The 72,089-nt window shown below is 40.5% G+C and overlaps 1 protein-coding gene across 2 annotated transcripts; it reads left to right on the forward strand.

Annotated features, from left to right (window-relative positions):
- Positions 1-26,693: 26,693 nt before the first annotated feature.
- On the forward strand, positions 26,694-55,603 carry ZNF217 (zinc finger protein 217). 2 transcript variants are annotated; one of them, XM_080628170.1, is made up of 6 exons: positions 26,694-26,809; positions 41,549-43,183; positions 45,332-45,457; positions 46,305-47,891; positions 51,729-51,857; positions 53,169-55,603. In XM_080628170.1, the coding sequence occupies exons 2-5, from the start codon at positions 41,788-41,790 to the stop codon at positions 51,836-51,838; spliced, it is 3,219 nt and encodes a 1,072-aa protein (XP_080484296.1). In that variant the 5' UTR covers positions 26,694-26,809; positions 41,549-41,787; the 3' UTR covers positions 51,839-51,857; positions 53,169-55,603. The 2 variants fall into 2 exon arrangements, with proteins under 2 accessions (XP_080484296.1, XP_080484297.1); XM_080628171.1 differs by lacking the exon at positions 45,332-45,457.
- Positions 55,604-72,089: the final 16,486 nt, after the last annotated feature.

Raw genomic sequence — 72,089 nt, forward strand, 5'->3', positions numbered from 1 at the left:
GTCCTGATTTTATCCCATTATTGTTTTTTCTTTCCTCATGCTGCTCATCAGAGCTGTAGGCGAGCTTCATTCCCAGACAGATACTGCATTGGGCACACATCTGGAAGCTGAGTGCTGCAGGAGCCATCCTGCTTGTTTATTACAGCTGCGCTTGAAAAACACATTCAAGCCAAAAAGATCTCAGGGTTTGATCCATATTTGTTATCTATAATTTGACCCATGGAATTTCTGCATATCCTGAAGCCCAGGAATTTTAATCTAACAGTTTACATGTTTAAAGACAAGAGCTTTTGGTTACACACTGTAGCTGCTCAGTAGAAGACTATAAATCTAAGCAAATTGCTAAAGACTGAAACTCCAGAAGGCAGGAGGAATGATGCAAACAGAAGGTCCTGTTCTGACTCAGTCACTTACCAACTTGTGTTACATTTTTATTGCAGGTCAAAAGTCGACAGAGTATGCAAATTTAAAAGAAAAAAAAAAAAAGGTTCTTGTTTTGGAAAAAATGCCCCATTTTAGTATTTATAATTACACACTGTGGGGCTTTTATGCTCAGCCTCATTTATCTTGGATTTTTGCATAATTTGAACTAAAAGTGGCGATACATGTAGAGCTCATTTATTCAAATCATACAGAGTTAGTGTTTTCCCTCTCTTGAATGCATGGCGTGCATTTTGGGACAAGTGCCAGCTCCAAGGAGGGAGGAGAAGTACAAAAAGAAGAGACTGGGAAAAAAAGACTACAGAGATACTTGTTCCACTTTTAAAATGGCTTCCAACCCCTCGTAAAATTAGGTGTGTAAGTTAAGTCCTCTTCCCTTTCTAAGACAAATATATTCTCTGCAGATCTCAATAAATCCAGCTGACATTTGCAGTATTACTCATGCCATCTAAGGTGTACAGAAAATTGCTGTTCTCACCTGTGTAATTTAACTGAAGGCAGCTTTTCTGCATTCCCAGACACCCAAGTCTTTCCTTTTCACTTGCATTCTTTAAAATGACATATGTCAAATGCATTAGCTTAAGGATTGACTTACGTTGGCTGTGTGCATGATGCTACAGATTTTACTGTAAGGATTACTCACTGGGCATCCTGTTGTAAATAATGTTGTGAATAGATCTTATCATCCATCACAATCCCGGCAAAACGTGTTTACAGTGTGGTTATCCAGTAAATGGAGTGTTTTGTATTCAGGTTTGCACTATCCTAATGAACACTTAACATGGTTCAAATTAAAGGTATGAAAATCCTGTGGAACTAAAATCTTCAATGCAGCAGAACTACTGTGCTGGACAGGATGGTGTCAGACCTTAAAAGAAGGTGGTAGAGGGCAGGCTTTTAGAGACTTAACTATTCCCCAATGAAGCAACTGAAGGTGTTCTGTCCCTCATGTTCAGAATGTGACCTTTCCTACCTTCCTGCAGGTTACCTGGGGGGGGTTGCACAAATATGTCTGTTGAGCAAACTGAAATGAAAACCTGTGCTTGCCATGAGCACCCTGGCAGCCACAGCTGGGCAGGAAGCAGGTTCTTCACTCCCGAATACAAACTGGGTGCAGAACACTTTAACATGCTTGGAAACGTTAATGATCTGTACTTAAGAAGTGAATTTTCCATATTCTCCACCAGTGCAAATCAACATTCACCCATTAAGTGCAACACAATGATCTACTTTGAAACCCATAAAAAAGCGCATCCCATCAGCACATGAAGAGGACTCGTGCTTCTGTGGGTGCAACACAGGTTTCACAAATGGAGTCATTTTTGTGAGCCTAAATTTCAAAACTGTGTTTCTCTAAACAGGGACAGATGCAGCCCAGATGTGAGCTGGACATTTGAATATCGTTCCTCCTTCCTCGCCTCCCATCACTGCAGCTCATGTGCTCCTCGCTGCCCTGACCAGAGCCAGCACTGGCTGTGGCACCCAAAGGGGCTACAGTGGACCCCAACCCAGCTGTGGCTCAGCCCAGAGAAAGCCCTGTTCCACTACCACTGAACGAGCCTGCAGGCTTCCCTGGTAGTTCCTGTGTCTCACTTCTTTCCCAGAGACCTGGCCCTATTCAGTTTTGCTCCCATTCCCAGGTCTGTGCTGGTGGCTGAATTCTCCTGGAAATACAAAGTGTAATTGTCACTACTGTGTTTTTTATGCTAAACGGTAGTTTCCAAGCTTTCAGCTTGTGATTCCAGTTCCGGGCTTGTATGCTCATTTCCTTCTGCACTTCCAGGTCATGAACCCAGCCAGGTCACAAGCTCATCTTTGGGAACTGCTGATTTAACATATCCATGTAATTCCATTGCCAAGCTCCAGTGAAGAGCTGTGATTAGCAGGATTTATTTTTCTTTTCTAATAATACATTTGTTCTGGAAAGAACGGAAGTTGATCTTCCATTCCTTAGGAAACAAAGATGCAGTGTTCCTTTTGCAGTGAGGTGGCCTCAAGGAACGAGTAATAGGAAAGAAAAAAAGGGAAATAAAATAAAAGCAGACATCCACTCTTTAAGACATCAAACACTAAAGTGTGCTGTACTGAAAAGCTTTTAACAGCCACTGCTCTGCTTGTTCCATGATGGGCCATGCTGTTGCCCCAAGGAAAAGTGTAGAAAACTCCATTAGAAAGTTGCTTTAGTGCTGCTGAAGGGCAAGTGCTGTATCTGTCCGTGTGATGTTTTGAACCATTCTTTCACTGTGGCTTGAAAAAGAGCGTCACTGCTTCCACATGTAAAATATGAACTCCCAGTGATACTCTTCCCAAATGCTAATGCACAGCTGTGGAGTTTGGATATTCCAGAGCTGACTCATTCTGCAACACAGCAGATTCACAGAGATGAAGTGGAGGAGGGGCTGTGCAAAATAGCTCTTTCAGGAATTAAAAGAACTCCTAAACCCCAAAGTATTACTATTCCATTACAGTATTTCTTTCATTGAAAAGTTTGGGTTTAAGTGACCTCTAATTGATTTTTTTCTTTTGGCTTTGCTTTGTTTCAACATAAAATCTATGTCACTCCGGCCCTGCCTGCCAGTCTTTTGTCTGATGTTACAAACAAATCCAGCCAAACATTAAGATTCATAAGGGGGATGGGGGGGAAGCACAGCTTCTTAAAGCCACATCAAGTATGTTAGAGACAAAACATTTAATTTAAATGGTAGAAACTAACACAAAACAGCTCCAAACCTAGTAAGCAGAGTTAGCTAAGTAGAAACACATGTTCTTTTGACATTTGTTTTCATGACAATTAGAAGCAACCAGTTTTCAGCTAACGTTCTTGTTCATCTCTTTGAGGCTTTGGCTAATACATTAATCCAGAATTACTGCAGAACAGGTGCCGATTGAAACATGTAACTCCGTAGTATGTAAGACAAATAAGCCAAGTCTGGTTCAGGCACGTATATAACCATACAGTCAATGAGTCAAGCAAATGAGGAACACAAAACGCTTTCATTTTTATGTTGCTTTGACCTCAGTGTATGTTTTGTTCTAATGTGTTTTGCATGCTCTGATCATCCTGATCACATGTGTCTCATTCACTTGCACAGCATATAGCTTCTTCCCCCCATTTGAAGACAAAGCTCTATGACAGCTTGCAAAGGCAAGAACAGGTTTTTAGCCGGTTGGGTTTGGTTGCAACAGTTTTAATGTTAGCCCAGAGCCACTGAGAGGATTAACTTGTCAATAGGCTCTTCCTACCTTTTTTTTTTCCCTCTTTCTCTTAGCCAAGAAGTGAATCCTCGCTTTACTGATGTCAGTGGAAGGTTGTAGACTGATTTCAACAGGGACAAGATTTCACATGCAGTTAAAGACATGGCTGGAGTTTCAAACAGGCAGATGGGTCTGACATACCCTGCTGCCTGCAGGGAGGTGATGGGGGACAGGGGACAGTGCCCTTTTGGGTAAATAGCTACATAACTCTCAGGCTTCTGTGCTGGGATGACTCTGAATGTCCAAAAACCCCCACAAATTGCTTCAAAACTGCTCAGCAATATGGGCTGTGCTGAAATTTGTTGCTCCAAAAAAAAGGACCACAGTTTGGCCAAGGTCAGGCCATTTTTCTCGCAAGGGTGGCTGGGTTGAGGAGACAAAGGGAGAGCCTGAATGCTTTAGCTTGCTATTCCTGGGTGCCTGGCAGGAAGGAATGACACTGACAGCAGAAAAGCCAATACATTCACACCCCAGTCCCTCCTGGGGTGGAGCAGCATGGAGGTGCCTTCCCCTTGGTCTGACATGGGTGCAATCCCACAGACTATTCTTCCTGGTTTGCATCCCATCCTTTCCTACCACCTTTGGCAACCGCATTCTTTACCGATGCTCATATTGGTCCTAGCGAAGTGACTTGGTAAGGGTCTAACAGAAAGAGAAGAATTAGCAGGCTGGGTCCCAGGGCATATGGAACAGGGAGACATCACTGGGAACTTAATAGAAATCGTATTAGCACCTCTGAATCCAATTTTCAGAAGAGATACGGGAACTAGAAGCACACAGTGCTGGTGCTATCAAGGGATTTGTCCTAGTGAGTGAGATTCTCAAGAAATCCAAGTGACCCATTCTTGTTAGGCAATTAATAATTGTTTTCTGTATGATTGTTTATACAGGTTTACCACACTACTGAAAGCAGAAGTAATCTTAAAAGTCTTGCTAATGAGTTAGGAAATGCAGAAACACCACACCCTGCCCTTGATTTATTTCAGTCATTCAATGGATTTCTATGTGATGAAGAACGCAGATGGTGCCATATGACAAACCCTTTATGGATCTAGCCTGCATTAAACGGATATACATGTGACCTTGGCTTTTGTGAGAGACCAACAAAAAGCTTGGCTTGTTATCCTGAACTCTTCAAAATGCCATTTCAGCATCTGTATATGCTCTTGGCATGCAGGCATCTGTATATGCAGAGCTGGGTTTTCTCTCATGTAGCATACAAACATTATCGCAGGCTGTCACAGTCTGCCCAGCATTGCTGTCTATGTGGCAGGACTCCTGCGAGTGCAGCAGATGGGTGAGGACCATGTCTCTCCTCAGTCCTCACGGACCTCATGGTAAACCCAAGCAAACCAGGCTGTTATACTGGTGTCAGCCACGGCTGTGCCTGCGCGCTGGAGATGTGTGTTTGCCGTGGTTCATGTAAACTGTAATGCTAGTGCAGATTTAATACAACTATGTTCATGAGTTTCACTTCATGTAGTAAAATAGGAAAAATCTTACTAGAAGTATAGGACTGAACTACAGCGTCACAAACTGACTTAGTGCCAGCATGGTTTCACACGCAGTGAAGGTTCTTCTGTTCAGTCTGTACCAGGACACCAGCAGTTGTGCATCCTCTGGCCTGATTAGCTCTAATCCATTGTTAAATTGGCTTTGGTTTTATTTTACTTTATTTGTTCTTACTTCCCCACAATAATATCTGTACATATACATTATGCACATTATATATTTAAATACAGCAGTATTTAAATCTCTAGGAGAAGAAGAGAGTGTGGTACTGCCCAGACAGGCTGGCTGTGTCTCGGGAGGGGTTTGCTGCTATAGCCATTGAAGTACAGTGACATGGCAGACGACATCTCTGTACTACGGACTCGGTCTAGGTGTGGCAGGAAGCATAAGTAGTTCAGTGGGTGGCTCCCTCCCCAGCTGCATCGAGGCAGCACACAGCACGCTCCTGGGGACAAAATGCCATCATTGCTGTGAAACATAAAGCTGATCCTACCCCACTCTGCTCAGCAGAGCCCCAGCAGCAGTTTTTGCAACAGCAGGGTGTTCACTTCATGTCAAAATCTGATTATTTCACTTTGACAACCTTTACCTCCAGTTGGATCTGGACTGGTATAATGTCACCAGGAGGAGCGTTGGTTGTCCCTTAATTCCAGTTTGCTAAACCTGCAGAACACTTCACAATCAGCCAGAGTGTATGTGGGTATACATAAACACTACTGTTATCATGCTGTTAAGTTATGCCTTTTACCTGATGATCCCAAGTAGTTTATCAACAGTGAATGATGTCCTCACAACATCACTGTGAATCTTGTAAATAACTGAGTTAATAATGGAAAAGAATAGAAGGTGCTTCAGACCAACTCTGTGGTTTTTAACAAGCTGTAATAACCTGTGTATCACAGGGTGCGAAAAGCACCACATAAATGCCTCCTCTTTGCCTGTGCTGCATTTGTGCATATGATTTTGATTTAACGTCACTCATTTCTGAGGTCTATTAGACCAACTGCCTTAATCTCACTTATTCTGCAGTCTATTTGCTCTGTGTATCGACAGTATTAATAAAAATCCTTCTATAAACACACACCAGCTGGTGGGAGCACCACAAGAACTGGGAAGGGTGACCCACATGTGCAGCATTATCCGTACTCTTTTTATTAGAGATAAACATTTTGTCTGGTCCTTCTCAGGAATGCCTTCTCTTGGATGCCCCGCTCTCCCCTGGCCTACAGCAGCTGCAGCAAATCAGGCAGTTTTCATCCTTCTCCCCACCCCATGGGGAAGTGGAAATTTCTCTTCCCCTCCCCTTTTCTCTCTGTTCAGCCGGAGGTGATAATCCCCAAGGAATGCAGCATTTAGCACTTGTCAGGTATATGGTAATTGCTACATTCCCAGGGGATTAAATCCATGGAATCTAATTACAGTGGACTGAAACCTCCCTATAAGAGGGGAGCTCTGCTGTGTAAGAGGAGTGAAAGTCTATGTCAGACTAACATGGAACTGAGAGAAGGTGAGGTGTTTGCCTCCTTCCTAGTAAGCACTATAGAGGTCTTATCTGTCCTTTTTACTGACCAGCCTGTGGGAAAGGTCACTTTCCCATTTTACTGACCAGCCCATGGGTGGCATTGAGCTCTGGCTGCAATTCCTGTAAAGGTCTGGAAGTTCTGGTCAGGGTAGACTCATATCAGGCGTTTGAAAGGCCCTGTAAACCAGGGCTTCACCTTATGGCTATAGAAATACTTGGAATATGAAGGATAAGGTTCTTTTTACCCTAGATGGGAATATAGGGCCAGACTCCTGCCAGGCAGGCAGGAGTGGGCTGAGGTGGAGAGGCAGAAGCAGCCCTTCATCAGCAGGACAGACCTTCAGTCAAGCTTAACTGCAGCAGAGCCTCACCATAGAGCAGTGTGTCCACATCCCACATCCTCAGGCATCAGGCTGTATGAAGTCATTCCACAGCTTTCCTTGGAAGGGTGTTCCAGGTGGCCCCAATGGCTACAAGCATCTTTATTTCTCCCTAAGTATGCCTATCACGATCATCTTTACCTCCACTTGATCTCATACCAACTCTGGATTGTGCTTAACTAAACTCGTGGTTAATTCTATGTCCTCTAGTATGTGTTTACCCTTGCATTTAAGGTGGGCAGTAGCTCTTACGTCTGGGCTTGCTAGTGAGGTTTTTCATTCCTCAGATAATATGGATGCAATCCAAACCCCACTGAAGTCCATTAGAATTTTACAATTGACTCATAGGTCTCGCTCAAACATGATTTTACTACATCAGATTGAAGTACACGTCCACAAACAAACCCACATACACTCACCTACAGATGTCCATAAAAATTGTTATTGTGGATAATCTAAACCAGCCTTGGCTGTGACTAATGTGTCACCTAGAAGGATTTTAGTTCATTTCAATTTGAAGTCAGCAGAGCATGTTGTAGAGGAGGGAACGAAAGCATGCAATACAAATATGCTGATCTATAGATGGTACCAGGAGAAAATGAGGGAGACAGGAAGAGGTTTGTTTAGAAGAGGAAGGATCTCACATATACAAAGACGAAGCGTGTTATGTCAAGATACCAAGTAAGATTCTTGCTCTGTTTCATTTAGATCAAAGAAGAACAGATGCACTGCAAACTCCTCTGTATAAGCTATTTCGTTGCATTCAATTTTCTAGTGGATAATTATATTCAGAGAGTAAAAAAATATATGTGGTACCTTGAGAGCTCAAATGAAAGCCCTTTGCAATTTTGTGTCTGCCTCTTCTAAAGAAAGGGCTCTGTCTTTGATTACCCAACCTAATCTGAAAACATGAGTTTCAAGGAGATGAGTTTCTCTTCTGTTAAAATCTACACCTGCCAACTCTGTAACTGACGAAACACAAGCAGAGATACCTTAAAATGTTCCTGCCCATCTGCATTATTTGTACAACACTACCAAGGCTGCGCTGCCAAACAACAGTATTACTAATGAAGTCCTAAGACTCACTTTCCAAAGCTTTGGGTTTTAAAAATATCGTCTCCGTTTCATTTGTTTGTGATTTTGGGGACTTTGTGTATTCTCACTTCATATTTTCAAGCTTTTTCTAATTTTTTTTTCATTCAGAAAGACTAAAATAAATAACTTTGAGAAAGTACTTGCAGTTCTCATGGAAACACAGGAGAACATTTCTGCCTCCCAGAACTGAATCTTAAAATCCCCCAAACAATATTGTAAGGCTCAGTGACATGGCTAGAGCTGATAAGCTATGCAAAACATTGCTTTTGTTGTCTTTGAGTTATTATTTATAAATCAAACAGAGGTGCAACCAGTTCTGCCCCGAAAACACTCTTAAAAAACCTGTACAAAACATTTAAAATGTTATATAGCAAAACTTGTGCTGAGAATGAGGAGACCCGGCCTCATGGCTAATTCAGCCTCTGGATTTCCGTGTAACTGCATTTCATCAGTTCTTTGCATCTCCAGTTTCTGCATGTATGTGGTTGTCTTGTAATGCTTAATAACTGAGTCCTTAAAAATGTGCTCTGAAATTCCTGGGTGGAGGTCGTATACATGTGTAGAGGATTAATCTGTATTATTAATGCTATGACTAAGAATGCATTATTAGAAGCTGGAAACATAACTGGGCAGTATGTATATAGCACATATAGACAATTCTCCAGCAGGGAAATTATTTCTAACTAAGCCCCTGATTTCTTTTCTCATTTAGGGTAAATTACACCTGATGTTTGCTCAAAAATAAATAGGGAATACTAATTCTTCCTATCCTGTCCGGAAATATTTTTCTTCCGATTTGGAAGTGCTGAGTGTTTAAGCTCCAGTAATCACAGGTAAACATTAGTACCAATAAAATATTCGTATGAGAAATGGACGGATAAAATAACTCATTATTCACCTATTCGTAAATCACAAAAAGGATGCTCGACCCTGGCATGCCTATCAGCTGAGCAGCACAAATAATTTTACATCTCTTTGCTCCATCCTGTTTTGCAGTTTTGTTTGATTCTTCTTCACGCTGCCTGTGTCTGTGTGGAACAACATTCTGACATGCAGCGGTGCCCTTCTGTAGTTTCTTTTTTCATGTGTTTTCTTTTGTATTTTCCTGTGGTCACCCTCTATCACAGTGTACAATAATTTTAGACAAGAGGATGCTAGCAAGACGAAGGTGCTCATTCAAACACAGGCAGGAAAGCAGGAGCATGTTACAACCCAGTCTCCATTAGCCCACAACTGACAAATTACATTGCAGTCACCTAAGATTTCCTCTGCTCTTGCACTGAGTTTTTGCATGTTATTTACGAGCTGTTGCATTCAACTCCAGCAGTGGCTGCGCTTCCCTCAATGAAAAATTCACTGTAGAGGTCTGAAAACTCATTAAGTTAGCTGATGTTTAATTTAAGCCTTGCTCAGAGTTTGACTGGGTGTAAAAAACAAGGGAGGAGTTGAAGAGCTAGCCCTATATCTTCAAAGTGTAAAGCGAGGCTTTGTCAAGAAAAATGCCTGTGTAAAGAGCAAAAAGGCTCTTTGTGGTGATGCCTGTCAGTTAATATAAAATCATGTGTCCTGGAGAGCTGGCTGGGGTGGGGAAAGCGCTAAATGTGGCTGGCACAGGGCGGAATGGACCACAGGTGAGAAGAACAAGCTGATGGGCTGAGTAAAGAGTCCAGGGGTGTTTCTGTTTGATGGGGGGTATTGTGCTTGCAGGAGGTGTCTCAGCTGCTGCTGTAAGCCTGCAGCAGGAGTGAGGAGGGCAGGAGATGGCCAGCACTGCCTTGAGGAAGCTGGGTGGCATCACCAGAGGCTTTTGAGGAAGGCAGTGATATGCAGTGATGCACACTGCTTTCTCTCCATCAGCCTGCTGCTGTTCTGCAGGCCAAGCCTTCCCCCTCACCTGGCTATAAAGCTGTAGGGTGTTATCAATATCCCTGATCATGGCCTTGTGCAGCTCCAGCCTGGTTCTCTGTGTGTTGCCCAGGTTCACACTGGGCATCCTGCTCTCTGCCTTGCCGGTCACCTTCCCCTTCACAGGAGTGCTGTGGTGCTTATTGCAACTGTTCTGTTTTATGGACCTGTTCCTCTGACAGTTACTGACATGACTCACTCTGCTTCCCAGGTAAGAGGTTCAGTGTTCTCAGCTCCATGTACAAAACGCACTATTTCATGTTGCTCTTCTGTCAGAAGCCCTAAATTTTACACACTGATTTGGCACGTTCAAGGTATAGTAAGCGCAGTAAAAACTCCCAGTGAAACTCTGGCACTGAAAACAGGCACTGAAACTCACTCTTAATGTTGACACTGTTTAACCTGTGTCCTTACCCCTGTCATCTCTGTAAGGGTCAAAGCGGAGTAGTGAGTAGGTTTTTGTATGTTTCAATGAACCTGGACATTTTTTTCACTGCCTGGAATTTATTGTAAGGAAGATTGATACTTGGTAATTTTGTGAATATTCTCACTTTATTTTTTTCCCAGGAGCTGCACAGCTGTTAAAAATAGTGGGATTTTTCAGCCAAAGGAAAAAAGGGAAAAACACATTCTGAGAAATGATCAAAGGATCTTTTCAGAAAACTTTTTTCCAAGGCACCTATTTTCTTAACTTTATAAACTGTTAAACTATTGGATTCTGTTTGTTTGATGTTATATATTTTTTAATCTGAGTCATAATATTTATGCAGTAATAGCAAAGCCTACCAGTGAGAAACAACTACACCTGAATCCAGCCCAGGTTAATTTTTGGGATGGGAAATTGTCATCTATTGATGAAATTGGCCTATTAATTTAGTGGCTCCAGCCACACCACAGTCTACACCTTCAGGTAGTGTGGCTGCCAGTGTTAGTGAGGTGACCTGGGAGGATGCTGCTGCGATTCAATCTCTCTCCTCCCTCCAGAGCTGCTGTTTTCAGGTCAAAGCTGAGCTTCTGGCTCTGTTTGAGTGGTCAGAGCATCTTAGGAGACACTTCCTCCTTGCTCTATTTTTAGAGGAAGAACAACTTTATTTCTTAGGGTTGTGATGGTTTAATAAGGACTGGAGTTTCTACTTTTCTTCCCAGAGGATTAGAGTTAACTCAAGCAGTAATCTAATATCTGATTACAGATAACTCGAAAGTGTGACTCAAAATCTTGTTTGATTGCCAGAGAAATTTGGAGAAGCCCTACCTCAGATGTATACTCTGTCTTTCTCAATGAAACGCTGTGAACAGGAAGGATATTTCTGATTATTACTGGAAACACCTATAGATGAAACTACCAACTGTCTACACACATGAAATGAATTTGCTAACTATGAAATCACCGGTTTGTTACTGAGCTCAGGGTTGCCGTGAATTCAGAGGGCAAAATACACAGTAAAGCTTGGTTTAGTCCTCAAACTCTCATTTACATTAAAAATATGCAGATGTGTGCCTATGGGGAAACATCATCAGAAGCTGGCAGTGTAGGGCAAATCTGCAATGCAGTATGTAATTTATCTCAGCGAGGCTGTGAGACGAGTGGTCATGTATGTTTAAATCTTGCAGCTGTGTGTTCATGCATCCCACACTCCTTCTGCCAGCCATTCTTCCTTACTTTTTAACATGGATATAAGAAAGACACATGGAAAAAGTGAAGGGAAAGCCCTGCAGTTCCACCCGTCCCAGCTGCACATGGGCAAACAGGCACTTTTATTAGCCAATACTGCATAGACATCGGGACTCTGGGGTTTATAGACATGTTCATGCACAGGGCAGGTTAAAAAAATACTTTACCTAAATCTTCCCTCAGAGACATACTAATGCAAGTGACTGGAGTGCTCTGTATATACAGAATCAAGTAGGCTTTGAAAGGGAAAATGCCATTTGATGAGCGAGAAATGTACCTGTTATTACAGGTGCTTAATGAACTTTGTAATGGAGATTTGTGTGCACAGTTATTTTTAGAAGCCTCAAACTGATGTCACTGTGACCCTGTGTTTACAGGGTTTTATGCTGCTTTCCTAAAGAGCTCACTCATTTCTTCATCTCACCATGGCAAACTATCGGAATCGTTTAGAAAATGAGAACAAAGGGTAATTATTCTCTGCTATTGCCAAATCATTCTACACTCTTGCCAAATTGCAGGACTTCTTCTTTGTATTGTTTGAAACGGTATTCAAAACTATTTTTTAATTTGAGGGGGGGAAACAGGAGAAGAAGGGAAAGGGAAAAAGATTTTATTTGTCAGAACAACTGACATTATCCCTGTAGTGAAAAGGAACAAAACATCGCTGGACACTGGTTATAAAACCTGTATTTTAGTACATTAATTTGCAGCCATATGGCTATTGTCAGGCTACAAAAAACTATTGAATAGAATTTGTCTTTTCTTTTCCCCTAAAAAATAACCCCACAGCCAGCTATTCTTCCGTAATTTCTAATCACTACATGTAAGTGCTTCGCTAGGAACACGTTATCTCCATTTGCAGACTGCAAACTTGTATTTCTGATGATAGATCTGCTGAGACATTGGCTTAGTTATGAGCACAACACATGGGTAGCTGGATGATATTTCATGTACCGTTTTATATCTAAATTCAGACAATATGACTCTTATGTTCCTAACACAGCCAAATCTGAAAATGTTTCCCAAATGTTACTACTGTACCTGAAGTTCATGGACAAAGCAGGGAAACCCTGAAGCTGAAAACAGTCCTTTCATGAGACAAGGAAATATGTGTGCCTCAAGTTATCTTGCATTTCGTTTATGAAACAAAATCTTAAAGGCATTATAATCTAATGCCTTATAATTGAAAAACTATATATTTTCAACTTCTGCGTTCACTTCTGAATGCAAGGCACCTTTCTACCAATAATAGTCAGAGCAGTGGGTATTCACAGCTGGAATTACACAAGATAAGGTGTCCTGTGCGTTAAAGCAATCTCTGAGCAGGTACAGCAGTTAATTAGTCCCCCAGTGCGAAGTTTGCAATCAGGTGTTGAAGCAGTTTCAGTTACAGTGTTGTGGTGAATCACTTCCTTCTGATGCTTGTGGTGATCAATCATGTGGGGCCCTCTTCTAGCCTTTCACACTAGCTTTAAGACAAAAGACATTCACAAAGAAAAACAAAATATTATCCATCTGGGCACCCAGCATGTATCTTGCATCACTTTATTTTCAAACTACCAGGTTATACAAACATTTTACTCTTAAGTTTACGTATTAGTCTGAAAGAGGCTTTATAAGGAAATGTTCTAGAAAAGGTGCCAGAGTAAAATACAAAAGATATATATTTGAAATTCTCTGTATTTTTTTAATTGCTGGCCTTTCTAAGCATTCAATATCTAACCAATGTCACAGGAAAAAATCCTGCTTTTCCAAAGGCAGCTTCTAAACTGCATAGCACATAAAACTGAATACTTTCCTTTTTTCCCCTGAAATACACTTCGATACAGGCCTGTACTTGTATGACCACGCAGGTTTCACTACATACACAAAAAGCACATATGAAGAATTTTCACCTGCAGCTATTTTGATAGATTGATTTGGATTCAGGAATGCATCCCTATTTGAGCCCACACTTAAGCATGTGGTTAATAACACGCCAAGGTAATACTTAAAGTCGGTCACGCACTTAAATGTGGTCTTGAGGAGCGCAGGATTTGAGCATGTACAAAACCGATTTCTTGACTTGTGGCCTTTGTCATTGCAACACAAAAATATGCAGAGGGAATGCCAGGCACACACAGCAATTACGACAGCCTAACCTCCTGTCCTCAGTCGTGTTTTAATATATCAAATAATTGTGTGATGATGGAGACCTTCGGCTCTCAGAGGTTTCAGTGGGAATTAAGGATCATTGGAGATGGCAAAACTAACAGTATTTGCATAAAAATACACATGGGAAAAAAAGAGAACATCAACTGGATAATAATATTCCAGGCCTATTTTTAGTGTCTTCTGTATCTTTTTTCACTGACTGCTACGTTCAGGATGGATTTTGCTAGAGCAGTAAATGAACATGCATTTCCAAAGATGCACTTTTTTTTCCTTTACCTGATGGTAATAAATTATGGAAAACAATTTTTAACTTTTCCCCATAGTTTCCTCTGTTTCCAGACCTGTACCCTGGGGTCTGAGAAGATTATTAACTGTGGAGATTGCTTGCTTTCCATTGCTACTTATAATTATAAAACGGTTAAATGAATAAAGAATAAGGAACGTGACCTTGTCACCCTAACTCATGAGTGATTGTCAAGTGAGGTATCCCAATAGGTCAAATACTGAAGTCTTCATTCATTTTTGTTTCATTTTATCATGAACTAAAAATGGAAATCCTGATCTCCCAGAGACTTCTACACATTCATACTTTAAAGCATTAGAAAGAAAAGCCTACATCTTAAATATGTATGTTACAGAAGTAAGACCTAAGGAAATCAGGAGCCAACCCCATTGACTTCAATAGAGGTTTTCCCATGAAGGATTGCAGCATCAGATTCCTGGGTGATACAAAGGGAGGTTTACAGAAAGTGCAGGGCATGGGGGAGCTGTATTTGAAGATATAATTAAAGTTGCAGCAGTAGTTATCAGTGATCACTTCTGATGCAAAAAGCAAACTGTATGCCCAGTAAATTTGAAGGTCTCTGCTCTTTACTCAGTTTAATTTCTAACAATAAAGATCCTTCCTGAAAGCAGGAGGAGGGTAGGCCTGGGGGATGGGTACATTTGCATTTTCGTAAGAGACAGGGGATATCACTCGGGTAGGGAGAGTACAGAATAGTGATTATGTGGAGACACTGGCACTTGAATGCTATTGCCCCTGCTACAGTATTTTGGATAGCTGGATCAATAGAACATTGGCTGTCCTTGCAAAACACAACAGGTCAATAAATAAATTTGTCAGCATTTTTCTAGCTTGCCACGCTGGGAAATAATTCAGGTTACTAAAGAATTGTCACCTTTGATTTATAAAGCTAATTAAATGTAGGTGGTTTGAATTCTCTCAAATCATTTAGCAAGTTAAACATACAGGGGAAGAAAATTCTACAAGTGAGCCAGAGAAAGGCAGCACATCTGAATACTCCTCAGCTCATGGAGACATCTGACCTCGATTACTACAACTGCTTTTAACACATCGCTTCAGTGCTGCTTACCCTTTGTCTATTGACAAGATATGATATTCAAACTAAATCTGCAATAAAGCAGTTTTAAATTAGTGCCTGAGATTCTAGGAATACATTCCAACTTAAGTCTTGGGGCAACAGATACTTTCCCATGTGTTTTCCTACTTTTGCAGCACTTATTTATTTATTGCTTTGCATTGTATTGCATTAATAATACTTGGGTTTATTCATTTCAGTCAAGGGTAAAGCTGGTGTGCAAACCTTTGTATAAACAAATATTTCACTTCAAGACACTGTCCTCATAGCAGACTTTGGAAATATTACACATTATTTTGTCCTGTTTTATAAATGAGCAGCTCTGCAAATTTAGGGAGCAGTTTCAGGGATTTCTTTCTTTTTTTTATCATGGACTTTTCCTAATCACCGTTGGCTTGTGAACAATGAGAGAGTCCCAGATGAGTCTCTTTGATATTCTGTCTAATTAGGATTCTTTTGTTTCCTTTTTTAGAAGAACTTGGATTAAGGTCGTCTGCATCTGACTGCAGTGGCCCAAACTGTGCTCTCAGTGACACTGTGCAGTCTTTTGCAAGGAAAACAGCCTGGCTGGTACTTCCGGAATATTGTGGGATGAAAGGGGGTTTGGATAGATTCAGTCCTAGGAAACCTATGCAGTGAATGGGGGGAAATGAATCTGAGTTGTTAATGGAAATTTCCCATATTTCCCTTTGGGATTTCACATTGGGAATGATAGGTATTGTCTCCAAAGCCATGAGCCAGCAGCTCCCTAATCCACTGAGCCCTTCCTTAGCTATGAAGAGCTAATCTGGGGTTGATACATTTCTGCCTGGGATTTCCTGGACAGAAATTGGTGCAAATGCACTGGGTAATGGCATGTAGAATAAACCTGATGTATCCGAGAAGCATCAAGCTTACTGCGTGTGTGTGAATCAAGCATACTTCACATGCTCAATAAATCCAACATTTCCAAGAGAAGCAGTACCAGGTCTACACACTCACTACACACCTCATGGGAATTTTGGATGTATGAAAATATACCTAAGCTTATTACACAGAAATTCTAATTGCACTGCCCTTTCAGCCAGAAATCCCAGATAACGGGCAAATCCAGCCCCTGGGTTTTTCTTCAACAAAAAAAAAGACAAAAACCCCTTTACTCCATTTTGTTTGTGACAAAAAAAGGATGTGCATGCAAATACCTAAGCACAGAGTAGCCCTAGCTGATCTCACTGTATTGCAGCCTCCCATTCTGTTTCTCCTTTGGTTAATTACTGACAAATCCATGGGTTTGGTTCGTTAGAAGATGTCATGTGGCTATTATATGGTATTCGGTAAAGATGTTACACACTTCGTTCAGTGGCTGTGTCTCATGCTTGCAGTATCTTGGGGAAAACACTGGGCTTCTATAAGCCTCAGTTTCTTCATCTATAAAATGGGTACGGGATGCCTTCCACTATGTGTAAAGTACTTGTACCAGTACGCGTCAGCGGTTCTCTTGTTTTTACAGCCATCTATGACTTTTAATTACACTGTGGATCGTTTGTGCTACCTTGCAGATTGTGCCTCTGTAAGTCACTCGCTCCTACACAATGCATTTTTCAAATGCCCCACAAAACTCATGCTACCCTTGACCTATTCCTGTTTCTAAGATGCAAAACATTAAAGTCAAAGACGTTAATATAGTGCACGACCCTCTCTGAGTTAGCTTCAAAAATTTGAGCGAGTTATAGCTAATTCTTCAAAAAGCCTTTTTCCTCCCTTGAAAAATGATCAAGTAGAAACAAAGGCTGCTCAGAGAACAATTTTTTTCTTACTGAGAATAATTTAAATCAATGAAAATATTTCTAAAATTAAGTAGTAGGTGCATAGTGAGTCTGTTGACTTTATGTAACTGGTTATTAATACATTAAATACAGGCATGCCGTTACTACAAATCTATTATCATTCACCGTGTGGCTTCTTGTTCCAAGCAGTGAATGCAGTTATGAACCTTTACAAAGGATTAGTGACTTTCCTGCCTTAGAAAAGAATTCTTTACCCCTTTATTTTACAAATTGTGATTTTATTTTCAAAGCTGGAACAAAGGGAAGGCTGTACTCTGGCAAGGAGATGCACTGCTTAAGGCTGACAGCTGGAGTACTGTATATAGGATGGCAGTTCTTGATTTGTCAGCATGTTGCTAGGGGTAGGGAAATGGAGAGTATAGTAAAATGCCTATTGAGATATTCCTGTATCTCATGGTACATATGCACACTCGCTTTTTCCCTCGTCTATCTATATTCACTGCAACTTCTAAAATAAAATAAAATATAATCCTCTTGACACATCTTGCGTTTCCTTTCTTCTCTCTGCCTTTGTGCACAGGGCTAAAAAGTACCCAAGTGGGGGGCAGCACTGAAAACAAATCTTCAGGAAAGTCAGAGCAGAGTCGTGGGATGGAGAAAGAGTGCAGCCAGCTCTGCTCTCCGGCAGTGTGAGGGGAGAAGGGGCCGGTCAGCAAGCTGATGTGGCCGGAGGCATGGAAAACCATGTGGTCTCCTTACTTCAAAGACAGTTCTGTATGGGGATCCATAGCAGGACACAGAACCTTAGATCCGCCTGGTGTTGGTGGGGGTAGAAAATGCAGACAGCATGTATTCACAGTGAGTTCTTCTGATTCTCCCTGAGCGCAGGTAAAAGGAAATGAAAATTTGCCCAATTAGCTGTTTCCATGTACAATTATCTGTTTTGCATACCTGAATTAAAATAATTACATGCCTAAAGCCGCTTCATGCACATTTGCAATACTCCATCGAGTTCCTACTTTCTCTTGAAAAACCACCCTTGATGACAATCTCTAAATCCATGTTGGTCTCTATACACAGCAGAACAGATTATGGAGCTCTTCTTATATGGTATAAAATAATCACATTCACTATTATCTTTCCACATTAGCTAAAGGTGTTTGTCTAAATCTACACACACAACACAAGAGGACACAACATTACCAGTTTATACATTTTTCTAAACCTCTGTGTGCTGCATTAAAGGCTTTAATTCCCCACGCAGTCTGATAAAGATACAACGTCTGAAACAAACTGGTCTGTGCTGTTCCTGCAGCAGAAAGCAGGAAGTCTGCAGCAGGAAGCATTTTTTCACTCTCATGGTTTACAGTGTCACCAGAAGTCCTTGATAAAGCTCTGGTTGCATCTGTTGGGCAAGGATTTTGTCAGCACCAAAAGCTGTTATTAGGAGAGCTGGGAGAGAGGTCTGCTTCTCGACAGTATTAACAGCTAGTCACTGCAGTATGTATGCCTCAGACAAACATACTTTTTCCTGTAAGTATGCATGTACATGGACTTTTCAATTATTGTATGTACTCTATATTGAATGTCCTGCTATCTTAATCACAAACACAAGCTGCAAACTGTTAATAAAAATGTCATCATTATAAAACTACAATATCCTGTAACTTTGGAAGAATACTCTCATATTAAGAAAGCCCCATATAAAAATCTTCTCCTATTTAATCTGTGCTGACACCTTCTCAGATGGATAAACTGAAAGGGGTTTACATTTCAAGTCTACGTGTCATTTCATTTCTGGTGGTTTAGTTTTTGCATTTGCTTCCACAGAACAAGTCACCTTCCTCTTTGTCTAATGTCAGTAGTTTAAGCTTAAAATGCCCTCAGCTGCATGTGTTACTGTGAGGCTTCACGGTGTCTTGTTTGAAAGCAGGCCTTTCAACTGCCGAATAAACTTCAGCTTTGTTGATTTCTTTTTAAAAAGTCCTCTCAAAAACTTCAATATGAAGCAAATTAAGTAATAGCCAATTTCTTTTGAGGGAGAGGGAAAAAGAAGTCATACAGGAAATAATGTAACAATGGCAAAAATGAAGCAAAATCTCATGATTTACTTCGAATAATGTCCTGACACAAACAGGGCACAGGGAAGACATTACCCTGTCCCCTTTACAACACTTCTATTGTAGGGAAACATCAACGTCAAATTTTGAATTTCCACAGGAGTGGGAATCCTGCTTGCTGATGGGCAGACTTCAGGGGGCTGCTGTGCCCGTACGACAGCCTGCCCATCACCGCAGGCTTAGGCCTCACAGAATAGTAGGTTTTACAATCAAAACTCCTCTTAAGCATGCTTAAATGCTGCAGTGAAGTCACAGCTGCTGGAAATTACTGTAGCTCCATTCAAGGCAATGGTGATATTGATATGCACCAGCTGAACCCCCTGCACTAAGCAGACAGACCCTTGTTGGCACCACCAGCAGCGGAACCTCAGCCCCCCCCATCTAACTGCGCCTGAGCAGGGTATGGAGGCAGGTAGGAAGGCACACTAGGTAAGCAGGAGCATCTCCTTACACACATTATAATGTGACAGGTTTTTCTAATACAGGCTGGCTCTTGAGAGTGGGCTGAGCCAGAGCATTGGCAGCAGCTTGGCAAAACTCCCCTCGCAGGATTGTCTGGGAGGCTTTGGCGCAAGTCATAATTGTGGAAACTGTGCAAAGAGGCTGCACTTTGGGCTTGGTTTCGAAAGTTACTTGAAAGCTTCTTAGATCTGGGAAGTGTGGGTTTTTTTCTTGTTTCCCCTCCCCCTTTCACCCACAGAATAGATGGCAAGTGTTCATCACCTGTTTATCAGAGCACCGACTGCGTCTCAAACAGTTGCAAGGACGCTGTTCCTGCAAGAAGAGGGAAGCAGAGAAATGTAAATCAAATAAACATAACAAATGCAAAGGCAGGGATCAGGTTACGAGTCAGTTGCGAAACGGGGGGAATCTAACGTGTTTTGAAGTAAAACGATATCTTCTGATGGTGTCGGAACAATAATTCTCAAAATGGGGAAGCACGTTTGCTGTGGGTAAAGACACGTGAGATAGTTCTCTCTCTGCTCAGATCAAGGAATACTTGTTCTCATTAACTGGCATTAGAAACCAGTGAGATCTGGCAACATACCATGCCTTTGTCAACTGTCATGCTAATACCTCGGTCTAAACAATTGCCTGTCTTTTTTTATAACCTTTCAAATGCACATTTTTGTTCTGCCAGTTCTATGGCATTCTCAACAGTAAGGAGCCTCAGATTTTTCTTCCTGCATTTCTGATACAAGGCGGAAGTGTTGATGAAGGTACAATAGGAAGAAACAAATAATGATAACAAAGAGCCAAGCTCAGGGAATTCTGTTATCAGATTAGGAAGAAGCAGAAAAAAAACCCCAAAACGTTGGAACCCTCCAAGAACCACATCAGGATTGATCGATATTAGCTTTCTATTTATAGAGCATCTTCCATTCTGAGGCTGTGCAGTGTTTATAAATTAATAAACATGTGTGCAAGAATCCCATAATCCATTATTGATGTACCAGCACTTACAGTTTATGAAAATTATTATTTTTAACACCGTGAAAGTTTTGGGAAGAATCACAAAATGACTTTTTTGTATCCGTTTCTCTCTGCTTTATAATTCAGGCAGGAGGAGCATTACAGCTGAGTGTGAGGACATGCTCGAAGGTAAATACTTTTGCAAAAGTATGTCTCAAAAACCCAACTGAACTCACCACATTGTTCCCAGGGATTACTCCTGGCAGAATCTGGGGTAATCTTACATAAAAAATGCTTCCTTAATTTTGAATTAACATGCAGAGATGTCTTCAGTCTCTCTGCTATCTTAATGAGATATTTTTGTTTCCTTGCCCATGGGCCAGTTCTTAGGGATCTTCCTCCGCATCACAATTACAAGCAGCAGTAACTGCCACCCTTTAAGGCAGTTTTGGTCTTTGAATGCCCCTGGAGTATGCCATGGAAAGTAAAGGAATCAATCTAAAGATGCCTTCTTTAGTCTGGGAATATCTTGTGAAACTCTTTAGAGGCTACTTCCATTATTTTGATGATAAACTCTGTTGCAAATACTATTGGTGTGCCTGAAATTTTGTTTCAATTTGTTTAAGATCAAAACGAAGAGGAGGCAAACTTCTTTAATGGAGGGCACAATGGAAAATGACCCCTAAAAGGAGAAGTAGGGGGAAAGGTGACATTTGAATTACACCTACAGCACAGCACAAGAGTTAGAATTCAGATGTGGCCGTAAAACTCCTCCAGACTTGTGAGCTCTGCAAGATCTTGACTTTTTGGTGTAGATCAGCTTACTTTGTAAGAAGAGCTCATTAATGCCATGAGGAAAGTTGTATTAACAAATACACAATTTAAGCACGCCATCATATCAAACATATATTTAGGCTTCAATTTTAGAACCAGTTCAGTGTACACCTACCTCTATATGTGTGAGTAGTCAGCTTGGGGTTGGGTTTTTAATATCAGACTTCTTTTTTTAATTGAAGAATGGTGTCAGGTGTAATTAGCACAGACAAATATGCTTTTATTTTGCCATATGCAAGCAGTGGAAAGAAGTAGTTTATAAACTGAGAGCAAGAAGACTGGAAGCTCAAACTAATCAAGGAAGTGAGAGGATTAAGTCGCTCTAGATCTGGCTCTTGATATTTAGAGGAAAGGCTGTGTGATACGGCAAAGGAAAATTTGGAAAGTTACAATAAAAGTTGAGGGCCTCTGGAGCAGATAACTGACCCATTCTGGGCAGAGGGTATGACTTCATTATCTTTGGTTTGTTTTATCTTCTCAAGCAGCCTTTTTTACATCATTTGTATTTCACTGATGTATTTGCCTCTGTTCACTGCACAGCACAAAGTCAGGCATGCTTGAAGTTTGTTTCTGTTTTCAGTCCTGAGGAAGAGCTTGAGTCACTGAAAGCTCCTCTCTCTTCCAACTGCATCTAACAAAAGATACTACCTCTCCATACAAATCGTTATTCTCTATCACCTCAGTAGCAACACTGCTGCTGCTACTGCTATTGTGATATACCTTATCAAACAACTAATGTGTGCTTGAATAAGTAACAGTAAGATCACAGAGATCTTTCACCTCATGAGTTACAAGAAAAGAGAACATACACATCACGGTATGCCGTCATTTCGAAAAGGATCCATTTGCAGAACAAAGTACAGGCACAAAACTGTAGATTGAGCAAAATGAGCTTCAGGAAAGCGATATATTCTCTTTGACAAATCTACATGCTATTGAACAAGCTTCTGTTTACATGTCTTTTCCTACCCTACGTGTACTCTGCCAAGTAAAAAGTAAAGACATGTCATGCTTCAAGTCTGTTAAAGTTCATACGCAGCAAAAACAAAATCAAGGTCAAACAGAAAATCTCTAATGGCTGTACTGTCAACATGCCTCACAGGACTTTAAATCTACGAATTTATACAGACAGGATGTATAAAACAGCGTAAGAAAACCCCTGCAATTTCTTTTTGATTATAAAAATAAACTGTTCTATGTTAAATGTGCTGCTTAGAAAGTAACTAAATCCTCAAATTTTAGCTGAGCACAAAAATACCTACGAATGCATTTTTAAAGAATGCAGCACTTTGGTCTAGAATGCAAGGGGGGGGGGTAGAGAAAAAAAGAACTGCTGTTGATGAGAGGGAGCCTGGTAACTGAATATGGGTTGAGGAGATAGTTACTAATGCAACAGGCAGGCACATTCTTGGGGGGGAGGGCGCAGGGAGCCTTCTGCATGGTTACTGCACAAAGTCGCTTCATGGATTATCTGATGTTGCAAGAACCTGATTGCTGGCAGCTTTCTCATCAACGTCTCATCTGTGTCTTCATTTAGTAAATCTAATCATGTGAGCATGTTAGTCAAATCTGAGACCGTGTCTAACTACCAGAGTGCCTCTGCAGCAGGCGTTTCCTGTAAACATACTACTGCCTGCGCTTCTGCAGAGGCAAAAACAGGAGAATCATCTGACACGACGGGATTTTCTTTTACTTGCTGCTGAAATAATGCTGAAAGAAGTAATTTGTGCAAAGGGGAAATTCAAAAAAACAAGCCACAAAACACTGATAAAGCTTTCTCATAAGAGGCTCTGTTTATTTTCTAGTCTCAGTCTCATCTGAACATTGCACAAACACTTTATGAAGAATTCTGTAAGCAAGGAAGGAAAATGACCCTGATTTTACAAATAGAAACTGTTGTGCACTAACGAAGACTGTAGAATTTCTGTATTACAACTCACGGCCCCAGTGCCCAAAGTAATTTTAAAAAGGACTTCTAAAGTTTGTTCTCTAACTCTGAGCCATCAGGTTACACTCTGATCGTGGTTTCAAGCTTATCTCTTGAAACGCTAAAACAGTGCGTATTGGCTTTATTTATTCATGCCAGCGAACAGAGAATTTCATGTAATGACTTGACGGCTGGAGCACAGGCTTAAAAAAAAAACAACTGCCAAACTTTGTGAGCCCTGTGAGACGACTTGCCCAAGATCACACAGGAAGTCTGTGGCAGAGCTGGGACTGAGCCCAGATCCCCTAAATCCCATTTGTGCCTTAACCACACGACGGGCCAGATTTAATAGCTGTCTAAATATGAATCTAAAATGAGAGTCCCTGTGCAAAAGAATGAAACTTGGCTGATCTCCTGCTGCCAGGTATAGACTGGGTATTTTGCTACTCAGGTTAGTTTTTTTGAGACAAACATCCACAGTAAGCCTTGAAAGACTTTAAATTTAGGTAAAGGCTTCCTGTTGCCTGATCAGCTCTGTTTTCAATCTCTCCGACAGTGAGAGTTTTCTCATGTGAGCTATGCAGAAGAGCAGGACTTGAGCCAGTTTGCAAGACTGTTAGTATGGAGTTTTACATAATGTAAATGCACTCACTGTAATTTAAAAGAACTGATAAATTTAAGTACATTAGGAGTTTGGAGACTGAAAGGAAACTTTTCAGCTTTCAGCAATATTATTTTATTTTTTCCTGTTGTTATGGAGGAGATTATCACAATTTTGGGCATGCTGCCTGGTTCCAAAGTCTAGTGTGGGGCTCGGTTTAATATTGCAAGACTGTGTAGTAACATATAGTACAGAACAGTAAACACAGGTCTGTCAGTGCATTTGTTGTAGAAGTTTTTACTTCATACATAATACATTGATTGCTGAAGCTTCTCCAGAAAGGCAGCAAATGTCCTTAACACAAGGCAAAACAGAGGGAGAAGAAAATCTAAGATTTATTTTTACAAGTTGGCCCTTGCCTCATATCAAACATTTCCAGCGTCATAAGCATAAATCATGGAGGTCACTGTGGCTAATCTGTAAAAATAAATTGGATGTTTTCATTTCACTTATGTAATGTGATATTGTATGATACCCTTTGAGGAAAAAAAGGAAAAAAGAAGAGAAGCTTTAAGATATTCTGAGCTTCTAATTTTTTCCTGAAACAGTCTTTTTATTTTCTTATGTTTTCCACAGAGGTACCATCTCTCAGTGGACAAAAACCATACGGCTTCTGTGTTCTCTGTTAAATCATGTTTACAGTCATCCCGGTTCCTGGCTCCAGAGAAACACCCCTTGTGATCAAGAAGGTCAGTGTATTTCACCTGAAAAAGTAAAATCTTTAAAAAGGGGTAAAAAAAGAAAGGGGGAGGGGGAGTAATGGGTTTTGGTATGTCATGAGAGCAAGACATACTGCAAAACCTGACAGTGCGAAGTCTTTCAGAAGACACAGAGTGAAAGCACAAGCTTAATATTTTTACTTTTGTGAGCACTGGAGCTGTTTGTAACTCTTCAATATAAGGACTTTCAAATCACTAAAATAAGAAACCAATAAACCCCCCCAGTTTTTTAACAGTCCTGATGGTTAAGAGGTTCACGTGACACCCGACATTGGGTGTAGCAGAACTGGTAACTCCCACACCCATTTCCAGCGAAGTTCTGCTTTGTTCTTCTTGCCATGCTGCCAGTTGTAGATAATCGATACTTCAACTTACATAGCAAGTCCCACTGAAGTGTCCTGGCCTACTCCTGTGCTTAAATTTGGGAGTGTTTGTGGGATCAGGTTTGGTAACATAGTACAAATTTGTGTGCAGCAAGTTACAGAGAAATGTGAAGCTCTTGCAATATTTTGCATGCATGTATAAACACCTCGCTTGGACACATCATACTGCAAAAAAAAATCACACTTATAAAAACAACTGAAATTGCTGATCGTGCAAGAAGCCCTACACCAGTTCCCTTCTGTATCAATTTAAACCTCTTGGACCATTTTGGGCAGTGGGAGCATCAAGACTTAATGCCTGAAAACAGGCATTAAGAAGCAGAATAAGGCAAAACCCTGTGCTCTTGGGTTACACAGAGGTTTTTTTAACATTCAGGAGAACATTTTGAGAAAACTTTAAAACAAACCCCACATAATTTTAGTTGCCATTATTTTAGAAATGTCGGCAATTCAGGAAGGATGATTTTTATATTGAAGCAAATAAGCCACTGGGTGTGATCTAAACCCACTGTTGTAAACTAAACTGACTTTAGCCGGTCTCTGTGTGTGTTTGGGGGAAAAAACAAGAGGACAGACCACATGGAAGCTCACTTCTTAACCCATTTACTTGAAGAAGGTGCTAACCTTAAGAGTCTAGCAGAGATTAAGCACTTTGCTAACAGCATCACAGACTGCATCTAACTCCTAAAAAGCTCCTCAGTTCCAACTGGAATACTCCGGAAAAAAAAAAATATATTAAGTCTTTGTCTGCTGTTTAATTCCACTTTGGCGTCCATACCTCTGGAAAAGCAGCAGTGCTATGCCAGACGGAACAGCTGAGCGCTTACGACTGTTGAAAGAAATGCAAAATACATGGATCCCTGGCCTTTTGGGCCATGTTTGCAGCAAATGGCCAGGTTTCCACGTTGCTTCCCCTCCCCACGAGGCAGCAGCCCCAGTGCGGGGCCCATTTACTGAACTGCAGGCCCTCGGCCTCCTCAGGGCAGGACAGCAACGGCCATCTCCCCACTCAACGACCCACCAAAGGAACCCGATGGACAACACTTAGGACGTGCATCGCTTTTATTTACATTTACAAAGCACAGCCAAGGCCCCTAATGGGCCCTGCCGGGCGTACGCTTATGTCAGGCAATATAAGGCTTTATGTAACGGGCCTCGGCCGCGCTTTGTCATTCACAGCGATGCCATCGCCGCGTCCCGCTGCATCACAACACACAAAGGCCGCCCGGGCCCCGACCCGCCGCCGTTATGGGGCCGCAAAAAGGCAGCCGCTTCTCGAGCTTCCCCCTCGCACGGTGGCGGCACAAAGGGATCAGCCACTCGCGGCGGTGCCATCCCCACCAGCAGGCCAGGCCCGGGACACCACCAGCCGCAGCCCTTCACGTAAGGGCCGGCCCTCGCCGCCTACCCCGCGCCTCACGGACCGCCCGCCCCACCGGGGAGGGGGCGTGGCCTGCGTCAAGGGGGGGGCGTGGCCTGCGCGACGGGGCGTGGCTGAGCGGCGGGGGCTGCCCCAGCAACAGCTGCCGCGGGAGCGGTTTACAAACAGTGCCCCGAGCGCCAGCGCCGCCGAGTCCGGGCTCCGGCGGCACCGCGGGCGGCCGCCCCCTCTCCCCTCCTCCCTCCGCCCCCACCTCAGGATGCCGGCCGGGGGAGGCGGCCCGGGCACAGGTGAGGGAGGGCTGGGGGTCAACTTCCAGGGGGCTCCGGCCCCTCTGTCCTCCTCCTGCTCCCCCCCAACCTCACAGCGGCACCTGAGGGAGGCGCAGCCCCTTCCCCTCGGGGCGGTCTCTGCAGTGAGGGGCTCGTTGTGTGACTGACCGCGGGGGGGTGAGAGGGCAGCTGCCTTCCGGGACATGTTGAGGGGATCTGGGGGTATACACTCTCTCTTCCTTGTGAGGAAAAAGGGGAGGGGGGTTTAACGTCTCAGCCCCCGCCCCCCCGAGCAAGCAGGGCCGCCCATCCCCGTGCTGTCCCGGCGCCTGGGAGGCTGGCGAGGCGCACTGACCGCCCCTGGGGGACAGGAGGAAAAGGAAGGGCAGGTGTGTGTGGGGACGCGGGTCCCTGGGTGGGGGTAGGAAGGGCCGGGGAGGGGGGGGCCAGGTGTGCGGCAGCCGGCCCAGCTCGGGCCGCGCCAGCCTCCGTCCCCCCGTGGCGGAGCAGAAGGTAACGAGACCCCCTCCCTGGGCAGTGGGAGGTGGCGGGCGCGGAGGGAGAAACCCTCCCTCCATCCTTCACTCCCAGCCCCAAAGTTCCCGCTGTCCCCCGGATCACGTCCCCTTCCCCGGCTCCCCCCGCACAAGTAGGTGTCTGAAACTTCCCTCCTGTACCTGGGTGTTTGCTTTTCAATACTCCAGGCGTCGAGCCTGGGTTTTAGGGGTGCTTTTCTGCCGGGTGATGGGGGGGGGGGGGGGGCTGGAGCGGGAAGAGGCATTTCTTTGTGAGTCAAAGATGTTCCTGGAAGAAGGATTTGTAGTAAGTGGCTCATGGGGCGGAGGAAGGGGGGCTTGTTAATGAAAAGTTTATTGATCCGTTTTGCCAGTTTTTGTTTCGTTTACCTTTGTCTTCTAAAGACTGAGCCCTTCCTGATAATTTCTTTGGCATCGTGTTCTCTTTTTTTTTTTTTTTTTAAAGGGGAATAGGAAGTTTAGAAAATAAATAATTAAGTCTCAACTGACTTCTTAAGCAACAAAAGAGGTTGCCAAGCGAGGACAATCAAATTCTAGAATATCTAGAGATTGGATTTCATTCCTGTTCCGTGATACCCACTGGACTTTCTGTTTCTGGGTGTGTGTGTGGGTTTTTTTGTTTATTTGTTTGTTTCCCACACAGAAAACCTGCAGCCAAAGTAAGGTCTGTGTGTGCTCTAATGAGCCATCCCATAAAATGTGCTGTGTGACTCCCTGTAAGTATTTGAATTGAAGTGTAATAGTTTTGAAGTGGTGGTCAACAAAAATCTTTATGTTGGGTTATTGATCTGCTGATGAAAGGCGTTTGAATTTGAAAAGGGTTTAGTTTAGGGGGTTTGTGTGTTTAAATGTTTTTTAAGGTAACATTTTTTTTTTCCATTTCTGAAATGACCTTGAGAGCTTTAAAACTACATCAGTTTCTACCAGTGGGTTTGAGGGGGAGGCAGTAGCAGAAGGATCTAGTGAAAATCGAAAATAGAAATGGGAACTGAAGTAGATGCAGTGAAATATTTTCTTATAGAAGTATGTGAAAAGAGAAGTTTTTGTAAGAATGTGTGAAAAAGAAGAGAGGGAAATAACGCAGTTTGAGATGCAAGGAGAGAGAAGGAGCATATCATTCTTCACATTTTATTAGGCCCTGAAATGCAGGAGTGATATGATCTGGAAGACACAGAAATAAAACGCCTAACTACAAGTTGAATAGCAGGCATTGACTTGCTGACCAGTGCTTACATGGTTGGTGGGGGCTGGTTTTGCGTCTGCAAAGGTATCAGAGCACAGTGCTATGACAATGGCTTGCAAATGCTTTAACGCCATGTTTTATTGCTCTTAGGAGCTCTTATTAACTGTAGGTTTGGGAATACGACTAATACTTTAATTTGTGATGTCCACACTAAGGTTTAAGTGTTTCCTTGGATAATATAAAAGGACAGTTTCAAATAAGTAGGATAAACTGCATTCTTTGGCAGAGGGGGAGGGAAGAGGGAAAGGGTGGAGGAGGTATTTTTTCTTCCCCTTTACTAGTTCTGTAACTGAGTCAATATTTTAAGATCTGTGGCAGGAATGTGGCTTTGTGATCACTAATCTTTCTGTAACATTTTTTTAATGAGCAGTATTGTAATTCTGCGCAAAATATTTGGATTTTATATCTCGCAGCTCGTTCTTGAAATCAGCGTGAGTTTTGGCTTTAAGTTTTTAGGCTGGTGAATATGAAAAACAAATAACTTTAGAAACATGGCTATTACAGTGATTATTGATTGGCTTGGCCTACAGCCAAGCAACTCTTCTGCATGCACCAGAGTTGCTGATTTAAATTCTACTACTGCTGTTTTATATGTTAGCCTTTCTTAATCGTTAAACGGTATATACAGCTATTTAAGAACAGTAGATCAGTTTTTTAGTTAAGGTTTTCAATTATGTCTTCATCGCTTTGGAGTTGGTTGAATGACTTGACATGAGATTAAGCACAACAAAAGAAAAGGCAGGGGAACAACAGCTGCCTTCCAGTACCAGAGCACCAGTATTCTGAGCAGTTAAGCATTTTACCTTTTAGTATTACGTGGTGTCAGGTTTAAATGTTCATCTTTATGTTCGTCTTTATAAGAACCTTAGACATTCTGATAAAACATCAAACACTCAAATCCTGGATATTCATGTTTGGAGGTTGTTTGTCTCTTGCATTTTTGAGAAAATTATCTGAAGATCTGATACTGAGGGGTGAATTGATCTCATTAACTTTTAAGACAAAAGTAGCAAACAGTCACCACTAGTTTGTACTTGTTTAGTTACTGTGTGGTAAGAACTTTAAGGTGTGTCCTTAATGGCAACTGACGATTCTTGCTGCGAAGCCTTGTTTATTTTAGGTAGATGTTTTATACAGAATTTCCAGTGGGACAAATTAGTACACTGACTGCACTTATTCTTTCTGAAGACTGGCTGTAAGCATAAGAGAATAATTTTGCCATGCTGCAATCAGTATATATTTTAAAATTGAAGCCATTAAGTTTTGCTGGGTATTTTGAGGCTTTTCCTACTTCCTTTGTTTAAACATTCTTAAACAGTGCATATCATATATGAGTTTAAAGCATTCATATGGCACTATTGGGGCCAAATTTGAATTTAAAATGAATACCTACGTCCTTGTTGATCTAAATAGAAGAAAACATTTCTTTAAATAAGTGGATGTTTTCTGGTTTTGAATGTGGTAAGAAGGCTATATTTGTATCTTGTAAACAAAGTTTCATATGAAGTCGTCTTTAGAGAATGGCTTCCAGGCTTTGGATTAGAGGAGAGGATTTTTTAATCTTTTTTTTTTTTTCCTTAATTTTAACTGAATAATGTTTTTCTGTTTTGCTTTGTTTTGGAAGGGGTGGGGAGAGCAAGATTTAGGGCAAGGGCTAGAAAGAGGAAGATAATAAACTTTAGCACCTTTTATCAGACTGTCTTACACAAAAGGTTACTTTTTGGTTTCCCCTTTCATTAGTTCACACTCAAAAAAATTCCTTTTTGAGCACTTATTGCTAATCTTCAGTATCTGTCTTTCCCTTACTACAGTATTTTCATGTAGAACCTTGTTTAATATCATATTTTATATGAACAAAGGGCTAAATTATTATTGTGATCAGGGGGAAATAATTTTAAAAGGGAACTGTAAATTTCAGTTAGACTTTCAAAACGCTGATTACAAGGAACTTAAAGTTACAAAAATCTGAGAGTTTGTAATTAAGAAATTAAGGGGAAATGTTAAGCACATTTTAACTTCCCTTTGTTCTTTGGGACTTTTTGTTGTCCCAACTCTTTCTAACCAGAATCTTGGTTTGGAATTCATTGTCCTAGTAAAAGATTCGATGCACTGTATATGTAAATGCACTCCCTCTTTCCTGTGTTATGAAATGCTGTGACTACCGCTGGCATATGGAAAGAACAGTCCCCCCCCTTCCCTAAGGTGGAATGGGCTAAGCTTTCTTTTCTTTGCAAGAAGCTGAAAGAAGAGTTTGACCTTTGAACTCACCCTCACACTTCCACACTGCTTTCAGGATGATTAAATAACCAAGGATATTTGCCTGTGTCTTACACTTATTTATCTCTCTTAAAATGTTTTAATACTTAACTGTTGAGGTATTGTCTTTAAATATAGCAAGACAGTACATTTCAGTCACAGCAGGGCTGCCATTTGCCAGCTCAGCCCTCTTATTTTTGAGACTCTTGATTTAGAACATCAGCGTTCCAATCAGATACTCTTTCCACATCTCATAACTACATTAATTTCAAACTACTATTTATTTTTAATGGACTTTGGGTCTCTTCTGATGACTTTTGAACCCCTTTTCTCAAGGTGACTTTAGGAACAAAAAAGTTTTTCTTTCTGGTGCATTAATACAGTCAGGGGATTCTGCTGACTACTGTATGCATGCTTTCAGAGAGATGTGACTCATATACCACAGGAGATTTGCAACTGAATACAAAAGTAAGGAAAAGGATATGACCAAGCTATGTAAGATTCTCAATGCCCCTTGTATTTTAGGATTTAAAAAAAAATAATGCACTTTTCCAGCCTAAACTTACCTGTGTTTTTGTGCACCTCCAAAAAAAAGCTACTCTCAAAAAGATTTGCTTTTAGAAATCAGCTTACTTCAGTGAAATTCCTAAATAATCTTGTTTTGTTGCTGATGAGAACTTGTTTATGCCAATCCTGGGTGTATGTCATTGGGGGGAAAAAACTTCTACTGTTGTAATCATATGACTTTGGTCAGAGCATAGTTTATAGCTTATCATAAATTAGCTCTTTTGACTCTTCCTCTAATTCTTTTGAAGGGGGGCTCTGAGTGAAATGCTATGATAAGAACAGGCTTTCAATTTCAAAGTAAATCAATCTAAATTCTGGGGAAAAAGAGTTACAAATCAAAAATATAGGTGACAGACATATTTCAAAATACAGTCTTTGAGTTCATGGCAGAAGATGGAATTGCTTATCAGACTGCCTTGAGAATTTCAAAAGAAAACACAAGAGGAAATGTGGTTAGAATATGCAGGAAAAACTATGTAGATCAGTGTGACTTAAAGATTTGAGCAGAAACTCATCCAAGTATAAGTGAATAATTGACTGGATAGTGCTTTTCTATGTGCTAAAGATTTTATGCAACTAAAAGTATCAAAGTCTGAGTTTGTTTATGTGGAATGGGTACACTTGCATTTTTCAGTGTAATAAAGCAAGTGCAGTTTACCTCTGACATAAACTACATGAGGGAAATTAAAGGCCTTTGTATTTTGCTTACACTTTATCATGATAGTTGAGAACTGGTTTGGAGAAATCCTTGGGGTTAGGTCAGCCTCTTTTGGTAGTAGGAAGAAGCAAATTATATGTACTACAAAGACTGCAATGCGTAAAAATTAAGGAAAATGGATGTAAAGGTGATCCAGAGAAGCTGCAGTTTCTGTTTATTCTTTATTTCTAGCCTTTATTACATTATTAAAATTTGTATATGAAACTGCCTGTTTGATGAAAGATCAGTTTCTTGTAGATGCAAATTGTCCTTTCGAGGGTATTTGGCACTGTGAAGCCTGGTATGTTGAGCTACATCATTGCATATATCCCTTCAGTCCACTAGTCTGAGCTAATGTAATGCTAGGCAATTAAAAAAGTTTAATCTCCATCAGTGTACATGGGTCTCTGGAAGATCTCCCACCTGAATGGAGGAGATGAGGCAGCTATTTGAAGTGTCTATTTCTAGCTGTTTTCTATTTTAGTATCTTCAGATGCTAGTCCAGGGTATGACTTAAGTAAGAGTAAATGTCTTTCCCCTGGACTGTACTTTTTTCTATCTTTCAAGACTGATTTCTGCAAATACAGGATTGTGGGTATGTTTGGAAGTGACAACTTCAAAGTGGGCTGCAGAGGAGAGAAATGGGAAGTTGCTGCTTTTTCTTCACAGGGGTTTGAACTGTGTTGGTTAAATGTTAGATTCAGAGTTGAAATCAGGTGAGAGCACTAGGGAAGATTAATGACCTTAACAAAATGAACTCTTTGGAAGCAACTACTTCTCTCAAATTCAGAAGCAGTGAAAGAATCTCTTTTCCTGTTATTTCACCTATGCTGCCCAAAGGGATGCAACTTGCCTGTAATTGCTATGGAGGAACTCCTGGGTCTTGAGTAATAAGGAATTAAGTCTAATTTGGTAAACTTGGAATTTACCACTTCTTTGTAGTTGTGGCTGCTTGAGAGACCTAACATCCTTCTTCGGAGAAGTAAAAAAAAAGTCAATTTTCCTTTTAATGTCTCTGAAAATATCTTCTTTCAAATGAAATCCAAGGCTAAACATATAAGGCAGTCTATGTAAGGTGAGAGACTGACTCAACAATAAAAATGTATCACTCCACCAAGAGAGTCTTTAGCTGCTGTGGGGAGAACAATAAACTGTTTTGTAAGGTAAGGGGTCATTGCCAGTTTAAGTACATGTAACTTCTTGATTTAATGAAGTTGCATCATCTTGTAGCAGTGGAGGAATGTGTCCCAGACTTATGTAAAATAGGATCACTCTTGTGTCTTTCAGCCTTTCTACAACAGGTATTGGTCACTTCATGTTGTCTAAAGGACACTTTGGCTTTGTGGTTCCTAAGAAATTCTCTCCTAATCAGAGGAAAAAGGGGAAAAAATCTGGCTGTTAGAGAGTCCTTGTGAACTTTAAAAGTCAATACTTTTTTGTAACACTTCCTCCTTTAATGCCAAGAATTAGTCTCTTTTATATTTGCTTTTGCTCAGTGGAGGAAAAACATGTGCAAAATGCTGCAAGCTTATATGTTCCCTGCTTTAAAAAGGAATGATTACATCTTTTGATAGAAGAGGCATTCAGTTCACTGAGGAGACACATTCAGCTCATCCATCCTCTGCCAAAACACTGTTAGACATATAGCCTTAAAGAAAAAGGGACTCCACAGGAAAAGGTTTTTTAAAGAAAGGATATCCTTTGTTTCTATTAGTATAGATGTCTGAAATGGGGGGAGGGAGTTTTCCTAATATTGTTCATTATTAACTACTAGTTATTTTCCACTTGGTGATTAAAATCCTGTTTGCTAGACTTCAGGAGGAAAATGACTTGCATTTATGTCTGCATTATCTGACTACAAAAGAGCTTTGAAGAAAATCTAAAGTGTTTGTGGAGAAATGCCTGGATAATAGCATTCTTGCTTTCTGCACTATATGTCTCTGTTTCTTCAGTCCTGTTTTTATGAATTGTCTTAGTATCGTTGCACTGGAAAGCTCTCTGGTGTTGTTAGAAGGGACTGTAACTGAGAAAAACAGTAGCTTCTCTCTTACAGAGTATAAAATGATAAGCCATGAGAACCTCTCTCAAGAGTTTAAGTTTAGGGTAACTTTGAAAACTTCAAGCCTGAAGGATGAAGACTAACAAGGGGACGTAAGTTTGCAGATTTAGGGAGTGGAAATTGCAGTTTAGGGTCATCTTTTTATGTTCTCTTTTCAACCTGAACATCTTCATTTTGATCTTTCCTGCAACTGAAACAAACAACTCTCTTCCTCTCCTTCCTCCCCCTAAATCTCCATTTCCTTAAAGAAGTACTCATGTTCTTTATCAGACTGAACTGTTAAACTCTTTATTTAAAGGCAGAACACTTGGTATAAAAACCTATGTGTGGATGAGAAACAATGTTAGGTGTACTTCTCTATTAACAAAGAAATACACTGGGAAATTGTGTTAAAATTACATACTGTTAAAAGATAGAAGGGAGCAGCTCTTGCCTTCCCTAGAAAGCAATAGAATGCACCTTAATGAAGAGTTAGTTATTGGCTTCATGTAGTGTTATGAAGAAAAGCTGACTCTTCTGCTGTTCTGCAACATAATATTTTATCTGTGCTGACTTTTATAGCTTTTCAGTGTTTTAACTTAAGTCATAGTTAGATGAATAGCTGTATTCCTTCAGAAATGAGGTCTCAGTCTATGCAGCAATTGGTGTCATCTTCCCTAACTTTAGGGACTATCTCTTCCTCAAATTGAGGTAGAAAAGATGTTTCTATCTAATAGAGAAGAACACTTTATTGCATGAGGTGTGGGACGTGTATGCGTTTCTTCTTAAATGGAGAAAGGAAGTTATGTGGTTGTCATAAAACCCCTAGACCCTGGGGAGACAAACTTGAAATTCCATGCTGTGGATGTTTGGAAATCTGACTAATGTTTTGGAGTAATTGGCAAATTAGAACCTCACAATAACACTTTGCTTCTCTTTCTGACTAAACACAGGAGTCTACCAAAGATCCCAGCGCACCAGTAGTACTCATACGGTGGAGCCATTGTCACTGGTGGGTTCCACACAACCTAGGGCACTGTAGGTACTCTTGAAAGTATGGGAGCTCTTAAGTATTGTTAGCAACTACTTAGGGGTGTGATTTCTGCTTAATGTCCCGTGTATGTATCAGGTGTGGTGCAACTGGCTTAACTTTATGCAATGACACATATGTATGGGGGAAAAAAAAAAAAAAGCTCTAAAAAGCTAAGTTCAGTCTTGGCTCAAGGTTTTTTTTGTTTGCTTGCTTGTTTGTTTGTTTTTAAGATTTGAAGTTGTATTTACTTATGCATACTCTATCTATGGTCACCATTACACCTAAATATGGGTGTGCCCAGACAAAATAGATAATATATAGTAGTTTTTATTTGCGTTCTCAATGAGGGAAAAAGTGATGTTAACTGGTTAACTTACATTCATTAGATAGAACTGGAACAACTGTTCTGAGAAAGCAAAACTTTTAAATTGAACTAAGAAAAGGTGTTTAAATAACTTGTGGTTTCCAAGAAGCAATCAGCAGTATAAAATCTATCTCATTAGTAATGCCAAAGAGCAGCAACCTGTTCTGAAGTATAAACATACTAAGAGAAAAAGAATGTTTCATGTAAAATTACTCTTAATATCCTGAAACCTCTTGAAACATGAGGAAAACTGAAAGGTTTTTGTTTTTTTCTAAAGTGGAATTGAGAGTTACATGAAAGTTTCTCAAGTCAAACAGCCACAGTAAAAATGAAGGTAGTTAATCTGCAGCAGCTGGCGCTCTGGTGGGGTTTGGAGTGTGGGTTTCTTGTTCTTTGCTGGCACTGGATTTTGTAGGACTTGGAACCTTGTGGAATCTTAGTAGGATAGTGAAAAAAACTCTGGTCATCTGTTAAACTGCGATAGCTTTGCTACTGGCCTCGAGTTTAAGAATCTGTTAACAGCTCTCAGGTCTGAGTGCATATCTCCTAGCATACAGACAAGTAACTAAGTGTCATCTGCTCGGCTATAACTCTTCTAGTTTTCTCACTTCTGTTTTTAAGGAAATGTTCAGCAACTAGGTTAACTCCTGTAATTGTTCCAGCTTGCTATTTACAGTTTAACAATAGTTTTGCTAGCACAGATTAGCAAGATATAGTTGTATTTCCTGATACTAGCTTCTATTCCCAGTGCTTTGCAGTGTTAAAAATGAGAAATTCAGTGGTTAGACCTATCTATTCTTTGAAAGGTGTCTAGAGTTTTTTATTACACGTTCATGGAAATTTTGAAATGCAGGAAGTAGAAATGCAGTCAAATTACTACTGATAGGTCATTTCCCAAAGAAATCTTTGAGTCTGTAATATGTTGTCTTTGGTTGTGTAATTTAATAAAAATAAATTAAACTTCTCTACAGGCATTTAATTAAAATTTTCTTCATTTTAATAGTCCATTTATATGCAGCAGCTTTTTGGTGTGGTTCTTAGGTTGTGTGGCAAGTGCAATGAAAACAAGATGTTCTCATCTGTCCAGTTCAATCTTTAGTTATATATATTTTGTGGTGTTTATAAATATAATGGGTATCACTGCAAACCTATTGAAATATTTGACTAAAGGCATTATAGCTAAATATGACTCAGGTGTGAACTAAAGTTTGATAATGCTCAGGCTCTGGATTTTTTGAAGAATAAAGTACAATAGGTGGCATCCTGCAGTTGAGATGACTTTACCCTGCCTGTGGACAGACCACTCTTGTAAGTGTCCAGGTGTGCTGAGCAGGACAAGGCTTCTCCTGCCCTGCTCATTCGCTGCAAGGCAGTTGCAGCAATCAAGGGAACATGTGGGCCCTGGACTCTGGTGTGAGATGCATGTTGACATTTACAGATGAATAGGGGAGTCAGAAGTCAAGATTTCTTGACTCACTTTATTGTGAGAAGGGATAATAATTCTTTATTTTCAGCCTTGAGTTAATCTGTAGCAAATTTATCACTTTTCAGCTGTTGGAAGGAAGGATTTCCTGTTTTGTTCTGTTCCTTTACTCAGTATCTCTGATACTGGTGTGTCGTGTCTGTTCTTTTGTCTTCTGAGAGTGAAAGACAACAGAAGAAACACGAGGTACTGTATTATTTTTTTGTTGAGCTAATACAGACCTTCAGCCACAAATCGTTACGGTGCTTGTCAAAACTGTGGGTCATCTACTTTCTGAGAGAAGCAATAGTACAGAATTAAGGCTACACTTGTCAGTTTAGCTGCTGCCTACAGGGTTTTGAATAACAGGAATGTAATTAATCAGCATTTTTGGTCCTTAAATTCAAGGCATAATATCTTCACTAGGAAGAAAGATTTTGTTAATAATGGATAAAATCCTAGAGTAGATAATTGGCTTGTAGTTTCAGCATGTGTTACCTTGAGAGAGTGAGTAAACAGTGACAGTGTAAAATCTTATGTATGTAAAAGTATGTATTAGATATATTTAAAAGCCATATATCTAATCGGAGTGAAGTGTGTAACCACCAGATGTAAAAATAAGACTAGAGCTTTCTAGCTCACCTTCTCACTCCAGTAGTGTTATCCTTTCTCTTCTCAGTTTAAATACGGTTCTGTCTCTTTGTATCTGTGGCTTTCTTCAGAACTGCTGCCTGCAGGATTTTTTTCAGTCTGTAGGTACTATCTCCTGTATATGATGGTATATCTAAGAGCAGTAGTTGCCTGAGCTGCAAATAGGCATTTCACATTCTTAAAACAGGAATATCTTGCTCTGCTTTGCTATGCTGCCTAGAGGATGAGCTGTGGCCAGTTCTTCAGAAGTGTTCAGAACCTCCTATTAAAACCAGTGAAAGCATTCAGCAGCTAACACAGGTTGGTGGTGTGTTAAATGCTTTGAAGAGCCATGGAAAAAGCCCCCAAAGGGCTTATTCAAACCTATTGATACCCAATAAAATTTGAATCTAACCTCCTGTTAAACTCCTCTCATGATCCATATGTTAAAGTTCTATGCTCTGTATTTATACATGCTGTTGTGAGGACAGGTTTAGTTTTTTGGACAGCTGAGATGAGATTGCAACAGACCTTTTCTCAAAGGGCTTACCAGAGAAAACTTTATTGATTGATTGAGGTGGATTTTTTGTAGATCGGTGACCAGCCTGGGGCCTTCCCTAGATGTGATCTATGTCTGTCCTTTAATTCTAGTAAATCTCCTAAGCGTGTGGTTTTAACAAACATATCATCCTAGGTTAGGTTTGAGTAGAACTGTGTGGTGATCCATGTTACAAGGATGTCTCTTCTACCCTCATCCCAGAATTCTGTGGAGGATAGGAGATTGAGTGTGAATTTCTGCTGTGTGTCATCTGTTTTCTCTTTAAAGTGACTCAATTCTTGTTGCTTTATTGTGTGTGTGTTGTAATGGGGCAAAGTGGGGAGTGTCATAAAGCATAATCAGCTTTTTCTGTATTTGCGGACACTCACAAGGAAATAGTTGATGCTGAATCTCAGCAATTCAGTACATGGGACTTTAAGCACTGGCTTTTGACTCTGACTTCATACCCCAGAGATGCCTCTGGCCTTTTTGTAGGATGATTCTTATATCTATTACAGCAGAACACTTACCTGTGACTCTGAAAGTAAATACATTAAACTCTCAAGTTTCTTTATTTTTTTTTTTTTTCCCCCCTTAATCTTGCCTGGATATTCATTATAAGTATTCAGGAGTCTTTCAAAGTTGATGCTCATTCCTTGTTTGCAAATAAATTATTTTCAGGCAGATAGTCACCGCATATGCACATAAGCTTTGCTGCAGCATGTTATCCTGTTGTGTAAAAAATACCTCTTAAAACGACAGTAGAAATAGAACAAAACGGCAAGTTGAAACATGAAGTGAAACATGTTAACCAGCACCCTTTGATACGTTTTTCCTTACGTTTTGCAAAAGGGAAAGTTTTTTGAATACTTCAGCTTCAAAATTTTGTTATAGCTCCTTCACCTGGCTATAGTGGGTGAGTGAAAGCCAGAAAGTCAAAACTGAATAGGGAAGGTAGAAAGGCAAAAGCAAAGGCTGCAGTGGAAGCAATTCAGAAGAGTCACATCATGGACTGAACCTGCCTATTACAAAAGCCATTGAGTCATTATGCAGAGAGGAAGTGTTAATCATGGCAGTGATAGAACTGAAACTGAGGATAAAGGGCGTAGTTGAAAAAGAGACTTTGGCTGCAGAGAGTCCAAGTTCTGTTGCCATCAACCTGTCAGAGAGTGGTTTGTTCCCTCTTACCCTCTGTAGACTACACCCCAAGATCCCTCCATTCATTTTGAACTTGGCATGAGTCTTTGGCCATACCTGAAACAACCTGAGTTTAAAAAAAGCTAGAAGCTTCATGGTATTAGGTCTGATCATTGTCTGGACCTGGATTAGGGGACTGGATGATGAATACACTAAGTTCTGGAGATATGGGGGGGGGGGGGGGGGGGGGGGAAGGAGGGGAAGGAAGACAAGCAGGTGGAAACAATTTTATGCTATATTGGCATTCTGAGGGACTTGGGGGGTGTTGTTTGGTTGGTTGTGTGGGTTTGGGGATTTTATTCTCTGGTTGGTTTTTGTTTTTTGTTTTTTTTTTTTTTTTAAACACATCTTCCTGGGCTCCAGGGTCATCTTGTCTGCATGATGGTGGAAAAGAAGCTGCTAACTTTTCAAATGAAGACCGAAGAGTATTCTGATGGCAAGGCTGTAGTGTAGGGAGTGTTTGAAAGGTTGGATCTATAACTCCTACCAATGTGGTATTATGTTTCCTTTACCAGGTAGCTGTCTTGCCTGGGCTTGACTGTTCTGTGGTAGGTAAAGGTATCCAATAAAGTTGAAGGCATCGTATCAAAGCTTGGGTCTATAAATGGTTGCCTTTTCACTTCAGCTGATTAAAGCTCCTGTCCCACGGCTGTTGGACACATTGGTTTTGCTGGCAGGTGGCCTTACAGGCATGTTGTCTGCAAACATATTTGGGACACTGAACTGTATAAACTTTTCAAGTTCCCCTGGCTGATTTCTACTGAACATTTGAAGATTTCATGGCTTAAGACCACCTTTTTCTGTCCAACGAGCGCTGCTTGGTCAGAAAAGGAGAAAGGTAACCTCAGCTGCACGTCTTACTTGGCTACAGTTACTTGTCACGGAAATCTGTAGCCTGCGTTATTAGAATTGAACTGTGTTACTCTTTCTTTGCCTGAAATGAAGCAAAATGTTTCTATTTTTCTCTAAATAAAGCAAGACTGAGATGGAAGTTGAACTGGATTTTACAACCTGACTTTGCCTGTATTCTTGTCTTCTGCTATAAGAGCTGTAGAGCATACTGTGTTTTCAGGCATATTAATTCAAGTAATGAGAATCATTGGCCAGCTGTCTTTTTATGAAATAATTTGTAAAAGTTTTCAGTCAGGATTTGAATGCATTCTTTTCATTTGATATCCTTTTATTTGGAAATATGCCTTATCTCAGAATGATTCCTCTTCAGTTTATAATGGCTTTGTATATGGCTTTGTATTAGTTAGGTAGGCTTCTCCTTTATCCAAAAATTTGATCAAGTGGAGTCCTGAACTCTATGATACTATAATTTGCTAGCCCAAAGAGAGGTGGCCACTGACTGCTGCTTGCAGGCATTACAACTTATACAGATTTAGCTATTTAAGTTGGAGTTGTAATTAATTATATTATAATCTTTTTTAAGCCTGTTTTAAGATTAAACCTTCCCTTTTGAGTGTAATCAAAAGAACACATTGTTGCATGCAGTTTGAAATGAGAAGTGTTTCCTTTTTAAATGTAATAGTTGGCCTCTTGATCTAATTGTACCAGCCCAAAATTGTTACAGATTGTAAATCTGTGAATGATAGTAAAAGCTTTGGTTAGTGATATTAGTGAATAGTTCTTAATGCAAAGGTTTGTACTGACACCTACTGTGTACGTGCACTGTGAAATCCAATTGCAAACTGTCTGGTCTTGGGGAGGGCAGGAAGTCTTTTGCTCAAGAGCCTTCAGAGCATGAACAAGTAGTTTTACTGTGCCTTTAAACACTTGTTTCACAGGTTCAAGGAAAGGTTACTTTGGCTTGCTGCATGTAGTTATTTACAGTAGTGTATGTATTGAAATATGATTTCAGCAGCTTTATGTAACTGGATAAGAATAAATTTAGAACAGACAGTAGACAAAGTATTGCTTTTATACTTTGTTTACTATCTTAATAGTAGACAAAGCAATCTTAATACAGAAACCCAGCTACTGGAATACAGGGATGTTCAAAACCATACTATTTCAACTGCAGTAGGTAGAAAAGTGGCTGGAGTGCCTTCTAGCTGCCCCTCACTTATTATTAAAGTATGCCTTCTCTATTCAAAAGCACTGATAATTCCCTAGCCGTAATGTTCTCATTATTTGGGAGACAATTCTTTCGTCTTATTTTTAAAAGTCTGACTATTTTCCTCTCTTTTCCAGGTGCTGGAGTTCTTTGTGTCACTGAGAGAACTGATGGATACACTTGCTTGAACACAGACAAAAACAAAAAGGAAAATCTTTTTCTTGTGGAAAAAATCTTCCTGGCAAAGGTGTTTTAGCTTAGACTTCTGAGCAGATGTTGGAGAACTTTACAAGTGTCCTTATTGTGATCAGTGAGCATCCCCAAAGAACTGAAACCTTACATTAAAACACGTAATAGGGAACAGAACGTAGGAAACATGCCAACTCAGCCTCTCTTGGCATACATGGATGGACCGGATGGAATAGCGAGTACCGTTGGTGCACAGATGGAGAATAATGATGCCTCAATGACAATAAAAGGAACAAACACAATTTCTTACAAAAGCTTGCAAGAAAAGTTTCTCATGCAAGCTGAGGGATGCATGCCTCTGGACTGTATGTTTTGTGACGAGACTTTTAAACACCCTGAAGAACTTGGTAAGCATGTTTTAACGCAGCATAGGCCCACTCTTTGTGAACCAGCTGTTCTACGTGTTGAAGCAGAGTATCTTAGTCCTCTAGATAAATGTCAAGTAAGAACAAACTTGCCTTTACCAAACAATGAAAAAGACAGTGAAGAATTGAGTTGTAAAGTTTGTGGACAAACATTTCGTGAGGCTTTTGACGTTGAGGCGCACATGAAAAAGCATAAAGATTCTTTCACCTATTGGTGTAATGTATGTGGAAGAAGATTTAAAGAGCCGTGGTTCCTCAAAAATCACATGAGAACACATACTGGAAAGCCTGGTTCTAGGAACAAGCACCAACAAGGTTCTGAAAGTCCCATAACAATAAATGAGGTGGTGCAGGAGCATGTAACTGAAAACGTAACGTCACCTTACAAAATTTGTATGGTTTGTGGTTTCCTATTTCACAATAAAGAGACTCTAATTGAGCACAGTAAAATGCACACCAAAGAATCGGTACCCAGTGGCGAAAGCCCCCAAATGACTGGTGAACCTAATGCAGAAGAAACATCTCAGAAAGAGGAATTTTTTCGGTTCTTGAACTTAAGACCAAACTCTGTTCCAGAAAACAAATCGCAAAAGCCTGTGAAATGGATAGCTGAACTAGATCCTTTCACCACATATCAAGCATGGCAGCTGGCTACCAAAGGTAAAATTGCAGTTGGCCGTGGCCAAACTAAAGAATTAGGGCATGAAGTAAGTACAGACAATGATGATTCATCTTCTGATAAAGAAGAACTCGGTGAAATTTGGAATGCAAATAAAGGTAGCCAGACTGAAACTACTGGGAAGTCAAGAGTAAATAAAAGCAGCAGTTACACAGGAAATAGTAACTTATCCCAAGTCAAATTGAAACATCCCGGCGGTGAAGTGCCTTCTATGGAGATGGATTCTAAATTGTCTCAGAACAAAGAGAAACCAACACACTGTTCACAGTGTGGTAAAGCCTTCAGAACATACCACCAGCTCGTCCTTCATTCCAGAGTACATAAGAGAGACAGGCGGACTGATGCAGAGACTTCAGCTGTTTCCAGAACATGCTGTGCTGATATCATTGCAAGTCTGGATGAAAACGGAGCAGGAGAACGGATAGAGGGAGGCTCTGAAGATGGATCTGAAGATGGGCTTCCAGAAACACTTAATTTAGGTGAGTAGCGTTTTGAGCACATAAGTTTGAAATAGCTGTTACTGTATTGTTTAGGAACAATTTAGAGCCAAAGAATGTATCTTGCTTTTCTCTCTTGTCTTTCCAAAACTTAACCGAGATACTAAATGTTATGGTGGGGGAAGGGGAAGGAATTAAAATGAGAGGAACATAGGTTCTGGTACCACCCTTCTGCGATCCTTGAAGTTATGTTGGGCCTTCTTGCAGCTTTGATTTGGGTTACTGGAATTGAATACAATTGGTCCAGAAAAAGTCACTGTTTAAATAAACATATCCTCCTCCCCCCATTTACTGGATGTTTTTCAGTGTTGCCTATCCTTTCTTGTCCAGCACATGTTTTTACAAGTAGCATTTCTGAGGAAATCATTGCAGCTTCACTTTTATTCCTTGCATCTTGTAAGAAGGGGCAGAAAATGTCCAATGCTGTATAGCAGCAGATAAGACTCTGTCAAGTAAAGAATAGTTCCAAACTTTTTCTGTCAAACTGCAGGCTCTATGTTTCTTTTGAACAGTATGTAACTTGTCAGAACCAGCAATTTTAAATTAGTTGCATAAGGACATGTATGCAAGCTATTAATATGTGGACATCATGTATGTAAGAGAGGCATATATTTAACTCCTCTTCCTTGAAAGATTGCTAAAAGTTCTCTTTAACAGAGTTGATGGGCTCAATGTGTACGTTACCCAGAATAAATTCTGCATCTCACAGTGTCTTAGAAAAACAAGTGATACTGGATGATTCCTTAGTTGAAAAAGATTGTGTGTCTGGGGACAAAAAGGAACAGCAAAAGTCTTCTAGCTAATCTAGCACTTTAGTGTGTGACAAGCTTTGAGTCTGCATTTAAAGAACAGACACTTGCATAATCTTAAGAAAAGACACAACGTACAGAATGTCCTGGCAAACGCAACCGACTTTTCCATTTCTGGTAATGCGCAGCCCTTTATTTTGCCTCCAGTAACAAAGGAATGGAATTATTACCTAATGTTAACTTGCTTGTTTTGTTTCTCAGTGTCTTATCCTAAACTACAACAGCTTTCATTGTGGGATGCTGAGTCATGCTTATTGAGAAATTGTTTGTTTTAAACAGCTATGGCTTGTCTATAATTTAGCCACACTTTGCATTTCCAATATAGGAACTTTCCAACGCACAGCTTAAAATGGTTCCTAGAAGTTCCTATCATATATCTAACATCCGTGTCAAGCAAAGCATCTCCTTCCTTCTCTTCCCACTGTAGCTTTCTAGTCAGCTTTGATTTGGATATTTTACTGAAGTTGTTTTGATGCTTTTTTTTCAATTCAGCCTGCCAGAGAAATCATGTTGATTTGAATGGTGTATTGTGTGTAAGCTTTCTCCCGGCTTGTTAGATATTATGCTGTACTTGCCGCCCTCCAGTGGTAACTGCTGCTGCTTACACTTGAGTGGAACCAGTTTTTAATCTGTGAATTTGTTCCTTGAATACACGTTTCACAGAACTAGCAACCGCTGTCACTTTCCTACCCCCATATTTGTCAAAGCTTAAGCATTAATGCTTCTAGTGAAAGAATACTGCTCATTAAATCCAAGGTGGTCATTATTACAGGCATGTCACTCCATTAGTTAGCACAGAAATAGTAACATTACTACAATTAATAAGAAACCCCATCTTTCTTCTTGCTTTCCTTCTTCAAAGCACCTTCCTGTGTTATGCCATGGTATGTTAAGCACCTTTACAGTCTGAATAATCATGCTCACACTTATCAAGCACTCCATTTAATAAAAGAACACAGTTTAAACCCATGCTAATTTCTGCTGTGGGCCATTCTTCGTCAAGTTCCTGTAGGTCAACAAAGACAAAGGTTTTTGTCTTCTTCTCTGAGACCTAGTTTTGTGTCTTATGTGTTCTCTGTCACTACATTACAGTCACTAACCACAGTATTACTTGACACAGACAGAAGCCTTTTTAACTCTTTTTCTCTTTGATTGCTAGGTGTGCAGCAGTACAGAACACAAAATGCTCATAGACTATAGGAGTTGACAACAGTTCATCATTCTGTGTTTTTCATTTAAAAAAAGATAGTTATTTATAGTTATAAATGAGACTCCAAATTTGCATTTGCTCTTCATAATATAGCTATATTTTCTTCCAAAGATAAACATGAAGATGTTTTGGAAAGAGCAAAAGTTAAAAACCTTGGAGCCTCCAGAGAATGCAGCTATTGTGGAAAGTATTTTCGCTCAAATTATTACCTCAATATTCATCTCAGAACTCATACAGGTAAATGGGCTTCTCCTTTGTGGGAGGGGAAGGAAGTCTGCTGAACTCAGTTGGATAGAACGTTTGGTTTTGCTGAAGGAAATTACTGAAGAATTACTGGTATTAAGAACAAAGTTTTCTCTAATGTTAAAAAAAAAAAAAATCCAATTGATATTTCTTAGAAGAAATTATTTACATCAGTGTAAATCCTTTCGAATAGGGCTAATTACATTACTGTTAAGATCACAATATATTTGAAAACATCAATTCTTTCTGCTTTTAGCAGTCTAGCAAAAAGTTTTTGGTTTGTGGTGGTTTTTTCTTACTATAAAAAACCAAACCCAAACCAAACAACCTATTTCCCAAGTGCTAAGTTGATCATTTGCCAGTTGCTGCTACCTGGGAAAACGCTATGCCTATTTTTCAGTTCAACTTCTTGTTTTCCATAGCCAGACAAACTTTCTACTCCTGTTAATATATGTCCCTGTTTCTTTGGAATTGGCTCTATTTATAGTTGAACTGTAACATTTGTGTTGTTGTTTTGAATAACATACTTGTGGTATGATCAAGGGCTGCAAATTGTTGGAGTTGACCCACAGTTATACTTCATGCTTATCTCTTCCAAACATATTGTCAGCTACCATCTCCATACATAGCCAGTGTGTGGAAAATATCTTCATTGTAGCCAGAAGATGTCACTGTAGTTAGTAAAAGTAGAGAGATGTAGTTCTTTGATTTAGATGAGTATGTGTCAGGGAAAAGAAAATATTTTACCGTATCACAGTCTATGTTATTCCCATGTCTTTAATTGTATTAAAGACTTCAATCAAATTGTGTCAAATTATTGACTGATAAAACTGTGTTTCAGGTGAAAAACCGTACAAATGTGAATTCTGTGAGTATGCAGCAGCACAGAAAACTTCACTGAGGTATCATTTAGAGAGGCATCACAAGGACAAGCAAGCTGATAGTGCAGCAGACGTGAAAAGTGACAGCAAAGTTTCATTGCAGAGTCAGGAGCTCTTGCTTGCTGCTGTTGGTGCTCAAGAAACCAAAAATTCGAAGAAGCTTTTTGATTGTGCCAAAGATGCTGTGTGCTGTCCAGCTACCAAGCAGCAAAAGGAAGTTCTGTCCTTGAACAATGCAATAGGCAGCACAGTCCTTTTAAAAATGAAAAATAATTCTAGGGAGTTGAACAAAGCTTCCGTTTGTAACAATTCAACTAAAATACACGAGAATGTGTCCACTCCTTACCCAGAAAAACTACAGGCTGAGAAGGAAACAAAGGAAGCTCAGCCCTGTATTCCTTATAAAAGAGAGAGAAAGGAGTCTGTGGCATCAGAGGGAGATGATGTCCAGTATGTTTGTGCTGTAAAGGGTGGAAAAATTGTGAATGATGTGCGAGAGTGCACTGGAACCTACAAACACAAACCTGTGGTGGACTCTCAAGAAAAGCCCTTGAACTTATCTATTGGGACTTCACAAGAATGTTCAGTGGTTTCAACTAAAGACCTGCTAGCATCCAGCACCTGTTCGTTTTGTGGTTACAGAACATTTTACCCAGAAGTCCTAATGATGCACCAGAGGCTGATGCACAAATACAATCCTGACACCGTTAACAAAAATGGCTGTAGAAACAAGGCTCTAGCTAAAGCCAGACGCACTGGATGCCCTCCAGCTCTGCTTGGTAAAGATGTGCTTCCTCTGTCTTTTAATACTAATAGAAGTAAGGCTTCCCCACCTACACAGCAAAAACAGTTGCAAACAGGGAAAACTAAACAATGTCACCCTCCGCAGAACAAAGTCCCTCTCTTTTCAGTGACTGACTCAAGCAGCACAGCCCCAAGTAACCTCAAGTTTCATAAACAGCAAAGTAATATTGGAGCTCAGGCAAACAATTACAGACAACCTCAGCAAGAAATGCACTCCAGTTCCAGTATCTCTCCAGTATTGGACAGAGTAAAAAGATCTGAATCTAAATTCAAAGCTCCAAGTGTCCCAGTGTCTCAATCTGGTCTAGTAAGCAGCAGTATGAATGCAGCTCTCGACTCCCACCTAAATGAATCTGCCTGGCCTTGCCATCGAGGAAGAGACTATCTTTGTGGTAAATCTGTGAGCAATGTAAATCTAGACTATGGTGAAACATCTTCTAAACGAATGAAACCTAATCTGTTAGCTGTTGAACATACTGACTCTCCAATGGCTAATTACAGAAGATACGAAATGGGCAGATTTCGTGCTGCAAACAGATATGCAAATCTGCTACCTCAGGAATGTTCTCGCACCAAACCTGCATCCTCTGTTTTGCCAACCAAACAAGGGCTTCTGAATTCAGATGATGTTGATCCTCCTAATGTATTGACTGTTCTCAAACCTTATGAGCCATATAGCTCTGGATCACTTTACAGTTCTTGTGGATCTAGCAATGGCCAAGTAACCAGCTCTGCAGTAGAAGGTACTGTATCTCCTTCCTAGTTAAATCATAGAATTGTAGAATAGTTAGGGTTGGAAAGGACCAGGAAAGATCATCCAGTTCCAAACCCCTGCCATGGGCAGGGGCACCTTCCACTAGACCAGGCTGCTCAAGGCTCTGTCCAACCTGGTCTTGTCTCAAACCATTGCAATGTCTTAAACTATTACAAAGAAAGGCAAATGAAATATAAATAAGTGCATACCCACCTTGAAACTGAGAAAATAAAACTGTACTTAGAATTTTACCAAGTCCAGCAAGTGCTTGGGTTTTAAATTTAACATCCAAGTTCAGCAAACTTCTGGCTTAGAGAATTAGGCATGGTAGGTCTGAATTTTAAAGAGGTATTTAAAGTTCCTCAGGTTCCCTCCTCTTCCCCTGCTATGGGTTTCTGATGGCAAACATGTATTGTCTGCTCATCAGAGCACTCCAGACATACTAGCTTATCCAGGATATGGAATGAGCCTTTCTGTTTAATATACAAGATATCTTGGACTGTCTGGAATACTAATAAAACCTCTTACCAAAAAAAAAGAAAGAGGTTGTCACAGACAGTTGTTCCCTTCAGTTGGAGAAAAGGATGTATTACAAATCATAAAACTGACTTAAATCTTATACCTCTGTTCTTCAATGGGTTTTTATAATGTTTAGGTTTTAGTAGGAACAATACCTTGTTAAGACAATGTATTTCTGCTATTCTAATCATGGTTTCTCATTGCACTAAATTGTAATGCTTTGTGGAAAACTGGGACTAGTGGAGATGAATGTCTTGGGATGTATTTGGAAAACTGATACTTCCGTAAAATACGTGCTTTCTGTGTTCTCAGTCAGCATCTTCAAAACCTAGCAGGAGACCAAGATTCAAAGGTGCTAGGTGATATTTAAACAGTTGTCTGTAGACGACGGTATTTATGACTTTGAGCTGAGGTCAGTACTGACTTGGCTAAATATAGGACTTTCAATTTTGAAATGAAGATCCTGTTATAAAAACGAAGAGTGTTTGTGTCTTAAAGCCTCTGCTAAGTTCTTAAACTCTGAATAATCCCATTCTCTGGAAGCAGATTATTCTTCTGAAGTAGTCTTGGGTTCATAACAAGCAGGGGTATGTTACCTTAGATCAGAGTGAACTGTGAAATACTAAATCTGCATTTAGTTGTGTGGCAAAAAATGTATTCACTAACTTGTTCTGGTTTTTGTTTGCTTGTTTTAAGGTTGTGGGCTTCATAAATATTCAGGCTTGCTAGTGGGTTGTGGAAGGATGAAGGAAAGTGTTACAGTTCTGTTTCTAGTCTGGGTAGAGAGTGGATAAAGAAAAGCCAGCATCACAGTTGACTCACTGAAATGGTTGTGAAATAGAGTTAATTCTTAGTTTCATGAGGAGTGCTGTCTGTGTACCATGAACTGTACCATGAATTGCTATGAGGAATGTAAAATAGGCACTAGGTTATGCATAGAATGCAGAGGGACAGGCAGAAGGATAAATGTTGCTGTCTTTTGATTCCTAGTGATCTGAGAGAATGAAATACAGGCTTTTTTTCTGAGCACAGAAGTTACTCATGCAGCTGTGGAATTTAGAGTGTTTTGCAAGACTCTTTGTTTACTTTTTTAAATTAGTGGTTGATAGCAACTAAGAACTTAATCTGTGATCTCAACATCTGAGGGAGGACATGGCTGTCCTTATAGACTAAACTATGTTAATTTGTTCTGACTGAGGATTTGTGCCTAATGACATTGGTATCTGTTGATTCAGGATTTTGAGGGAATGCTCTTGATGTTACGTCAAACCCTATTAATTTTTACGAAATCAGGAAGGGGGAAGTTAAAAATTATTGCAGCTTCAGCTAGCTAGATGAGTAGTCTGCTCTGAGGACCATATGGTGGGCAGTCTCTTACTCCTTTCCACCATTATTGTACGTTGGAGATAGGGAAGTTCTCTTGTTTTGCCAGTAGTTATAGTGAGGTTAGCCTGCTGATGTACCAGTTGATGCAGTATTATTTTTAAACAATGACTTCACTGGAATCCACCTTGTCCTTCTCTTGCAAGATCCACCTGTCTGCCAGAAAAATCTCTGTGGTAGGCTTTTCTTCCTCTTCTTTGACTCAAGCTTGGAGACACTAACTTGTAGTCAAGAACTTTCTACTGTTTCTTGTTACTTAAGAGTTCTATGGCTGCAACTAATTTGACAGTATTGTTGTCATGGAAATAAAGATTTCATTGTTACATGGTGCTGTCTCAGGGCAAGAAAAGCAACTTTTTATGGCTGTTACCTACAGTGGAAAGAGTTGTGAAACAAGACCTCCTCTATGGGGTTTTCTTAATAACCTCAATAAGAGGTGCAATAAAATGTAGGGGGTTAAGGCTAATTTCCTAGTTTTCCAACCAGTCTGCCTAGAAGTACCCAACCCAAGCCTTTGATAGTTGAGAGGGTGTATATATAGTAGCAGATAGGCAAACTTCTCAGTATGGGAGCTTTAAGGTGGGTGGAGATTGTGAAGATGAAAGCTTCTGCAGATTCTTCCTTTGTTAAAAAGTACAACTGTATGTAAGAGTTGCAAGTCCTCAAAGATGTATTTTGTAAGATACCATATGCAAAGTACTGCAGGTGTAGACCTGAAGCTTTCTGTAGTCTTTTTATTGAACTCTGGTGATATTATAAAACATGATGACAAACCTTTTTAAGGGCCTGTGTGCCTTGTGGCAACATTATTTAGGTCCTATGAACATGTTGAGTTGCATGTTAAATGCTGGATCAAGTTGTCATGAGAATATGTTCCACTTGGCAAACTTGATTAAAGCATGATGCCATCCGTTACTGCTTGTAAGCTCTGCCATTCTGTGTTGCCCTGAAGAGACAGAAACATTCTGAAACCACTCAGTTTGTGTTATTTTCAAATTAGTTGCCTTTGCAATGGCAACGTGCTATCAAGGATAACCTGTTGGCTGATTGATCTGGCAGAGGCTGCAAATTAAAGACAATTGCTCGTGACACACTCCAGTGGCTTTGTAGATTCTGTTGAAATATTAATTTAGCTTTGCCATTTTAATTTAATTAAAGCTTGCTAGGTTTTTTCAATGCTGCATTTAAAGCTTTCATGGAATATGGATGGCAGTTCGGCTTTTTGTGTCCTGTGGGAGTAATGATTCCTGACTTTTTTTCCCTTAATTTTATGAAGTGTTTTTGACTGCTTGCTTAAATTAATAAGACTTCATATGGAACAGGCATTGATTTCACATCTATAACTCTGAATTAATGGTCTCAGATAAACATGAAATTACCTGTATACTAGACTGAAAATTGCTTAACAAAGGCCTTCAAGTAAATGTATATTAACACTCTTTAAAGTGTCACAGTTGCCATATAATCTATGATGGCAATAATGTAGTATACCTGTTTTTCCTCTCAAAATTCAATTTCCAAACAAATACAGAAGCTATAGATATGTTGGTGTCATGCTATGTATGAGTGTACTACAGCACTTAAACCTTCTGCAGTGAAGCCTGCTGTATGATGAGTTAAGCAAAGAAATTTCTTCCAAATGAGCAAAATCTGGAGAGATGGACATCATGTGTCCAGCTTAGAACAAATCTGATGATGAATACTTGTCATTCTCCCTGTATTTGTGCTGGATACTAAATTCAATCTAATCTTCAATGTGACTAGGAATATCTGTTGTTTTGGGCCCTGCTGATGAAACTATTTGTGTTAGTATCTGTGGTATGGTGGGATTCTGGATGCTGACGTAGCCTTGCTCACAACTGAATGTCTGACCGATTCAATTAGTAGGAAATAACTCTAACTTCTCTACATTACTTTTTGTCAGGAAAGAGATCAGTGTCATACCAACACTTACCTAGCAGTGTGCTACAGAAGCGAAGTTACGAAAGCTTCATTGGTAACGCACACTTTCGACCAAGTGACAAGAGGACTTGATCATTTACTTCAAGAAACGGTAAATAAACCTTTTGATCTAATTGTTACTGTAATGTTGTGTCATGCACTTGCAGCATCAAAGGTTGCTGCATAGTGTGATAAGAGGTCATGAAAGTCTGAACCAGAACAGCTGAAAAACAAACTCCCCCTCTTCCATGAAGTGAATCAAATACTAGTGCAGCAGTATTGGTTACTTTGAATAGTGGTAATGGCTTGCATAAGAAAAACGTAGATGCTTTTCTAAAAGAAATGGGAGGTCTAAGAGTAGATAAATATACTAATGAGTTACAATACCAGTGGGAAGTGTTCAATGAGGTGCTTTCCCCTTAAGTTGGTACTTGAGGCTTGAAGAGCATTGTGTGGAGGAGGAGAGAGGAAGTGCTGTTATCACAATTCATGAATCCTATGAGCGGTTATGCTGGTTAGTCCTTCTTGAAAATATAGATGTTACTCATTTTACAGCTTCTGAAGATTGTGACGATTGCCTCAAACAACAACTCTTTTTTTTTTTTTTTTTTATGGATTATTTCATAGAGAAGTAGCTGATAGCTACTGGACAGTTTATCTTTGTGTACTGGAGAAGTTACTCCAAGTAGTTTTTCCTTTGTTTGACTGAGGAGTGGGTGTACCTTCTTAGAGAAACCAGTCAAGTGAAAAGAATTAGCCTGGTATGCTGGATTCCTGTGTTTCATCTCTTGAGTTCTGTAGCTGTATCTCAGACCTTAACCATCCCATTGTGTTTGCAACATTCTTAAGCTGCTAAAGAGATAGGTACTCTAAGACTATAAATAAATATATCTCTGCTTTTTCCAATCCCAGAGCTACAGATAATTTCATTCAAATTTAAGGAGATATGTCTTGAATGCTATAGTATGTGGACCAGCACATGCTATTTTATGGAAAGATTTGGTATATCTAGGGAGCAGAGCTATTTGACATCTAGTTGACAGCTTTTAAAATAAATTGGTTTATTTCCCAATATTCTTTTAATCTTCCTTCTTTTATTATCCCCCTAGTAAGCGTCTTCTCACCTAGTTCTGCTTGTTTAAACTCAACTTCCTGCCTGTATTTCTATGCGGGACATAAATATCTTCAAAAGTAGTCTTGATTGCCAGCTTTTGTTTGGCAAATGAAAGACACAGACCTTATGTGGCAATACCAATTTCTAAATACATGTATGGAAGGATGCGGAAAAAATTTCCTTTATGTTTTAAAGATAAAAAAAATGTGTTGTACTACTTTATATTTGTACAACACAAAACTGTCTTTTTTCTCATTTTATTATTTCTTTTTTTTTTTTCTTTTTTTTTTTTTTTTTTTTTTCTCCTAGGTCTAAGGATACAAGTGCGTGTTCTATGGAGTTATACCTGCAGTTCATCTCTTGAGGAAAAACGAATGGTGAAAGCTACTGAACTAAGCTGTGATTGTACTATATATAGAAACACTACAGTTTTATAATACTGGTTCTGTTAACATTTTGTACCAAATAGCCATAAAAAGTAGTCTAAACAATTGGGTTATGAAGGTGTGTGGAGAATGTTTATCTTGACATTGACTTTTAAGTATTTTTCATTAGAATTAATTGACCAAATATTAGGTAGGAATTATATTTTTACATACTTGAGTGCTGCTGAAGAGTTTCTCTTTGAAAGAATATATAATCCTTGCACCTCAGGTAACTGTAAATACTGAAGTTGAAATCCTGTTGGCTTAATGCTTCTTTTTCATAAGGTTGAAAGTTTCTCATCTTTTTTTCTGTTGAACTATGTTAGTTTTTTAAAACAATTTCCAAATAAACTGTCTGAAACTGTCCAGTTAATAAATGTTGTGAACATCAAAGCAACGGTGCTGCCATTTTGCTTGTATATGTTGTATATGCTGCCTTGTATATGTTTGGACCATAATGTGCTGGGGAGGGATCTGTTTCCCTGGGGTTGTTTCCAGCATATTTTTAAATGCAAGGATGAGGCAATACTTGACATTTGGATCTCAGTGTGGTGTTCCTGAAATGTGGTTGGATCCTTCTCTTGGCATTGCTTGCTGTTCTTCAGTGAAGCCTTTTAAACATCTCCACCAACATACAAACGTTTACAGCAGCAAATACCTAGGACTTGCATGAGAAACAATATTAATCTAAATGTTTCAAATGTTTAGTTTTGTACTAAACTCAGTACAGTTACATTTAGAGGAGAAAACTACTTTGCACCTTTGTCCAAAATGTAAAGTCACAAACAGACTTGCAATATGAATATGGGATCTACAGACTTCAAAAAGGGATGTGGCTATGGTATAGCCTGCTTGACTGTGCTTGGAAGCTTCTTGATGTTGAGTTTTAGCATCTAATGGGTGTTTAAAATAAGTGAGAAATAACCTGTAAATGGGAGAATGTCTCCTTTTATTTTTGTGTGAAGACAACGAGAGTTTTTTCTAATGCACATGCAGTTTAATTTTTGTAAAGGGAAGATGGCCAGTTACCAGCCAGTAAAGCAGAGTTGTTGCATATTTTGACTTGCATTCCCTAGTTGCTTCTCACAAAGCCTGTAGTTTAAAGACTTCATTTCTTCTGTACCTGACTTTGACTTCCATATATTTTAGTAAAACAACAAAAATGAAAAATTTTGCACTGTTCATTTTGCTCTCTTCCCTCACACAGCAAATGTAAGATAGCAAAACCTAGAAACTCTTGTTTTTTCATTATGCAACTTGAGATGTTCCAGTTGTATGTCTTAGTTCCTGTATATGGGACCTATTTTTAATGTCTCTGTAAACTGGCAATGTAATGAAGTGCTGTGTATCAGGAAATTGTACACTATTTACCTTTTTTCCTGTTCATAAGCTGAGCCATATGTACATAATCTAGACTTTTGGTTTCCTAGTTTTGCACTTTTATAGCCTATTTTTTGAAGATGAATTCACTTGGAAAATGGTTAATCTATTTTTTTGCGTGATCTTTCAATGAGTCTTATAGAATGCATGCTGTAATGATCATGTGTACCTTACGGGGTTCTGTGATTTAAAAGTACGGGGCTGGGTTTTAAAATGTTTCAGCAAACACACCTAAGACTTGTTTGTTTTTAATCTCCCTTCATGCTGGTACAGTTTCTCTCAAGGCTTTTTTTGGGTAGGTATCTTGGGGTTGGAATGAAAAATGGACATGAAAAGACTTATTTTCATGGCAGCTCAGCCCTGTACTTCAGAATACACTTTGCCCATCAGTATTAACTATTGGGATACTACTGGTTTTGTATGTTTCTTTGGAAATAACAGTGCATCTATAGAGGTACAAATTGTTGATTTTTTTTTCCTTTTCTTTATGTATTTATTTCATTCCATTTTGTTTTATTTTAATTGTTGAAACCAGAAGTCATCAAGCAGTAGGCACACATTACTCATTTAATTTATGATGTATTTCACTTTAGTTGAGTATATTATTACATGTGGATGTAAATATAGACTTGGTGTTTTGCAAAACTGGTTTATGTGTCTTGCTTTTAAAGCTTGAAGTGAGTTGCCTGGAATTTCATATTCACTTGACCTTTTTGTCATACTTGCACTGCTGGGGAGGGGGGAGAAGGAGAACCTGCCAATAACCAAAACCAAATTCCTGCCTTGTTCAGTTGCTTATATGAAAATACTGAGTCACTTCCCAGAAAATCTGTGAGGCTGAAGAGGAAAATTCTGTAACATAATGAAAAAAAACTTGTTTCTTTCAGTTGTTTTCCTTCAGGAAAGGAAATTAAGTTTTTGTATACAATTTTTGTGGTCATAAAATACAGGGGAGCAAGGATTTGTTTCATTGGTGAGGCTTCAGAATTTGTATGGGCTTAAACTGTCTCTGAAACCAAATGAGTTCTGAGAAATTTCTAGGTCTGATGTGTTCTTGGAACTCAGCTGAGGTGTTAGACCTCACCAACAGATCTGACCATATCTCAAATCTAGATTGTGAGTTTGGAAGACAGCTAGAAAAGACTTATCAAAGGCAATTAATTCTCAAGAGAAAGGGGGCTCATCAGATGAAAGTCCCAGTATACAGCAACTGTATTCAGGGTCACTTGTGTGAGTGATCACAGCCTTGTTGACATCACAGGTTCAGCTTTTGATTCCTGTGCTTGCCTGGTGCTTGTTGCCATGATAGGGTTGGTAGAAGCAGGTTAGACTAGTTTCTTCAATAAAAGCAGTGCTGTTTGGGGAGGATAAAAGTGTGGGAGCTTAATAAAATCATGTGGTGTGTGGATCTGTCACTTGCTTTGGAAATGGCTTTGTAAGTCCTCTTTATGGTCAACCACAGCTTTCCATCGGTGCCTCATAGGAGTGCCAAGAGTTCTTCTTTATTATGCTTTTAGTAGTTTCAGATCAGCTAGGCTGCCTTGAAAGTAATAAATATGTATTGCAGTGACTCTGGGTATTGGATGCCTGCATTGCCATACCAATTTATGAGTTGTGCAAGCTGTTGAATTGAAAGTCATATTAAAGAGAAGATCTCGCTAACCGATTGAGAGGGAGGTGTTAGATACAGAACCAGTGCAAGGATATTCAACTGAAGGTTGAAGAGTCTTTTTGGCTTCAAATGCTTTGCATCTTTGAACAGTGTGGGATTTTTGGAGGTGCTACCGTGTCTATTTTGTCATGTAATTAGTTCCTCATTTGTGAGCCATGTTAATACTGCTAAAATACTTTTTTCTGCTATTCCTTTGAGATAAAGATTATTGCCACCCAAAGATCGGTTAACGGAAAGGCCAAGATTGGGGAAAGGCCAAAACCAAAGAGATGGAGGCAGTCGGTAAAGCCAGGGTCTTTTTTCACTGTTGGGGTTGGTAAAGCTGCTGGAGCCGAGGTGTTGGTAAGTCACGCTCTCAACCCCTTGAGCTGCTCTAGTTTCCACCATGATCATGACAGTGAAGCCCTGCTTTTGCATGGTTACAAAGTGCCAGGTTCTGTTTGTTACCCTGCTTGGAGGTATCAGAGGACTTAGAGTTCTGTCTGAAATGTTGGAAGGCACAAGTAAAATAACAATTATAGACACTGTAAGACCAGCATCAAAAGCACTTGTTTGAGGGATCTTCCTAGGCTTTTAACGTTACCAGTGAAGATATATAGACTACTGTATGTCATGAAAATATGAAGAAGCAACACTCATTTTCTCTTATGAGGAAGAATATTAAATCACAAAACAATTTCTTCTTTCCCTTTGTGAAATCAGAAAATGTAAGATTGTGTTACTGCGTAGATTTCTCTGTTCATTTGCTCACATTTGAGAAAAGTTCATTTAATTAGGATTAGCAAGTCTCCAAATTGCAGATGGTTCTCAGGGGAAAAAATACTGCATTCATGGCATTAAAATCAGTACATTTAATTCAATTTCATCTTAATATTAATTCATAACATCTAAAGTAGTAGTTCCTGCAGAATATATTCACATGACTTAGGGATTACTGGTGAAAATGAGATCCAGCATTTCCAAACATGCTGCAGCATGATTACCATGTGTAATTATGCAGATTGAGTAGCTACAATCTAATTACAAGCATGCCCATTTTGACATGTATTGTGGTCTGTAACAGGGGTCAAGTTATATGATATAGAGTTTTGAATTCATTATTGGTAGATACAGAGTCCAGTATTGGGTCACATGGAAATACTGGGAAGACCAGTAGCTACGGGAGCATTGTTCCAGAGGGAGGGCTGCTAGGTTGAGCGTAATGAAGCTCAGAACTAGGGAAACCTGGATTTTGGCAATACCGCTCCCTCTTTGGGAGTTTTCTCCCTTTTATTCTCCCTACGCACAAAATACCGTTGCTGTGGGCTGAGCTGAGGAGGTCACTTCTGCCGTTGTGTGACACTTCACAAACGCGTCTCTCCTTCTGTAAGGTGGGAAAAGGCTGTTACCAACAGCCTGTGTGGGGAGCACCCCTAAGAGGCAGCATCACCCCACTTACCTGCTCTTACAGTGGTGGATGAAAGGGCAGGACTGTGATGAGGAGATGTGGAAAAAGCAATCGCGGCATCGGGGTTCCTCCCGCTCATGGGAGCGCAGAGCGTGTTTGGGCGCTAGATGGCGGTGTTGGCACGAGAGAGCCACCCGCACCGAGCCAGGGCATTGATGAGCTCTGAGCAGCCGGACCGGCTGCCTGTCCTAAGGCCGAGGTTACTTTAGATTCTTAAATGAATTAGCAGCTGTATAAAAGCAGATACAAATGACACTGCCCCGGAACAGACCATACACACAGAAAGGTGTTGACCGAGTTGAATAATCTGCAGCAGAAATCACAGCGTAACCAAAAAACTTCACTGACAAGTGAGATGAACTGAAGGGAATCTGTGGATACAGAAACGTTATCTCTGATTTTCTCTTCTCACCCTATCAATATTTACTGAAACGTGTTGCTACAGAGCAGATTTAGTGTGCAGTTTAGCTGCTGGCTACCATTATTTTTGACTGCTCGAGATTTTACAATTAATTAAATGATGCATTTAATAACGCGGTGCACATCACTGTGAGACACATTTCTCTGTGTGATTCTTAGGTACAAAACTATTTGCAAATCTGGTCTGATAAATAATTACTGAGCGCTTTGGCATTTAAACTCATTTTACACGTCTAAAATATTTTCATTAATCCTCTCTGAAAGTCATGACCTAATTAATGATTTCTTTGTCTTGGTGAATAATCACTTGCAAAGAATCTTTCTGGGATTTCATTCCTCCATCTTCAGTGCGGTTATTGGAACAAGTGGTAAATAGTGAGCCAGAGCCTGCGCTACCCATCTGAGCTGAGGAAACAGCGGGCTGCTTGGGTTTCTGATAATTCTGGAAAACCAGGGAACAGTTTTCACTTAAAAAATGCCCCCTCTTATCAAATTAAAAAAAAAAATCCCATTTTGTCATGAAATATGTTATTTCAGTTTAGGGCACTTCTGAATTTTTAATATATATATGTATGCGCCCAAAAATCTAATTAAACTTTGCTAAATAAAGTAATTCTGAGCAAAGCAAGTGAAATTTTAATGTCAAAGTTGAGCATAAATAGTTCAGAGGAAAGAGAAGATCCGAACAACTGAGTGAAATTAGAATTAATTTAATTAATGCCAAAGCAGATTTTCACCAAACTTGCACTTCTTAACTCCTGTGTTCTTCCAGCTCTCTCCCACCACAGCCTCCCAGCAGTCTGCAGCTTGTCAGCCAGCAGGCCAACACATCTGCTGGTTTCCATCCTTGACCTTATCTTTATTGTCCAGATATCACCTTTTCCAGGCTCAACTTATTGGTAAACTTCAGTGCAAATAATACCTTGGCTGAAGGCTCTTCCCAGCGGTAGCATCGGCCACCCGCTCTGTGCATCCACAAAGTCGGATGAAGGTGAGATTTGGCACTTGGTAATTCCTGTTTCTGTTGGATTTACCCTCAGCATTGCGTTCGGGTTTGTATTTCTTGTCTCCCATCCTCTGCAACTGCTCTGTGAGGTTAAAGGATAACTGGGCTCAACGTTTCTGTTCAAATTGGGTCTTGTAAAAGTCTGGTTTTAGCAGAACCTGAACCTGGGCCTTGAACATTTTGACAGAATCTGTTTTCAGGTTGAAAAATTTCTTTCCCAATAAGAATTTGAGTTGTTTTCCTGTTCGACTCCACAAGCCCGAGCTGATCATCTTTAAAGCGTTAGCACAATTGCTTACAGATGGACTTTCTATATAGAAAATGTGATTTCCCTCTTCTCTAACCTAGCGTTATTGCTGTTTTCCTAAGCTCAGGGGCCTCTCATTTTGTTAATTTAACTGAGTGTATTCTGGGATGAGTTTATCCAGAGCTATTGATATTTCATTAGTTAGTTTGGGAAAACAAGCAAACAAAATTCCTAAACGCTTTTGATGCTGCTCAGTCCTTGTCAAGTACATGGGAACACTTGAATGTCCCAGTGTTTCAAACGGTTTAGGTTCAGTTTTGGTTCTGGCTTTCTGGTTCTTTTACTTGTCAGTGATTTCTGACACTGGAATTACAAAGCCCAGTTTTGGAACACCTGAATCGCATCGTGCCACTGACCTGCACGCTCAAAAAGCCAGATTCAGTGAATTGGGTTGTGAATGCTTTAAAAATGAGGATCAGTGATAGTCTACCAGGAAAAAGGGCTTCTTGGTGGAGAGCCAGCTCTGTCTGGTAACTGAGGAACCATAGCTGTATCTGCATCATTCTAAATTAAAGTTGAGTATTAACATAAAGCTGGCATCCATTTCTAAACATGAAACTTCATATGTAAGGTGTATTTCTCTGGGCAATATGTATTTTATGTTATTTAATGTTGCCTTTGCCATAGCACCTGAAATGGCCAAGTTCAGCATCGCAGCCCTGTTCTGTCTGGTCCCTGTAAGAACAACCCCAGCCCAGAGTCTCTCCAATGTTACAAAGGTGGTGCTCATCATCACAGCCAGATGAAGTCCCTAAATGCATCAAAGCCATTAAAGCACCATTTCACCAGCACAAGTGTGTCTTTTCTCTATTAAAAATGTTGTAAATACCTTTCTAGTGACAGTACCATTGCAATAAATACTTTCAGCGTGTGGGCAGGCTTGTTTCCCAAATGCTCTGTTAGTGTTCAGGTTTATCTGATTGTCTCTGCAAAAAGCCTCCTCTCTCACTAAGGCCCTCCAGATACGTGATGCACCTACTTACTTACTTAATATTTCAGGGCCTCGGGTGTATTTTGCAGGACAACCAGGGGCAGCATCCAAGGTCTTAGCCCAGGTTACTGCTTGGCCTGCAGAAAACCTTGCCCAAGTGCTAAATTTTACACAGCAGAATGGTCTGGATGTTGCTCCACAAGACTGCAGAGGACTGATGTGCTGAGAAAAACAAAGGCAGCATCTGAACTGTGTTTCCCTAAAGCACAGCTTGGTTAAGAACTCCTTTAAGGCACACTGTTGGTTTAATGTGCTGCAAAGCCCTGGGGTAGGGGGGAGCTGGATGCCTACTGTTTTGTGCTTTCTTTACCCTACCACTGTATCCTCTTACTAAACCCCAGATGAGCACATCCCTTTTCCTGCTTGCTCATTTGCGGTCCCAGTTGTGCTGCTGATCACCAAAAGCAGGGCATGGGAGCAGACATAGTTTGAGGAAGGGCCTCTTCAGCCCCTGTGTACACGTAGCCTAAACCTTGCTGTGCCTTTGGTGCTGCTGGTAAGGACCAGCTCGATGCAGCCTGAACTTTTCTACTCCATTTTTGGACTGTTTTTCTTGTGATATTTATTACTTCTCTGTCCATGTGGTCTGGAGCCCAGTTAAAAACGCTGATTGCTCCAGAACTGCCTCTGAGCTGGGGCTGAGGAGCCAGTGCAAGCGGGGACCAGATGCTGCAGGTATGCAGGGCTGCCTTGAGTTCCTCCAAACTTTTGTGTTCCCAACCATAAATCTCGTTAACAAAGCGCCCTGTGTGACAGACTGCCCTCGGGCGCTGTGCCGGGTGTGCTGGGCAGGGCAGCCCTGCCACAGGACAGCTCAGAAACACGGGATGAGCCACGTTCATGCCCAGGTGCTGAGCGATGGCTCCGTGCAGAGGGGTCCCCAGCCCCGGTTCCACTTCATCCATAGGGGGATCAGGGCACTGACCTGGGGTGTGTGTGAAGGTGCCCAGCTCGAGTGGCGCTTCTGTGCTGTTAAACCTCAAAGCAAAGAGTAGGCCCTTCCCGTTGTGTGGTCTCTGGAAGGTCAGATAACCCCACAACCCCAGCCGCTGGCCCAGGCCCTCCTCTCCTGCCTCCCGTAAACTTGTTGATGTCCCACCTGAACTCCTCTGTACCACGACCCTGGTGCCCTTCCAGGGCTAATCGATGTCTCCTTAGCACCCGGACCTCACTGTCAGACCAGCCATTTAAATTGTAAAACACTCAGCAAAGGTAGGCAGAATTAGATTTATTCCTGAATTGTTGAATAATGCAATATCTTTGTTGTACATAAAGAATCACAAATCGCCCAGCCTGGTTTTCCTATGAAAACATTGAACTTTTATCAAATCAAGACAGTTTTAAGGAGCAGCAGAAAAAAAAGCAAGCAAAACCAAGTGAACCAGCTTTCAAAGCTGCCCTGTAGCCAAAACATCCATCCGAGAAGCTGAGGGGTTGGTTTTGTTTGTTTGTTTGCTCTCCTGTTGGAGCGTATCACCAATAATTAAGAAAACACAGACAGCAGATATGAGTTCAAACCCTTGGAATAAATTAGAGCAGTCTCTTCATCCTGCTGAGAGCTGCCTGCAGTTGGCAGTCTCCATCCACACGGGAACGCTGCAGCACGGGTTGGCTGATCCAGGGCTCCAGGACAGGGTGGGCAGGGCTCCTTGAGGACCACAGTCCTGGCCCCACAGCCTTATGGGGTGGCATGAGCCAGGGGTCATGAGCAAAGGCAGGAGGGGAAAACACGCTCCAGTGGCACGGGTGTTGCTGCTTCGGGGTCAGCACCTTGTGCCTGGCAGGTGAGGCTCCCTTCAGGCCAGGATTTGGCCCTGCACCTATAAAACATGCCTGAACCATTAACTGTTCTTCCAGGGAAAGTGGTAGAGGACCCTGTGCTGGAGTTCAGTCAGAAAGGCTAGACAAAGCCCTGGGGAGCGGTCTGTGGGGAACAAACCTGTATTGGCAGACAGCAAGATAAATTGGATGATCTAATAGTCCTTTTCCATCTCTAAGTTTTATGATTCACTTGTTATTTTAGCCATCTATAGATATTTTTTATTTTACCCTAGAGGGGTTTCTCGAAATGTGTGCAATATATTCCTTTAAAAAAGAATCACTTAAAAGAGTCGGTGTTGCAGGATCCAAGGCACTGCCTCCGAAGTGGATTCGATAACGAACCAGCCGGTGTGTAGAGGTTGAATGGGGGCTCCCATAGGTCAGCCATGGGGGGCTGGTGTGGGATGGTCACACCAAGGAGTGGGTGGTGTTAGAAGGGTGCAGAGCCTTGCAATGGCCATGGGCAGCTGAAGAAGGGGTGAGTGATGCCCTGGTGGCTCCTGTCCTCCAAGCCAGGCTGGAAGGACCCTGAGAGGGACTTGGGAAAGGCAGGAGGAAATCAGAGGAGAAAGTGATGGTGGAGCAAGGGGAACTCACCCAGCACCTTCCTCCCCTCTGCTCTCCCTACCACAGGTGTGGGATACCCATCCTCTCCTCCACATGGACCGGAGACCACGTGGATAGGATGCTTGGCCCCCAGGACTGCAGCCACTCCACCAGCCAGGCTGATGCAAGATGGGCTCTGCTGCTCATCATGGTGAGGAGGAGCAGTGGCAATTGAACACGGCTACAGGTGAGACTGCGCCCGTCCAACCTTACCGAGCACAAGCCTGGAATCTCTGCCATGGAAAGCTGCTTCTCTTTGGCAGTCAATAATCCATCAGGGCCGGGGCGGCAGCAGCGTGCGCCGCCGCACTCGGGTGTGTGACACATCACCCCACTGCCAGGGACGTTACGGGGGACGAGGGAGTGCTTAGGGAAACTAAGTGTTAAACAGAGCCATCCGTCTGAGGTGGAGCACTGGGAGAAGGGTGTTTGGTATCTCAATCATGCCTGGTTTATGGCTAGCGAGCCTTGAATTTGTGTGACAGAAGCCCAATGCCTCGCTGTAGATTACACCATAAATAACCCAGGCATGGAGTGGTCAGAGGAGCCAGATGAGGGAAAGGAAAAAGATCCGTAGAAACAAATGCAGGGTGTGGAGCTGGATTTTCCTTTTTCCTTAGTTTGAGTGATTATTATTTAAGAGAAAGGAGGCTGCTAGGAATCGTTCCTGAGCTTTACTGAAACAGGCACACTCCTGTGGATTTTCTATTCCCACAGCCTCTCCAGGTCAGTCTTTTCCTCCCTGCAGAGAAAGGAATGGGGAAAAAAAAAAAGGAAAAAAAGACAGAAAAGAAAAACCCACACAAAAATCAATCCATCAAATGTCATTACAGATTTATTAAGCCTGATGTAGAAAGACTTTTAACAGTAACATCTTCAGAAAGCATAAAAAGAGCACTTCTGTTCAGTCTTGTGCTTTGAAAATCTAAATATATTTTTATCATATAAATAATTCTTTTCATGTTTTAAGTGCATCTGTTTTTTTTTTTCTTTTTTTTTTCCTTTTCAAATTTCCATTTTACAATTGGCCAAAACTGAAGTCTGCATTGACTGAAATGAAGCCATTTGCAAAGCTAATGATGTTGTGAAGCATGTCTATGGTGAACCATATCAGCTAGATTTCAGAAAGGTAGTTCAATGAGTGCAGCATTAAAATGAGGGACAGCCTCCAGCAAAATCATAATTGAACACACCCAAGTCCTTAATGTCTGCAGTTGGGTTTCCTGATGCAAATTACGATAACATTTCAGATGTGAGCAGTCGCTTTCCAATAGCTGCAGTGGAAAAGAGACATTTTATGCCACAAAGGAAAGAATTACCATGTTTAAAAATGTAAATAATATATGTATAGAAACCTTTTTTATGGAAATGAGGCATTCAGGATTATGTGAACAGTTTGGGCTATTTTTTTTCCTTTTAAACACAACAGATAAGGATGTGTGATTTATTATTCAGGGCTTTAATTACAGTTCTAAAACTGCAGTGATTTTATTGAAAAAAAAAATATCCCTGGGCATAAAAAGTGATGTTTTCTATGGTAAAGTTGAGGGATTTTTTTTTGTTTGTTTGTTTTTACAGTATATTTACCATGGTAAAAATACAGAAATAAAAATCACCATGAATAGAATCATAGATTTCAATGCCGCAAAATCATACACAGAAATACATCTTAAATGCACTGGAATACAGTCATCTTCCTGTATCAGAAAAGGCCTTAGATAAAGAGGTTTGACCTGATTTAAATTTAATGAGATACATAGTCCTGATTGTTAATAATTGGTTTGGGGGAACCCAAAACAATAAAAGCAGTAATCTCTTCTAGTATAAATTATACGAATTTATTTAGCAATCAACCAAAGGGGGAAAAAAAATGCCATTAACATTATCAATTTGTTTAGTTTAAGTTAGTTATAATAAGCAAATAATTTGAAGCAAAATTGCCAGCCTGCCTTTGAGAAAGACAGGGACTATCGGGAAGATGCATCTCTGTGCTGATGCTTCGGGGCCGCTAGGTGGTAGGGTCCTCCCAGCAGAAAGGGTTCTGCCATTGCAGGGACCATTCGTAATCATCTAACCCAAGTGAAACATGGTTTTGATTAAAACAGCCTGTTGGCTCAATAATCTTAGTAATTTTAAAAACATCCTTAATGTGGAAGAAGAACACTGCAATGTCAGAAATGGCCTTGGGGCCCATTATAAACAGCAACAAAATAAATAAGGAGGAGAAATGAGAGGTCATGAAAACAAAATTAAGCTAATGTTTCAAAGTTTGACAATTATGAATTGTTCCTCCAAGAAGATATTAAAAAAATAATAATAATTCAGGCACTATTAGATAAAATACAAAGAGAATAATTGTACATGTATGAGTTTTCCCGTGGGACTAGCATGCTTTAAAAGCAAAACTTGACTTAGATTTCCCCTCTTCCCCCCGCCCCCCTTTATAGCCAGCAATTGGGCAGGTTTCATGCAAACACAGACTTGCATTTCAGAGTTCCTCCAAAAACTCATCTCGAATTCTTTTATGAGCCATTAAAAGATGATGACCAAGAAAACAAACAAACAGAAATTACAAGCATATTTTCTATAAAAAAAAAAAAGAGTATTTCCCGTCATGGACCAATTTTTGTAGGAAACCGAAACAAGCAAATATAACAAAATCTGTGTTCAGAACATGGCAATAGAGTTAATATATACAAATATGTACAGTATAAAAATGCATCAAAGGCGCGACTTTTCATCCAAACAAGCTGCAGTACACAGTGAAAAGCAGCTTGGCCCCCCCTCCACTCTAAGTATACAGGCAATATATTCTATACAGCATGCACTTGTTACAAAATGAGTGCAGAAGCACTGAAACATTCTACAGATAAAGTCACCGTGAGTCCTCTCGGAAAGGAGTCCCATTCGCGTTGTTCATATAAAAAATGTGTTTAATCTTTCCGGGTTGAGATTTCTAGTATATACATTTTGTTTTAAAGAGAAATGAGCTTTTGATTCTTTTTTCTTCTTATTATTATTTTTTAAACAAAATTCTAGACCTAACACCGTGGGTCACAGATGTAACCTGAAGATGCTGCCAATAACAAACTTACTACGTACCACAAGTGCTGGGGCAGAGCAAACCCATCAGATTTACTACTATGGCCACTTATGCATTATTATTGAAAATGGGGGTGGATCTCTCATGACTGCTGCTGACATATTCAGCATAATAAAACCCAAAACAAATGTACAGAAAAAAAACCCCAAACACAAAAGGATTAAGAAGTGGTGCCTGAGCACTAGAGACAAAAGGGCACATTGTACCAGAGACACATGACAGTGAAGTACCCTGAGCCAAATAAGAACTGTTTAGCTTGTCAGCTTTTGCAACCTGTATTGCACATTCCAGCATTTGCTGCATTATAAAGCCAAAATACTGTGTTGTACATCCTGAAGATATCTGCTGCCTCACTTGGTGCCAGCAGTGCCCAGCTGTTACTTCAGCCCCAGCATCACTGGCTGTTCATGAGCAGACATACACCCGCACACTGTGCCTTGTGTGTGCACAAGCATGTGAGTGTGTATAGGGGAAAAGGTCTGTATCTCACTGCAAATCTACCTTGATATATACAGGTATGTATTGTTTTAATGTTACATGAGTAGTTAGTAAGTGCCCATATAAATCTTCCACATTTGAGACAATTGCAAGGATGTTTAAGTACTGTAAACGCATCCATCACCTGGACTGATGCCCACGTGGGGATGTGGCTTTTAAGGGAAAGCATTCCTTGCATTTAGTGTAGCTGCATTTTTGCACGACGTTATTTTTGTTTTCTTTTTAAAATATTGATCTTTTTTTCCTGCTATCTCATCTAATGAAAGAATTTGTCGCCTTTACTTAGATAAAAAATAACGTAAAAAAGAAAAAGTTTGCTCAGCTAGATGGTACGGGCTCAAGTGGAGATGTTCGATCTGCCAGGATTAGTATTTAATCTGTTGTCTCAAACAGGGCTCTTTACAAAGGCCTGGAAGACATTTCATGAGCTGAGAGTGATGATGAACTGGAAGTTTATTACTCTGCAGTTAATTCCAGTGGTACAGCTATTTCACTTTTAAAAATGCTCTCGAAGAAAATATTGGACAGACACTTTTGTGCAAGGATCACCAGTGTCACCTTAAGCTTTATCTACTGAAGGATACTGGGATAAAAGTGCTTGCACTGGTATAAAAGTGATCCAGCAAAGCAAAATAAACTGTACCAGTATAAAGTGCTTTATAGCGATACAACTGTTTTCACATGAGGACTCTCACCAGCATAGTCACATCAATAACAAAGTTTTGCACTCACTTCCCTAACATAACGATAAAACTTCTGAAGTGCAGCCTGTGCCTTAGATTTAATCTGCGCTGAGCAAGAGCCTGTTTGCTGAAGATGTTTTCAAAACCATCTAAACATGGTAGGAATCCAAGGTTAGGAGCATAAGGACGGTGCTTGGAGTCACGTAGGCAGAGGGTAAATATACTGAATTCAAAGGAGTAGCTCTGAATTTACACTGGAATAAATGCATTCAGAATCTGGCTTCTGTGTTTTAGATATTGGTATAAAGCTGAAGACTGAAATGAAGTTGGAGGGAGGTGGCTGCAGGGAGGATTAGGAACATGCTGGCACAACATGGCACAGTGCGTGTGGGATGCGCACCCAGGTTTTATGCTTGGCACATGTTCACTTGCAAAGGTATGTTGGTTTTTTGTTATCACCATAAGCCCATTGTTTTTATTTTGTATTCTTTCACTTCAGCAGACAATTGAGGAATAGAATCCCTAATTTCTGTGTGCTTGTGTGAAGTCAACCACTGCAGGGAATAATTAAGAAGAAAAAAGAAAATCCAGGAAGCATTTCTTTCTGGAATAACTACACAATGGCTCATCAGGGCCATCAACAGAGAGACTTATCTTGACTCCAGGTGCTGACAGATGAGGGCCTCTGCTTGATGAAACGTGAATTGAAATATAGCTTCAGATGCATGTCATTTATTCTACAGGTACAACTTTCAAATGTGCTGTTCACTGTGGTCTAATGTCACATATAAAAAGGCTCAGTTTACACCTCTCAATGTCCAGCTCCAACTCTTCAGCACTTACTGAGAAGTTTTTAGTTTTAGTGAAATTCAGCGACCTGTTATTGATCATTCCCAACTGAGAACAGAGGTTTGGCAAAAAGGAAAATTGCAGCCTGTGGGATCAATCGTGAGGGAGAGCAGGGAAATCAGGCCAGCAAAACCACACTGTCACTGACCCCACTGTGGCTCTGAAACCGAACGAAAAGCTGGTCTGAGGCCTCCTGGATGGCCAATAGCCAGGAATGACAACTCTATGTAGCTCCTAAACACACTTCCTGGGAGCAAAAGTAATATGTTAGGTTGTACTGTGAGGAGATGGGCACATATCAGTAGCGCTTTTCAAAATATATAGAGGTGGTTATATCAGTGCTCTTGCTTGGGGACAGATGGCCTCTAAAGCCTGCTGTAATTGCAACATATTGATCTGGAATCTGTGATCAATACTGTCTTTATAGAGAGAATTTTAAATATAAATTGCATCGTATATCTGTTTGTGAAGGCAAAAGCCCTGTGTGACGAGATCCAACTCCACTTAGCCACGGCGCTTTCTCCAGCCTGGGAGCTATGATGGCAGCAGAGAGGGGACAGTGGCCTCAGCCCAGCCTGGCCTCGGGCACTGAACAGAGTCATTTTTTCCCTGGGAGTAAATCTCTGCCAAAATGAGGTTGCCATCTTCCGTCCCCTTGTGTTTTCTTAACAGGTTTGGTTGCAAGACAATATTCACAGCAAGACCAAAGCAATGGGTTGACCTGAGCAGTTGTGCTTGAACCAGAGTAGCACCTTCATGGCAGGCTTGGGCCATTGGGAATTAGCAGAGGGCAATCCTACAGAAAGGAATTGTCCCCTTGGGTAGCTCTCACACAGAAGCTGCCCTGTACAAAAACTCTGTTCCTTTTGTACTTTCCTACTAACCAAGGGCAGCTCACTTTCCTTGCAAAGCCATGGATGCTCCCCAGTGAGAACATCCTCTTCTCCTTTAGGAACTGAACTGTGGATATTAATTAGGCAATAAATCTGTCTTTTTATCAGAACACAATTAAGGAAAGAAAAAAAGACCAAAAATTGAGGGAAACAATCCTTGCCACCTGAATGTGTTAGGGTTGACTCAATAGCCTGTAAAACTGGCTTGGAAGGCTTCAACCCCTATCGTGTTAATACATAATTATTGATTTTTAAAATGACTCCTTCCATCCTCCATGATCTCTAAAAAAGCTAGGGAGGGCAGTCTTGTAAATACTTTCACAAGTAGGTAATAAAGCCCATGACAAGTTGCATTGACAAGTAATCACTGGGCAGGTTTGTTAGTAGATTCTCAAAGAGTTTTTTTAAACCAACAATTATTATTGTACCAATGACAACCATTTTTAAAGGTAAGTGTCCTTCTCCCGCTCAGCTTAAATAATAAGAGCCTGGAAAAAAGACCTGAGCGTGATTCACTGAAATTCTTATATATTAGGCTCCAAAGAGATGCTAATTACATTTCCCTCTTTTAAAACAGCGCATGTTTGGTAGGGTGATATGGCTTATTTTGACATGGACGGTGGCGGGAAGGGAACTATGGTTTCTGAATAAATCTCTCAGAGCAGTGCATAAGGGTAACACTTCTTACTGCTTTATTGCAGCGCAAGAGCATAAAGAGCTTGGATATGTGGTGTATCAATATGCCATTTGTTAATAAGCAAGGATTTGAATCATAAATATTTGGCTGTTTGATCACCAGGCTTTTAATTAGTGTTTTGATGATCTCCAATAAGAATAAAAGTCACAAAGATAGATATTGAGCAGATATGACAGAGAAAAGATGCAATGATTTTCTGTGTTACCTGATTTATATGACAGATAAACTATCAACTCATCCAGTTTCATACAGGGAGAGAGGAGAGACATACTTTTTTATATCATATTGTAAAAAAAAAAAAAGTCACTTAATTCAAATGTGTACCTAAAATGTTCCCAGAGGACAGTGATGCAGGCAAAATAATCAAGGTTTAGCACTGTGTAATAAAGGTTTGTGGCCAGATTTTAAATGAAGTAGCTATTCCCACCCTTGGCTGTGTTGGAGTGAAGCTTCCTGGGCAGAACACACCTCTGGGACAGCAGAATCTCCCTTGGGTGCACCAGTCCTCAGCTGCAGAGTCCCAGGTGCCAGCACAGTTAGGGATGTGGGATGGTGGGACCATGCTTCCTATCACCACCCTACTGCTCACTGGCTTTGGGGCACCAGGAAAGCCTCTTTTCTGCCAAAATCGAGCAGCTGGTGCCCCAAAGAACCCCAGTCTTGGATGCTGCGGGCCACCCTCTTGTGGGAAGAGTGCTCCTCGCTCCCGGCAGCAGCCCATGTTGGCATCCGTGTGGCTTGGACATAGCAAAGCATACTGCACAGAGGGGTTCTACCAAAGCAGATGGCCCAGCACAGGGCACAGGATCAGGGTCATCTGAAGTCAGTGGGAACATCACCCATTGGATGCCACAATAAGCCAAATATTTTTCCTAGAGCATCCAAAAAAGAGTGGGACTGGAGATGGATACACACATGGTTTATCCCAGGAGGCATTTTACCATGGTGCTTGCTGCCTTTGGGTCTGGGACACAGGACCCACCTTGTGCAACTTCACTTAATAACTCTGAACTGGGCTGTGCAATTTAACAGCTTCTGAGGAGCTCAGTGCTAATGCACTGATTTTGCTTTAATAGAATTTTGTTGTCAATGGCCGGTGCTCAGCACGGCGCAGGCTTCAATCTTAACCCATCTGAAGGCTCTGCTCGTTTCCAGTTGAGCTCCGTTCATTTCCAGTTGAATAGGTTAAGCAAAGACAGACCTCACTGTTCTCAATTCACTTTATGATCCTCCCATCATAAAAAATAATATCAGCACCTTGCTTTTCATGTCAGAACTACATTTGAGCTGCTATTCCCTATGCCCATGAGTAAATCCCATAAAAGCCGCCCCGTTGTACTGTCGCTATTTTTCCTTGTGGATGATTGATTGATGGATGAGTGCTGACACTTCAATGAAGCTATTTCGACTGCCATCTCAATCCGATGATGTGAGGGGTATATTTTCTGTCCATGCCTCATTACTTCAGAATGACATTCCTGGAACTTCATTTACTTTTTCCCTCCTTCCCTCAAGCGCCATATTTTTTCCCATCTAGGTTATGCATGCCATAAAAAAAGCAATTTGCTATTATATGTGGCATAAGGGCAACACTTTCCCTAGGAGGTAAATAAGAAGGGCCCTTTTTTCCTCCTCCATGTTGAGTTTAGGGATCATGTAAAAATTTCCCAAACAATGCCAAAACAGGTCCTTCTGCACAAGCCACAGGGAATGCAGTAAACATGTTTAGTCTGATTTCGCGAATGCTGCACTGCAATTATATCCTTCAACATCTAAACAAAAACCATAGTAAAAGACACCCCAAAGCCCTCTCTTATTTGAGAATGATCCTCTTCTCAACTTGTGCCTAGCATACTTTGAATATTTCGTTTGCAATGGAGTAGTGATTTGCAACCTGATCCAGACTTATTTTTCCTTTGAGGATAAGGGAAGTCCATCGTTCGACACAGAGATGGGTTTGTCTACTGGAGGTTGCTTTCGCTGCAAGGAAATGCTCAGTGAGAGTGAAAAGGGCTGTGCCTGATTTTCCAAGCAGAGCACTAGGTAACGTGAGATTCATGACATTAGCATATCCTGGAAGATTTTGTGAGTTGACTCGGGACCCGATTTTAATCTGTGTAATACAGTATTCCCGTTAATAATAATGTATAATTAAGACATCCGTTAAAAATCCATAACGTTAATTTAATGGAGAAAATCTAATACAGTTCTATTGGAATTTTTACGTTAAATTAACTTTAACGGGCTTTTAATGGATGTCTTAATTAGATCTCATTATTAACGTGAATATTCCACAAATTAAAACGGGGACCTCAAAGTTTTAATGAAAAAAGTTACAAGCACAAATTTGAAATTGCCATCTTTGTAGCCCCCTTCTCCCCAGGTCTCGGTTGACTTGAAGTCAGCTGTGCTTCCCAGCCCATCCGTGCCAG

Source organism: Psittacula echo (assembly GCF_963264785.1).
Source record: "Psittacula echo genome assembly, chromosome: 12".
Classification (NCBI taxonomy): domain Eukaryota; kingdom Metazoa; phylum Chordata; class Aves; order Psittaciformes; family Psittacidae; genus Psittacula; species Psittacula echo.

What these genes read in the sequence shown, in the direction of transcription:
- ZNF217 (XM_080628170.1), top strand. Translation starts at nt 41,788, where the DNA reads ATGCCAACTCAGCCTCTCTTGGCATACATGGATGGACCGGATGGAATA. An exon ending in TCCAGAAACACTTAATTTAG is followed by an intron (nt 43,184 to 45,331) that starts GTGAGTAGCGTT and finishes TTTCTTCCAAAG; the next exon opens with ATAAACATGAAGATGTTTTG. An exon ending in AACCAGCTCTGCAGTAGAAG is followed by an intron (nt 47,892 to 51,728) that starts GTACTGTATCTC and finishes ACTTTTTGTCAG; the next exon opens with GAAAGAGATCAGTGTCATAC.